This window comes from Dreissena polymorpha, chromosome 7 (assembly GCF_020536995.1).
Source record: "Dreissena polymorpha isolate Duluth1 chromosome 7, UMN_Dpol_1.0, whole genome shotgun sequence".
Taxonomy (NCBI): domain Eukaryota; kingdom Metazoa; phylum Mollusca; class Bivalvia; order Myida; family Dreissenidae; genus Dreissena; species Dreissena polymorpha.
Window position 1 is genome coordinate 34,054,530 of NC_068361.1, and position 64,873 is coordinate 34,119,402.

At 34.7% G+C, this 64,873-nt stretch overlaps 1 protein-coding gene and 1 long non-coding RNA gene across 2 annotated transcripts; both read left to right on the top strand.

The window, feature by feature from the left end:
• Positions 1–911: 911 nt before the first annotated feature.
• On the top strand, positions 912–1,556 carry LOC127837488 (uncharacterized). Its single transcript, XR_008029312.1, has 2 exons — positions 912–1,139; positions 1,302–1,556. It is a non-coding gene; the product is annotated as an uncharacterized LOC127837488 (long non-coding RNA).
• Positions 1,557–11,482: 9,926 nt separating this feature from the next.
• LOC127839619 (sodium/glucose cotransporter 4-like) lies at positions 11,483–28,730 on the top strand. Its single transcript, XM_052368007.1, has 17 exons — positions 11,483–11,600; positions 12,118–12,186; positions 12,544–12,648; positions 13,640–13,699; positions 14,739–14,843; positions 15,374–15,494; positions 15,976–16,056; positions 17,106–17,243; positions 17,855–17,928; positions 18,804–18,939; positions 19,273–19,377; positions 20,560–20,710; positions 22,179–22,342; positions 23,915–24,129; positions 24,689–24,830; positions 25,955–26,041; positions 28,669–28,730. Exons 1-17 carry the CDS (start codon positions 11,511–11,513, stop codon positions 28,728–28,730), a joined length of 1,905 nt encoding a protein of 634 aa, XP_052223967.1. The 5' UTR covers positions 11,483–11,510.
• Positions 28,731–64,873: the final 36,143 nt, after the last annotated feature.

Below are 64,873 nucleotides of genomic sequence, written 5' to 3' on the forward strand. Positions count from 1 at the left end.
GCATATAGCAGTTGCATTGTACGTCTTTAATCGGTCATTTTGTAATCGTGGACGAAATTTCCTGTCTCAGATCAACTTAGGCAATAAAACAGTTTACAAATTCTCGTTTAGCCATTACGTTGCCACATATTTAGGGAACTATAAAAACCCAAAAGTAAACCATTTTATGACGAAGTGAGGCTTGTAATAACCATTTCCCTACCTCAATGGTCAACTTTAAACGTAAAGGTCCATTAAATATTTACCATAAAACAGCTTTAACATTCCTGTTTCAGTCATAACTTTGCTTTATATTGATGTATTTTAAACACGAATTCGATCCGTTATAAGGTGAATATTAGTTTTTAAAACGTTTCCCCTACCTTAAATTTCAAGGGAACACTTGAGAATTTATAAATCAAATTCGGTCATTAAAAAACTTGTTTTGACTGTATCTTTGACACTCATAATGCTATTATGATAACTTACCACAAATGACAACCAAGAGGAGACGACAGGCATTTTGTGGGAAAAACCGTTTCATCACCTCAAAGGTCACACTAAAAGGTCAAAAGTCAAATTTAGCCAAAAGCAGCGTGTGTCTGACTTAAGCGGACATTTAAAACAAAAGTGGAATGTAGGGGTAGCCTTGCCTTATGGAAACATTTCTTGTTCATTCATGTTTTCCTGTTATTCGCTTCTGAAGTTTTTACCTTCTCTTAGGTAAAGGCTTAACTCATTGATGTCAATGAACGGATGTTAGCGCTTTACGGCCATTGTGGCCCTCTTGTATTCATTTAATGATTAAGAATACTTGATAATGATGCAAGGCTTTGCCAACGTATGCCTTAATTTAAATATGTTATATGCGGTCATGTTGATGATGCATGGGATAGTTTAGAGGTCAAATGATGTTTTCGTGTTGCATACTTTTTAACCAGGTTTTCCGAAGGAAAAAACTGGTTATTAGATTGGCGAATGCGGGCGGGCTGGCTGGCTGGCGGGCTGGCTGGCTGGCTGGCGGGCTGGCGGGCTGGCGGAATAAGCTTGTCCGGGCCATAACTATGTCGTTCATTGTCAGATTTTAAAATCATTTGGCACATTTGTTCACCATCATTGGACGGTGTGTCGCGCGAAATAATTACGTCGATATCTCCAAGGTCACACTTTGAGTTCAAAGGTCAAAAATGGCCATAAATGAGCTTGTCCGAGCCATAACTATGTCGTTCATCGTCAGATTTTAAAATCATTTGGCACATTTGTTCACCATCATTGGACGGTGTGTCGCGCGAAATAATTACGTCGATATCTCCAAGGTAAAGGTCACACTTTGAGTTCAAAGGTCAAAAATGGCCATAAATGAGCTTGTCCTGGCCATAACTATGTCATTCATTGTGAGATTTTAAAATCATTTGGCACATTTGTTCACCATCATGGGACGGTGTGTCCCACGAAAGAATCACGTCAATATCTCCAATGTCAAGGTCGCCACGACTAAAAATAGATTAAAAAAAAAAAAAAAACTTACAAAGGGGGTTAATTTTTTTTGGTCATTTCAAAAGTTCAGTTTGAGTTTTCTCCCTTTATCAGATTTTTTTTTTCACAATGAAAACCTGGTTTTGTGACAATTTTGTCCCTTGTTCATGAATATAATAATGTTATTTTTCAGTAGTCCCTTTTCTTTGCCCCATAAGAACATTTCGAAAATCGCAACATTTTTTTCCTCCTCAAACAGAATTGCTGTGTTATATCTCGTGGGCGATTAAACCTGCTCGCAGATTGCCATACAAATACAATTATACTGTATGTAAATTAGCAAAACAATTAACACTACACATGTACAAGTTTAAATGTAAAACGCTAGAATTTCGTAGAGTTAAAGGGAGTTTTAACTCCCATATGTTTTTTATTAAGAGATAATTGCTTTTAACTTTTACGTTAACGCTGTATTCTGCTTGAATTATTCAACCAAATATTGTGTTTCAATTCAAAGTGAACCCGATTCTTCGTATGCGAATTTTAACTTTAATTTTCATGACCGAACTTCTTTTTCATTAACAAATTGTTAAACCACGTCCATAACTCTCGAAACTAATATTGACGTTGTTTTTCCATTGTAAAAAGACACATTACGCAACGCAATAGTTTGGTGCCAACGTACATGTACTTTATATGCCATACGATGAAAATATAATCGAACCTCGATTCAGCGTATTGACGTCCCTTGTGGCCTTTGGAAGAACCATTAAAGGTGATTTTCGTGTCAGTGTTATGAGTATAATTGAGTGTTTTCCCGGAATGGCAAATGGGCATTGCGCATTACTTTCAAAATAGGCATTTAAACGCGTTGTTCAGGCAAACAAGGGCAAACACGCTCCGTTAATACCTGGTTTTGGAAGAGACATGTATACAGAGGCAGTTTAGGGAAAAACATTAAAATATAAATACACACATTTAATGGCAATTGATGTATTTAACTTTCGTTTTAAATAAACAGTGATATATTTACATTGCAATGTCCATTAAGTATAATTTAGTGTTTTTCCGGAATGGCAAATGGGCATTGCGCATTACTTTCAAAATAGGCATTTAAACGCGTTGTTCAGGCAAACAATGGCAAACACGCTCCGTTTATACCTGGTTTTGGGAGAGACATGTATACAAAGGCAGTTTAGGGAAAAACATTAAAATATAAATACACACATTTAATGGCAATTGATGTATTTAACGTTTGTTTTAAATAAACAGTGATATATTTACATTGCAATGTCCATTTAAAACCCATGCTGTTTTAGTAATTACTGAATAATATGTCTGCATGTCATCATAAATGCGCACTTTTCTAAAGAGTCACACCCAGACAAAATGCAGAAAAATTATATCAACATGTTATAATTACAATGCAGTAAAGGGGCCTTAATACAGATTTTGGCATGTATTGAAGTTTGTCATTTAATGCTTTATATTGATAAATGTAAAGATTGGATCTAAAACGCTCTAGTAAAAAACAAGAATAAAATTAAAGGAAGAAAAAGTAACCCTCAACTGGGCACGAACCACTGACCACTGGAGTAAAAGTGTTTCGATTCGACCACTCGGCCATCCGTGCTTAATTTAAGAAAAAAATAACGGTAAAAGTATTGTACCCCGTGCCTATGATGTCATCACGTGGTTGGTTATGAAGGCAGGGATTTCATCCAGCTATGTTGGCTCCAGTCAAATTTCTGCGCGGAGGTTGGCGCGGTTGTTGGAAACACATGTCGCGTGAGCGAATTATCCGTTCAGAGTGTAAAGTTGTAAGTTGAGATACATGTACTCCATGATAAATACTAGTTACCTATAACATGTTAGAAGTTTGACGCGTACGAGGTTACCAGATACGCAATTGTAAATACGATTTACCTTATACAAAGAGACGTTGATAAGTTAATATGGTATATACTTCTCTGGCTTATGATATATTTATACACGATACACAAAACAGTTTATACGTAGTTATGTATTTTTCAACATTTAGTAAAGGGTTAAACATAATTACAAGTGTCTATATGCGTATATTCAGTGGAAAATCCTAGTACGGAGAGTTATTTCCTGTGTATAAGGCAGTACGACTATCTTCACTATCTTACTTTGCTAATACTTTAAGATGTGTTGGAAAGTAAAAGTTGGACGAAACTGTACTTATTAACTGCAAACTTTGTTGCGTTGTATAAACTAATGTATATGATAATCGAAATACGGTTTAAACGTTACTCAACCAGATTTCAAATGCATATAATAGGCATGTTTCATAAAACCCATCATCAAGCAACTATTTTCCGTTATAGTTTATCACGTTTTTCACAACCTAATTTGCATGAAAATGGCATTGCTTTTAACTAGGCCGACTGGACTTGAAGGGCTGTTAACAAGGGATTTAATAGTTCGTTCCCGGTCCCGTACCTGATTAAAATGTTTCTACGGTCTTTCTCCGCTGCAGTACCTCTGATTTATTATTAGTTGTTCAGTCACGGGCATTACTATGAACACTTCGGCTACAGAAGGTAAACTGAATCCCGTTGATAGCATGAAATACATTAAATGCATAAAATACATGAACTGTAAATACGATGGACACCAAAAACAAGCGAGCATACTATTTGCTTTTTGTCGTTTCTTTACTACAGCTATGCCGCTGTCAAGAGCGTTTTTGATTATCGCCCTTCTCGCTTGACAGCGTCCGATTTAAATATAAACAAACACTGCGGCACATGAGAACACGGGAATGTATACTTTCGTTTAGAAAATGTGCCGTTGATTTGTGATATATACAATTATTACCTGGGATACCTATGCACTATCACTGATTTGCGTGTGAGTTGAGAAACGTTTGACTGTTAAAGTACGTTTACGTTTTAAAACGTAGTTTTGAATGTTATCTTAAGTTGATTTCTATTAAGTATGATCAATGTGCGTTAAAGCCGGTTTCAAAATCGTTAAGCAAAAACGTAAATTTCTACTGTAAAGCTAATTCTTAAACCATTTGAATATTAAGATGTAACAAATGTTGTTTCTTGATTCTACACCTTTATGTTATGTGCACATGTGTTGCGGTTGTTGATTTCGTTAGTTTTCATGGCAACTCAGAACATGTTTAATCTCTGTGTGAATCTTAAAATGTCTAGATGTAAACACGGACTCTACATGAGAGGTCAATATACACTCCGTGATGTAAACAACAATGGTTGTGCTTAAACATGTGTATATCATGTTGCAAATAACTGTAGCTCGTATGGTGCGAAGACTTAGTATGACGTTATATTGCTAACATCGTTGGTTCAACTATAGTGCTGTAAAGCCATGTTGCTAGAATAAATAGAAGTACATCAACAAACAAGAACGAAACCCATTGAAATATCAATAACAAGGTTTTCTCTAAAGACTCACATTTATTGTAATAATGGTGCATTTAGAAATACAACGGAAAGATTTCAAACAATTGATATCGTAAGGTTGCATCTCTCAAAGCACGTACACTGTCACGAGATATAGAAATATAATCGTGCTAAATATACTCAATCAATACGCAAACAAATATTGTATTGATTTGGATGATGTGATGACTTTGTTTGTGGGAAAACACACTTTGTATTACTCAACTCGCGGGTTAAAACAAACTACGTATTTTCATGGTTGAGGGATAACGCACTTTGTATTACTCAACTCGCTTGTTTAAAACAAACTACATATTTTCATGTTTGAGGGAAAACACACTTTGAATAACTCAACTCGCGGGTTTAAAACAAACTACGTATTTTCATGTTTGCGGGAAAACACACTTTGTATTATTCAACTCGCGGGTTTAAAACAAACTACGTATTTTCATGGTTGAGGGATAACACACTTTGTATTACTCAACTCGCGGGTTTAAAACAAACTACGTATTTTCATGTTTGAGGGAAAACACACTTTGTATTACTCAACTCGCGGGTTTAAAACAAACTACGTATTTTCATGTTTGAGGGAAAACACACTTTGTATTACTCAACTCGCGGGTTTAAAACAAACTACGTATTTTCATGTTTGAGGGAAAACACACATTGTATTACTCAACTCGCGGGTTTAAAACAAACAACGTTTGTTCATGTTTGAGGGAAAACACACTTTGTATTACTCAACTCGCGGGTTTAAAACAAACTACGTATTTTTATGTTTAAGGAAAAACAAACTTTGTATTGCTCAACTCGCGGTTTTAAAACAAACTACGTATTTTCATGTTTGAGGGAAACACACTTTGTATTACTCAACTCGCGGGTTTAAAACAAACTACGTATTTTCATGTTTTAGGGAAAATACACTTTGTATTACTCAACTCGCGGGTTTAAAACAAACTACGTATTTTCATGTTTGAGAGAAAACACACTTTGTATTACTCAACTCGCGGGTTTAAAACAAAGTACGTATTTTCATGTTTGAGGGAAAACACACTTTGTATTACTCAACTCGCGGGTTTAAAACAATTTACGTATTTTCATGTTTGCGGGAAAACTCACTTTGTATTACTCAACTCGCGGGTTTAAAACAAACTACGTAATTTTATGTTTGAGGGAAAACACAATTTATATTACTCAACTCGCGGGTTTAAAACAAGCAACGTATTTTCATGTTTGATGGAAAACACACTTTGTATTACTCAACTCGCGGGTTTAAAACAAACTACGTATTTTCATGTTTTAGAGAAAACACACTTTGTATTACTCAACTCGCGGGTTTAAAACAAACTACGTGTTTTCATGTTTGAGGGAAAACACACTTTGTATTACTCAACTCGCGGGTTTAAAAGAAACTTCGTATTTTCATGTTTGAGAGAAAACACACTTTGTATTACTCAGCTCGCGGGTTTAAAACAAACTACGTATTTTCATGTTTGAGGGAAAACACACTTTGTATTACTCAGCTCGCGGGTTTAAAACAAACTACGTATTTTCATGTTTGAGGGAAAACACACTTTGTATTACTCAACTCGCGGCTTTAAAAGAAATTACGTATTTTCATGTTTGAGGGAAAACACACTTTGTATTACTCAACTTGCGGGTTATAACATACTACGTATTTTCATGTTTGAGGGAAAACACACTTTGTATTACTCAACTCGCGGGGTTAATACAAACTACATATTTTCATGTTTTAGGGAAAACACACTTTGTATTACTCAACTCGCGGGTTTAAAACAAACTACGTGTTTTCATGTTTGAGGGAAAACACACTTTGTATTACTCAACTCGCGGGTTTAAAACAAACTACGTATTTTCATGTTTGAGGGAAAACACACTTTGTATTACTCAACTCGCGGGTTTAAAACAAACTACGTATTTTTATGTTTGAGGGAAAACACACTTTGAATTACTCAACTCGCGGGTTTAAAACAAACTACGTATTTTCATGTTTGAGGGAAAACACACTTTGTATTACTCAACTCGCGGGTTTAAAACAAACTACGTATTTTCATGTTTGAGAGAAAACACACTTTGTATTACTCAACTCGCGGGTTTAAAACAAACTACGTATTTTCATGTTTGAAGGAAAACACACTTTGTATTACTCAACTCGCGGGTTTAAAACAATTTACGTATTTTCATGTTTGCGGGAAAACTCACTTTGTATTACTCAACTCGCGGGTTTAAAACAAACTACGTAATTTTATGTTTGAGGGAAAACACAATTTATATTACTCAACTCGCGGGTTTAAAACAAGCAACGTATTTTCATGTTTGATGGAAAACACACTTTGTATTACTCAACTCGCGGGTTTAAAACAAACTACGTATTTTCATGTTTTAGAGAAAACACACTTTGTATTACTCAACTCGCGGGTTTAAAACAAACTACGTGTTTTCATGTTTGAGGGAAAACACACTTTGTATTACTCAACTCGCGGGTTTAAAAGAAACTTCGTATTTTCATGTTTGAGAGAAAACACACTTTGTATTACTCAGCTCGCGGGTTTAAAACAAACTACGTATTTTCATGTTTGAGGGAAAACACACTTTGTATTACTCAGCTCGCGGGTTTAAAACAAACTACGTATTTTCATGTTTGAGGGAAAACACACTTTGTATTACTCAACTCGCGGCTTTAAAAGAAACTACGTATTTTCATGTTTGAGGGAAAAACACTTTGTATTACTCGACTTGCGGGTTATAACATACTACGTATTTTCATGTTTGAGGGAAAACACACTTTGTATTACTCAACTCGCGGGGTTAATACAAACTACATATTTTCATGTTTTAGGGAAAACACACTTTGTATTACTCAACTCGCGGGTTTAAAACAAACTACGTATTTTCATGTTTGAGGGAAAACACACTTTGTATTACTCAACTCGCGGGTTTAAAACAAACTACGTATTTTCATGTTTGAGGGAAAACACACTTTGTATTACTCAACTCGCGGGTTTAAAACAATTTACGTATTTTCATGTTTGCGGGAAAACACACTTTGTATTACTCAACTCGCGGGTTTAAAACAAACTACGTAATTTTATGTTTGAGGGAAAACACAATTTATATTACTCAACTCGCGGGTTTAAAACAAGCAACGTATTTTCATGTTTGATGGAAAACACACTTTGTATTACTCAACTCGCGGGTTTAAAACAAACTACGTATTTTCATGTTTTAGGGAAAACACACTTTGTATTACTCAACTCGCGGGTTTAAATTAAACTACGTATTTTCATGTTTGAGGGAAAACACACTTTGTATTAATCAACTCGCGGGTTTCAAACAAACAACGTATTTTCATGTTTGAGGGAAAACACACTTTGTATTACTCAACTCGCTGGTTTAAAACAAACTACGTATTTTCATGTTTGATGGAAAACACACTTTGTATTACTCAACTCGCGGGTTTAAAACAAGCTACGTATTTTCATGTTTGAGGGAAAACACACTTTGTATTACTCAACTCGCGGGTTTAAAACAAACTACGTATTTTCATGTTTGAGGGAAACACACTTTGTATTACTCAACTCGCGGGTTTAAAACAAACTACGTATTTTCATGTTTGAGGGAAAATACACTTTGTATTACTCAACTCGCGGGTTTAAAACAAACTACGTATTTTCATGTTTGAGAGAAAACACACTTTGTATTACTCAACTCGCGGGTTTAAAACAAACTACGTATTTTCATGTTTGAGGGAAAACACACTTTGTATTACTCAACTCGCGGGTTTAAAACAATTTACGTATTTTCATGTTTGCGGAAAAACACACTTTGTATTAATCAACTCGCGGGTTTAAAACAAACTACGTAATTTTATGTTTGAGGGAAAACACAATTTATATTACTCAACTCGCGGGTTTAAAACAAGCAACGTATTTTCATGTTTGATGGAAAACACACTTTGTATTACTCAACTCGCGGGTTTAAAACAAACTACGTATTTTCATGTTTTAGAGAAAACACACTTTGTATTACTCAACTCGCGGGTTTAAAACAAACTACGTATTTTCATGTTTGAGGGAAAACACACTTTGTATTAATCAACTCGCGGGTTTCAAACAAACAACGTATTTTCACGTTTGAGGGAAAACACACTTTGTATTACTCAACTCGCGGGTTTAAAACAAACTACGTATTTTCATGTTTGATGGAAAACACACTTTGTATTACTCAACTCGCGGGTTTAAAACAAGCTACGTATTTTCATGTTTGAGGGAAAACACACTTTGTATTACTCAACTCGCGGGTTTAAAACAAACTACGTATTTTCATGTTTGAGGGAAAACACACATTGTATTACTCAACTCGCGGGTTTAAAAGAAACTACGTATTTTCATGTTTGAGGGAAAACACTCTTTGTATTACTCAACTCGCGGGTTTAAAACAAACTACGTGTTTTCATGTTTGAGGGAAAACACACTTTGTATTACTCAAATCGCGGGTTTAAAAGAAACTTCGTATTTTCATGTTTGAGAGAAAACACACTTTGTATTACTCAGCTCGCGGGTTTAAAACAAACTACGTATTTTCATGTTTGAGGGAAAACACACTTTGTATTACTCAGCTCGCGGGTTTAAAACAAACTACGTATTTTCATGTTTGAGGGAAAACACACTTTGTATTACTCAACTCGCGGCTTTAAAAGAAACTACGTATTTTCATGTATGAGGGAAAACACACTTTGTATTACTCAACTTGCGGGTTATAACATACTACGTGTTTTCATGTTTGAGGGAAAACACACTTTGTATTACTCAACTCGCGGGGTTAATACAAACTACATATTTTCATGTTTTAGGGAAAACACACTTTGTATTACTCAACTCGCGGGTTTAAAACAAACTACGTGTTTTCATGTTTGAGGGAAAACACACTTTGTATTACTCAACTCGCGGGTTTAAAACAAACTACGTATTTTCATGTTTGAGGGAAAACACACTTTGTATTACTCAACTCGCGGGTTTAAAACAAACTACGTATTTTTATGTTTGAGGGAAAACACACTTTGAATTACTCAACTCGCGGGTTTAAAACAAACTACGTATTTTCATGTTTGAGGGAAAACACACTTTGTATTACTCAACTCGCGGGTTTAAAACAAACTACGTATTTTCATGTTTGAGGGAAAACACACTTTGTATTACTCAACTCGCGGGTTTAAAACGAACTACGTATTTTCATGTTTGATGCAAGCACACCCATGTTTTTTTAGTTGTTATAAAATTATCATTGCCGAGTTAAACAAGTTATGAGATTAATACGAATGTATCCACTCAATTCATGATCCGAATACTATTTTTGCAAAACATGTTGTCAAAGATACTTTGCTCTGTTAGCTTAAGGTACGGATATTGACCTATTGCACGTTTTATCTATTGCGAAATTACAGTTAAAAATGCCAAAGAGCCACTTCAACAGAATGTTTGAATAAAGGATCGATAACCAAAGAAATCGCCGATTAAGTGACGAAGTCGCATTGAAGAAATCTCCTGACATTGGTAACGAGTGGATGATAACGTCTGATAATTTGAATGCCAACTTTAACTGGGTCTTCCGGTCATATCATCCGTGGACTACTTTCAACAGTTCGTAATCTCTCTGTGCCATGATAGAGACAAAAATAAAGAAGCGAAATTGGAGCGTCTTCTTTGATAAAGGATTATACCGGATGTAGTTTATACAAAATCATAATTTTAGTTTTATTGTGGTTGTCGTTGTGATTAATTACTGATCTTGCATGCAATCATTAATAAAAGATTTAATTGCAGCCCAACCGTTTAGGAAGGAACACGTTTTGAGCTTATATCGATTTTCATTTTTACTTATTGAATACCGTAGATGGCGTCTTATTACATATTTTTCTTCCGTTTATCATCAGTTCAGCATTATCAGCAGCATCATGTTTTCAATTGTTGTATAAGCGTAAACATGAGTTGACACTTATGCAATTTTGACTTAGACTACCGTTGTTATTAAATACCTTACTTTTTAAGTATATTTTTTACAGTAAAGGAGAAATAGAGACAATGTCTCTACCGGTGTAAACAATTAAATTTAAATCTTCACACATGCAATTTAGATTCTTCTTCACTTTCCATTTTAATATAGCATTAAGTGTTTGATATGAAATTTTAGAATATGCTCATGACACATGCGCCGTTGCAATGAATCAAATAATTGTCACGACATTTTGTATGTCGCTAAAATCATATATGCTTTAAAGCCTAAATAATGCTCATAGCAGTGATTTGTTTTTTTTTTCCAACCAAAGGTATATCAAATAGTACCCTTTACCCGTTAGTGGGGGTTACCACTGTATTGGGTTTGAGCTCACACACTTTTATGTTGTTAACATTATGATATGAGTCAAGATCAGTTAGAACGGCGTTTAATGCATGTTCGTAAAGTGTCGTCCCAGATTAGCCTGTGCATTCCACACAGGCTTATCAGGGATGACATCTTCCGCTTTATTATAATTATTCGTTTAAATTAAACCCCGTTTGCACAGAGCGCGGCTCGTATTAAATTGCAGATTGAGTTACCATGGCGACTGTGGCTGGTACCTATCTCCACGTGTCTGACATAGTAGTCATCATCGTCTACTTCCTGCTCGTGCTATTCGTGGGATTATGGGTAAGTGACGTCATAGTAAGACCGTCAATAAGATGGGTAAGTGACGTTATAGCTACACCGCCAATGCTGCTCTCTGGATCAGCAGATTATGTCTTGCATAAATCTGTTTGGCAGCTGATTCCGGTGATAGTCGATATATCACGATTGTCTGCGCTGTTCCTATTCAATAAAAAGGTGTACACTGAACAAACAAACTTCTATCCTCTCGAATGAAATGGTCTTATAATTTTAAATCCACATACACGAGTTGGATTTTTACTGATAGAATATGATCATTTGCCTTGCAAGGATGTATCACAAATATTACATTGATTTTTATTAAACACACTGTAAAAGTATAGAGTTATTTAAAATTAGCATAGCCAAAAAATAAGATGACTTAACATACAGATTTAAATTAGTATTCAATTATGACGCACATTATTCAGATTTATAATTTGTTTAGCTTTATCAAAGTTAAATAACATGATATGCAACATGTGTTCTATGTCATTCAAATAGCAGATTTATATTTCAGAGTTCACGGAAGAACAGCGGTAGCGCTGGCGGGTATTTCCTTGCCGGACGAAATATGAACTGGATTCCGGTCAGTATGGTGGAGGATCATTTATGTTTGAATGATTTACTGACGTCCTTAAATATTAACGACGTGTTGACAAAAGTTCGTTCACATGTTTAAGTGTATATTTTGTAACAGTATATATAGATTTAAAATTAAGTGTTTAAGTTTGCGTTTTACTGAAGTTGAGGTATAAGTTTGATAGTGCAATTGACATAGAACCCACTATTGAGGATTATTTTATAATCTTACTGTAGTAGGTTAATACATATTTGACATAATTTCAAATACATGTGCAAATATTCAAACGATGTATTTTTATACAACTTTTACATCGCTTCCAATACATTTATATTGTAATGTTGGGTATTTCGCATTTTCCAGGTCGGAGCCTCGTTGTTTGCCAGCAACATCGGCAGCCGCCACTTCGTCGGCATGGTCGGCTCGGGGGCATCCACCGGCATAGCCATTTACCTGTATGAGCTGAACGTAAGTACGAGTGTACTCAAAGTGATAACAGTGTGATAGGATGGAGTGAAGGAACGCCGCTCTCGCTCGCAGATTGATCGTGGGTTTCTTTGAATGTTTTAAATTTGCAAACCTAGGTTGAATGCAAATCAGAAACGCCACTCTCCGCCTCCATGGTATTTTTCGTAAGAAAGAAATTACTTCCGCCGGCATCGTCATATACCTGTTTGAGCTGAATGTAAGTCACCATATAAATGTATGAGTTGAACGTACGTAGTCATATACCTTTATGAGCTGAACGTAAGTCACCCTATACCTGTATGAGTTGAACGTTATTCACCATAGCCCTGTACGAGCTGAATATTAGTCGCCATAAACCTTTATGAGCTGAACTTACGTAGCCAAATACCTTAATGAATTGAACGTAAGTCACCATATACGTTTATGAGCTGAACGTAAGTCGCCATATACCTGTATGAGCGGAACGAAAGTTGCAATACAGACATTATTCAGTATTATTTAATACAATTTAATTATGCTTAGTTATTGGCAATGAGCGTTTGTTTTACTCGTTACTGCTTTACAGTTTAGTTTCAGCTCATAAGTACATGCTGACGTTACTTGCTGTCAACTGTCAAACTTTTACACCATTTACGTATTGATTATTTTCTCCTGAATATTTGTATATGTACGTGTTGATGTTATTTTCATACATACTAACTCCGTACCACGTATGAAGTAGCCTTCACATTTCTTAATGGCAATGAACGAGTTTATAAAAGTTTCCTATATATATTCCTTTCAAGCAATGAACGAGTTGATACAAGTTGCCTATGTATATTCATTTCAAGCGATGAACGAGTTGATGAAGGTTGACAGCATATATTTTGTCATATAAGTATTGATGATGTTGGCCGACATTTCTTCCTGGGCATATACGAGTTAATGATTTTTATCTACATATTTCTTTGAATCTTAGCGACGTATGCGATAACTAGTCTGCCTTTTTCAGGCCATGTACGTGCTGATGATACTTGCCTACATATTTCTTCCCGTATACATCGCATCTGGGGTAAGTCGATTAGCAAATTTACTAGAATAACATTTATCGTTAAAAGTGTTCCTTATAAGGTGTCGAATTAAGCCTACTGTTTTCTGGCAAAATAATATTTGTTTGTATTTTGCGCAATACATTTGTATACCTTAATACCTCTTCCCGCGCTCCTCTAAGTCGAGAAGAAAATTTACTAGAATAACATTTTTTCGTTAAAAGTGTTCAGTATAAGGTATATCGATTTAAGCAAACTGTTTTCTGACAAAATATAATTTATTTGTATTTTTAGATTTTTTTGCACAATACCTGTTTATATCCCCCGCGGGGTGTTGTAAATTGCAATCACTCTGTCGGTCAGTTTGCCGTTTGACCAGCCAGTTAGTCAGAATAACAAGCTATACGATGTTGAAGCCACTTTTACCGCACCTTACACGTGATTAAACATTGAAACTTTAAAAACGACATCACCATAAAGGGAGGGGCGCGGTAAAAAACAAGTTTTCATGTACACTGATACGCATATTCCTATGTCTATGATATTGGCCCTTGCACTTAATCATGGGCAACCTTACCATATTTTATGTTTGTGGCGATTACCCTTCCTTTCTTTTCAAGCGATTGAGTTTAACGTTCAAATATGTTTTTACAATAGAGTGTAGTTGTGAATTTTACGTTTTATCCATCATTATACGCACATTGTAGAGTAAATTGCCCTTGAACTATGCTGACAAAGCGTTAAGGAATATGTCATGTCCGTCATTCAACTAAACTCGAAACATACACAAATAACTAATGGACTTTACATAATTTATGTAATTATTTATCGTACAATTTTCAACGATGCCATCACATCTCCACAAAAAGAACGTGACTGATACAATTAAATACTTTTTTGCGTATTTTGTGGTTTAATATCGAATATTTATTTCTTACAACAGTGAAACAATCTGCATTAACACCCGTTATTCTATGAAAACGGAAACTTAATTATTAACAAATGCTTCATCGTCAATTAACACCAAGGCATTACGAATGCTGATGTCGTTTGTACGTGCAGGTTTTTACGATGCCGGAGTACCTGAAATTGCGATTCGGCGGGAACCGGATACAGATCTATCTGGCCGTGTTGGCGCTTCTAGTCTACATCTTCACCAAGATCTCAGTGAGTAACTGCTTTGTGGTTTAAACATTATTGCATTTAGCTACTACTAGTTTTAACACCCTAAACACCGTTGTTACTAGTGCTATCGTTTGTGGGTGATGTTGAGACGGCTCTCCTAGTGGGATGTACCCGTTGTATCTACTGCGCCACTGTGACATGTGCAGGATCACAGTCTTCACGAATAAGATCTCATGTGTACAGTGACACTGAGGTAACATCCGAAATATTTTTTTAAATCTCCAAGTTCAATATCGCACAAAGACGTGCTAAGTCGCACGTGTTCAAGTGCGAACTTGAGTTCTTCACATGCGCACTTACAGCTCTTCACAAGCGCACGTGCAACTTTTACTATGCGCTTGGACAAGTTTGACCAATCACATTGTCTTCAAACATACAGGCCGGAGATAGAAAACGTTCATTACGCGAGCAATTTAAACTTCATCGGGCATCACACAATACCAGACTGAGGCGTTTATTAAACACGTTTAAATTGCCTCTGCTGTACATCGAAATCCGGACGTTACTTTCAGGCAGATTTATACGCAGGGGCCATTTTCATCGAGCAGTTCCTTAACTGGAACATCTACCTCTCCATTCTAGTGCTTCTTGCCGTCGCTGCAGTATTTACAATAGCGGATAAGTATGGGCTGGGTTCTAGGAAAACGGGGCTTAATGCATTTGCGTAATGTCGTTCTTGATTTGCCTTTGAAATACGACACTTTCCGCTTTTATGAAAGTTTTCGTTTACAGAAAGTCCCTTCTAAGAATCATCCCAGTTACCGTCCTTGAAATAATTTATGAAGTGTAGTTGACCGTTGACATTGTGAACATTCGGTCATCGCACAGCTTTTGTTTTTAAGTACAGGAGTTATATTGTCATTGCACGGATTACATTTTCATTGAGGAATTAGGTTTCTATAACAGGAGGTCGGTTTTCATTTCATGGGTAGGTTTTCATTGCAGAAATTAGGTGTTCATTGTAGGAATAAGATTTCAATTGCCGACACGAGGTTTTATTGCAGAAATTAGGTTTTTTATTTCATGAATTAAGGGTTCAGTGCAGATATTAGGTTTTCATTACATTAATAAAGTTGAGAGGATGTTTTTGCACGGAGTTACTTGTTCATTGTAGGCGGCCTGACAGCGGTCATCTGGACTGACTTCAACCAGACCATCATCATGTTGATAGGAGCACTCGTCTTGGCAGTCATGGGTACGTAAATGTCCGATGGTTTTTACCTTACTAACATTGTAGAATATGTACATATCTGTTTCTCCATTCAACATGTTACAAATATTAACATCGGTTTGCGCCTGCATTGGCGCTTGTCCGGACTCGTTTTCACTACGCAACTTCTAAGCGCATGTTGTATTTTTAATACTGTAATATTTGTGTGACCAGACAATGAACGGTGAACCAATTCGTGTGTGTTCTAGGCAAGGCTACACATAAATATCGCATTTTTAAATGGTATTTTGACCGCGCTCTGTGGAAAGGAGCTTTACTGCATGTGCGTAAAGTGTCGTTCCAGATTAGCAAATGCAGTCCGCAAGGCTAATCAGAGGCGACACTATCCGCTTTTAAGTTGATTTACGTTTTAAGAAAGACTTGACGAAAATCCAGGTAAGGCGGAAAGTTTCGGCCCTGATAAACCTGTACGGACTGCACAGGCTTATCTGGGACGACACACAATACACATGCATTAAACCCCTTTTTCACAGAACGCGGCCTATTTATAGTATTATACATTAAAATATGATTACAATAAGACTCTATTTAGCTTTCTCGTTTGTCAAAGGTCATCGTTATAAAGCATTATGGAATATTAATGTCTACATTTTCAGGATCTCCTTCATTATTAAGAACATTTTGTTTTGATTCTATATTATTGTTCCTCAATTTTCGCTCTCGCACTTCAATTTTAATTTCGTATGTGTTTTCTTTATGATCTTGCAGCACAGAACATAAACTATTAGTGCTTCATTATTTCCATCAGTTATGCCACAACGCTCACGAATCTGACGCTAAGCACGTTTCCTCAGAGTGTCTGCTGCCAACATTGCATCTTTTTATTGTTATTCCTTCCTCCCACAATCCTACGCTTAAGAAGTCTAGTGATATGCTACCTCGTCTAACAAACAGTGTTTCTTTAAAAATACAAGCATTTGTTAATTAATTAAAGATGTTATTTACAACAGTATTTTACTTAGATAAACATTACACGTAGAATGGCTATAATAGTTGTTTCCGACTGACTTCAGCGTTCATAGAGGTGGGCGGTATTGCCGGGATAAAAGCAAAGTACCCGGATGCTGTCTCCAACCACAGGCGCTACAGCGAGACGAACAGCACGTGCGGGCGGCCACGTGGGGACTACATGCACCTATTCCGGGACCCTGGTGAGAAGCGCCGCGTTATGATCGACTGTTTTGTGTTGTAAACTTATATATAAGGAGTCCGTTTTATGTGTGTAAATAACAAATATATACCACATAATGTAAATAAGTTTATGATACCATGTAAGATATAAGGCATATGTTGCAGTTGTGTATATTTAACGGTTTACTCTTTGGTGAGAATACCATACAATACTATAGAACAGTGTACCACTGTTACAGTGAAACTCTATTTAACACGTTTCAATTGCACCTTATATCTTAAATAGGTATATATTTTTAGCTTACATTAACTTCCTTTGGCCAACTCTCATAGAAAATGAGCTGTTTAATATGAGCCCACGTGATTAAACGGATCTCGTACTTTGTCATTACGTGGGGCCGTGATTTCTTGATTATATGCTTATCTAGGACTCTGGTTCGAATCTCACTCAGACCACAGAATGTTTGTGTTGTAAACGGACGACTTATATTCAAGTTATCGGGGGGGGGGGGGGGGGGGGGGGGGGGGGGGGGGGTAAATGTGAAAATCCGATGAAGACGACTCTTGTTTATCAAATCAGACTATAAAGGGCATGCCTTACTTACCCTTACCTTCACCTGTATATTTCCAGTTACGGGAGACATACCCTTGCCGGGCCTGGTGGGTATCACATTCAACTCAATATGGTACTGGTGTTCGGACCAGGTAGGTGGCCATTACATCAACGGACCACTTAAACATTTTGCGTAAATGATACATGTGGTAATGTAATTCAATATGTGCAACCGCTGGTATTTGTCCGCGGTCTGATCTAGGGGTAGTATCTTTCCAGTAAAGCTTTGATATTCCCTCAAATATTGAAGGACAAAAGTTAATCCGTCTTTTTCAGATTTCATAGCGAATGTTTAGGTGAAATTGTTGCCATAAATTAAACCCATTTGGCCAAGTATGTGTGATTCTAAAATCTTTATTGTAATTATCATTTATTACTTTTGTTTTTTTCCTTTACATATCCAAAATTAGGTTACAGAGCAATTCTAGAAAATCAACCTAGCAACCAAAATTTTGCAAAATGAGACATGTCATTCTTTTCATTCATACTTTTGACATGAAAGCAATAAAAAGATAATCTTGATATGATTTAATTCACATTATACTCTTTACTGATATAAACGATGAAGCAGCAATATTCTGTTTCATAATGATGATTTAACGATGTATTGACCCATGACCAATTTAGTTCATAAGTAATTTACATCCAAATCACATTTTCTCAGACAAACGTGTACGTGTACACATTAAATGTATGCAATATGAAAAAGAAAGGTAAAAATACAGATTGTTGGTGAACTATTTTTTTTTATTCCATTATCTCAGAAGGCTGTATTTTTAAGATGGCTGAAATAATCGGTAACACGGATATAGTTTTATTAAACTACAGAAAATGCAAAACTCACATGTAGATACATTATTTAATCAGAAACTTGAACAAAATGACACAACTGTTCGTTTGATATGCTAATTTGGTACAAACCATTTGCATTGTGGCACATTTTCTACCTCATTTGCAAACCACTCAGGTAATAGTTCAGCGCACCCTGGCGGGAAAGACGTACGACCACGCGAAGGCGGGTACGATCCTGTGCGCGTACATCAAGATACTTCCGCTCTTTATGCGTGTACTTCCGGGCATGATTGCGCGCATTCTGTTAACAGGCAAGTGTCGTAACAAGAAGGGCCTATCCGCATTCATAAGTCAGTTTATGCACTTACGACTTAACATGATTAATATTCGTGAGATTGTTCTGCACTGTAAATTTGTATTTTACTGGATGTTTACCCACTCTCATAACCGCATTCGTATATCTTTCGAGTTAAGTAACGTTTTCTTCAATACCATTAAAATCAACATGTCCAAATCGTTGCCCGGTGACAATACGCAATTTAATAAATTACATCAGTTTCGCCCGACAACTCGCTTATAATTGAATTGTGGGCGTGTTTGTTTTGTTTACATGCTATGTTTAGTTGGTCTTTGATATATCAGAGACCGTGGATGTACAGACCCGGAAATATGTAAAGAAGTGTGTGGCAGTCCAGGGGGATGTTCCAACGTAGCATACCCCACCCTTGTAGTTAACCTAATTCCTCCGGGTAAGCTGTTTCAATGTGACCCCTCCATCCCTTGTTATAAAAACCCTTCGTCAAAAAAGCGATTCTAATGTAATGCATTCCACTCTCTATATAAACGTTTTGCGCCTAATACGCTGTTCTATCGTGACGTTTCCAACCCTCGATATACATACTGTAATGGAATGCAGTTCTAGTGTTACGTATCCAATCCGCAATATAAAGTTCTTCGTTCAAGACAGTCAGTTCAATTGTGACATATCCTTCACTAGCTATTATTCTTTTGACTTTAGTAATCCGTTCTTAAGTTGCGTATCACTCGATCGATATACACGACTAAGCCATTTTATTAAGATGAGATTACTACGTAATTATTGTTTAAACGTCATCTTTAAAAAGACAGTTTAAAATTTGAATACATGAAAATCTCAGTATTTTATAAATTGAACTGAATGCGTGTTTACATTTTAATAACTAGATTAATTGTGAATATAAATTAGTTTTGTAAATTACAAAAGTGTTCAATATCTTAATTTTGGGAGTGCCAGTTCCAAGTGTGTAACAATATATCAAGAGGCTATAAGCCAGTTTTCCGCTCTCTTTCACACCACTTTACCGTCATATGACAATATGTGTCTTGTTCTGAGAAAGCTGGGCCTAATTCATGTGCGTAAAGTGTCGTCCCAGATTAGCCTGTGTAGTTCGCACAGGCTAATCAGGGACAACACTTTCCGCCTAAAGAGGGACTTCCTTGAAACTAAAAATACCATTAAAGCGGAAAGTGTCGTCCCTGATTAGCCCGTGCGGACTGCACAGGCTAATCTGGGACGACACTGTACGCACATGAATTAAGCCCAGTTTTCTCAGAACAAGACACAATATATGATACAATTAACAGAGCCTTGTTCTGGGAAAACAAGGAGAATGGATTTGCGTAAAGCGTCGTTCCATATGAGCCTGTGAAGTCCACAAAGGCTAATCAGTGGAAATACTTTCCGCTGGTATATTATATTTAAAAAAAGTCGATTTTTAGAGAGAATCTCTCAAAAGCGGAACGTGTCGCAATATATTAGCCTGTGCTGACTACACAGGCTAATCTTGAACAACACTTTACCCACATGCATCAAGCCCAGTTTTCCCAGAACGAGACTCAAAGTAGTTATGTAAGTGTGTACGTATCAAAACATACGTTTGTGATATATGCAGGTGCGCGCGGAATGATGCTCGCGGTTATGATGTCAGCGCTGATGTCATCGTTGACGTCAATATTCAACAGCAGCAGCACCATATTCGCCATGGATATCTGCACTCACATCCGGAAGAAGGCGTCCGAACTGGAGCTGATGATTGTGGGAAGGTACGATTCTGATAAAACAATATATTAATTCTCACCTGTAAGACTGCACTGCTCAACTCTCCGAATACCTTTTTATTCGTCGGCATCTTTTTTAAAATAACTTGTTCGTGGACATTGTAATTCTTAAATTTCTGATTGGGAGAAAAAGGGGGAATTTGCGTAGTTCGTTTTCCGATGTGTTTTTGTAAAATTCGTGTATCGGTCCATCCACGAAATCAACGAAAATAAAAGCTCACGAATAATAATGATTGTACAGTATTTCCTTGCATAGGACTTACATTATGCATTTGTTAGCTGGATGAGATATGTATTCCTGTATACAATTCATAGGGACCGTTGATCGAACAGATGAATTTCACGTGGCTGTATGGACTAAGATATAAATTAATTATATACCACATTAAGATTGGTCAATACAACCATCTGAATATGTAGGGCTTTTGAAAGGCACGAACGTTTAACCTGCTTAATAAAATCTAGGGCAGCACACGTTATTTGCTTCTGTCTAAACGAATTAAACATTATTAAATTTTATCTATCTTGTTTGTTTTCGCATAAACCATTATCGAACACATCTTTTCGATTTCAATAGCCTAAAATATATTTAACTCCGAATGTAACATAGAATTTAGACATTACAAACGTGAGTTGTTCAGCATCCAATGTGTTTTATGAACGAGTTTATTTCGAATAATTTCGCTCTGAAAAAACAGAATTTAATAATGCATTTGCGTTAAGTGTCGTTCCAGATTAGCATGTGCAGATTTTCTCGAAGAAAAGACTTCCGTTAAACAATAAAAGACCTTACAAACGGAAATTGTCTTCCCTGATTAGCTGTGCGGACTTCAAAGGCGAATCTGGGACGATAATTTACGCACATGCATGAAGCCCCGTTTTCACAGAGCGCGGCTCATTTGTATTGTAATATTATGTTGTCGAACGTCTCTTCTATGGTGTACGCATATTGTCCTCGTCGTGAGTAGTATCATCTGGATCCCGGTCCTGCCCCTGATTGGTACCGAGCTGTATGTTTATTCCAATATAATACTGTTTTATGGTGTTCGTGATTGTCCTCGTCGTGATTACTATCATCTGGATCCCGGTCCTGCCCCTGACTGGTACCTAGCTGTATGTTTATTTCATTATGATACTGTTCTATAGTGTTCTTGATTGTCCTCGTCGTTATAAGTATCATCTGTATCCCGGGCCTGCGACTGACTGGTACCGAGCTCTATGTGTATACCTATATTATACCGTTTTAGGATGTTCGTGATTGTCCTCGTCGTGATTAGTATCATCTGGATCCCGGTCCTGCGGCTGACTGGTACCGAACTCTATGTGTATACCCATTTTATACCGTTTTAGGATGTTCGTGATTGTCCTCGTCGTGATTAGTATCATCAGGATCCCGGTCCTGCGGCTGACTGGTACCGAGCTCTATGTGTATACCCATATTATACCGTTTAAGGATGTTCGTGATTGTCCTCGTCGTGATTAGTATCATCTGGATCCCGGTCCTACGGCTGACTGGTACCGAGCTCTTTGTGTATATCCAGGAGGTGTCGAGTTTTCTACAGCCGCCTATCTGCTGTATTTATCTCCTGGCCATATTTTGGCCTCGCCTCAACGCACATGTTTGTTTAGCCAATGCTGACTCACGATCAATCAATTGTAAGCAAGCAGTTCCGGTCAAAATTAATATACGAGTCAACGCGATCAAAGTCGAAAGTATTCATTTAAAGAAATAACATTCGACAAATGCAATTATTGAGGCTTCAGCACAGCCGTTATAAACGCATTTCAAGAAACTTTGTGAACACCGGTTAAATGCCCATTGTTTTGATGGTAACTGCTTAATAGATCTAATTAACCAGGTTTTCCGAAGGAAAAAACTGGTTATTAGATTGGCGAATGCGGGCGGGCTGGCGGGCTGGCTGGCGGGCTGGCGGGCTGGCTGGCGGGCTGGCGGGCTGGCGGGCGGGCGGAACAAGCTTGTCCGGGCCATAACTATGTCGTTCATTGTCAGATTTTAAAATCATTTGACACATTTGTTCACCATCATTGGACGGTGTGTCGCGCGAAATAATTACATCGATATCTCCAAGGTCAAGGTCACACTTTGAGTTCAAAGGTCAAAAATGGCCATAAATGAGCTTCTCCTGGCCATAACTATGTCATTCATTGTGAGATTTTAAAATCATTTGGCACATTTGTTCACCATCATGGGACGGTGTGTCGCACGAAAGAATCCATCAATATCTCCAATGTCAAGGTCGCCACGACTAAAAATAGATTTTTTGTTAAAAACAAACTTACAAAGGGGGTTAATTTTGTTTGTTCATTTCAAAAGTTCAGTTTGAGTTTTCTCCCTTTATCAGATTTTTTTTCACAATGAAAACCTGGTTTTGTGACAATTTTGTCCCTTGTCTTTCTTATAGATTACATTTTCATCACGTGTTTCTGAAAATGGTATAGCTGTGTATGTGTAGTTGTTTTTCTAAATCATAGAATATTTTTTACCATTTGCTGTCAATGAGCTCTTTATAGGATCACTGTTAAATATATTATATTTGTCGGAATGAAATCGCGTCGTTAAAAGAATACATGTTAGTGGACACGTTAATTTGTTGATTTCTGATTTTTAAAAATAACTGAGGAACTTGTGAAGTCCCTTTTTCCCCCAATGTGTTTGTGTTAACTTAGTGGATCATTTGCCATATGAAATAAACAAACACTAATGTTCCACATATACTAATTATTTTAAAGTATATGTCTTTGTGTTGTTTTCAGCATTTATAAATTTTGAGTGTTTCAGAGTGATGAATAACTCATTAAATTGGTTCAAATTAGTCTAAATAATTTCCATTTTCTCAATTTATTCATGTTCTTTATTACTTGGTATATTTTTTTGTTAATATTAATTCAATGTCGAGTCTCGGAATTGCATCTATAGTGTAAGGTGGTCATCATTTGTGAATTCTGTATCTCCATTACAGACTAGTTATTCATTTTCGAAATCGTACAATAGTAATGAGTTTTAATTTGTTATATTATATCAGTAATGTACGCAAGACTGTATCTGTGCCCCCCCCCCCCCAAAAAAAAAAGACACAAAGCACTGGTTCTACTCAGAAAACGGACTCGAAAGCGTTTAAATAAGCATTATAATTTATATTCAATCGAGCTTAAATAAATAAACTAAACTTACCTTCTGGGGCTTAGTTTTCGGTATGTTGGTCGGCCTGGCCCGCTTCGTGGGCGAGTACTCATTCAAAGCGCCCGTGTGTGGGGAGGAGGACACCCGCCCCGGTATTATCAAGAACTTCCACTATCTATACTTCTCCATATTTTTGTTCGTTGTTACCGGAATGGTCGCCACTATCGTTACTATGGCGACCAAACCCATCAATCGCCGCTGTGTAAGTATTGGCCATCTACGTACAGTTGTTGGATCCGATATATTCGTATTTATTTTACAAATTTGAGAATTGTTATCTGGAACATCTACGTACAGTTGTCGGCTTTGATATTTTCGTATTTATATTACACATGTAAGAATTTGTTGTCCGGGACATATACGTACAGTTTTTGGGTCCGATCAATTCGTATTTATTTTACAATTGCAAGAAATGTTGTCTGGGACATCTACCGTACAGTTGATGGATACGATATATTCGCATTTATTGTACAGGTTTTGTTGTCTGGGACATCTATTTACAGTTGTTGGGTTCGATATATTCGTATTTATTTAATAAATGCATATATTAAAAGAAATTATTTGATGCAGTGCCACGCGCAAGAGGTCAAAGGTCAAATACAGGAATTAAACACTTTGATCAATCTTTTCACTGTTGGTGTCATTTAACAACAGAAATTGCTTGTTGTCATCACATTCACAATTTTGTAATTTAATTCTAATTCAGCTGTCTAAATTCATTAATCCTCTTAGAAGTTCCATTTCGCCAGTTGCACGTGCAGTTGTACCGGCTCACATTCTGGATGCGGCACAGCAAGAAGCCGCGCCTGGATATCGACTCCATGCACGCGAAATACTCGAGCTCGAGCAGTGAAACCTCCTCCGAGTCGAATGAACGCGAGATGCAGGTGCTCAAACAAACAGGTGAGCATTCGTATTGAATTCACCTGGGAGTGTCAACAAAATATCCCGATATCATATTATCAAGATACTGTGACAGTATTCGTATACTAATGTATGTCTAATTAATACTATTTCGACGGTAAATGCCGGTTAATATGATTGTGTAATAGATGATGCGAAATCTGGCAACACTTGACAACCCTAAGATTACACTCAGTCTAATACTATTATAAATATTCTAACTGGAGCTGGCTTAACGTCTTCTGATGATCTTTGTCTAAATCTTTACATATTGATCAAAGAGAATAGGTTTCGAGAGTTTATCTATATTGATTTATTATATGAGCCTTGTTCTGTTAAAACTGGACTTAATTCATGTGCGTTAGTTGTCGTCCCAGACAAGCCAGATTGCAGTCCGCACAGGCTAATATGGGACGACATATTCCGTTTTTTATGTCTTTTGTATAATGGAAATTACTTTGTATCAAACAAAAAAGTTAAGGCAGGAAGTTTCGTCCCTGATTAGCCGATTTGGACTGCAGAGTCAAATATATTAGTTTAAGTCTTAGCTTTTACTCATCAATGGTCGCAGGACAGGAAATGCCTGTTTGCAGGCAAGTTCAAATCGTTGCGCCTGTTTGAATTTCATAAAAATAAATTATAACAACACGCAATATGTGATTGGTGACACACCTTTACGGGTACATCGTTGCTTGGTTATATTGGTACTTGTGTTAAGACACCACAAATTTGCTTTTATCGAAACCTTTCTATTTTGTCATTTTTCGAGTTCAATTTTTGGTTTTCAAATTGTTAATTAAAGAAGAAAGTAAAAGGCGATGTCGAGATTATTTGATCATTCTTAACTGAATGTTACGATTTTATTTTTGGTCAATGCTTTAGCACGGTAGGCCAAGCATAAGTTAAACATATTTCGCCAGATGGAATTGTTTCCTCGCCACGGTGCACGTTTTTCATATAGATGAACAAGCACTTTTACATTTTCATTTTTATATACTTGTGTGTCATTTAATCTAGTGTTAAATCATTTCATATGTTATATCAATAAATATAAATACGAGTCGATTATAATTACGATTTTATATCATGACTCAACGTTTGAACCACTAAAAATGTTGTTTCAGAGGAGAGTGGGGATGTGCCACAAAAGCTAGACGGTAACGAAGGGGTTGACGTGATAGTGGACGACTCGGATCATAACACAAAACACGGTGAGTGTGATAGTGCGGGATAAAGAACATAAAATTCAGTGCAACAATGTGAAAGAGAGGAACCCGTACAACGGTGAGTAAGATAATTAAAACTCAGATTACAACCCGTAACACGGTGACTGTGATAGTCGATGACCCGTATGATTACCCATTTCACGATGTTCGCTGACCAATATCGTTAACTGACCATGGTTGTTAACTGACTCTAATTGTTAAACGACAATGCTTTTTAACTGACAATTATTAATAACTTACCATGTTTGTTAACTGACCATGATTTGTATACGACCATGCTTGTTCACTGACATTTATTGTTTACTGACAATGGTTGTTTACTGACTATGTGTGTTAAACTACCAATCTTGTTCACTGACCATTATTGTAAAACTGACCATGGTTGCAAACTGATTATGATTGTTAAACGACCATGTTTGTTCACTTATAATTATTGTTATCTTGCCATGTTTGTTAAGTGCTTATAATTGTTAAACAGCCATGTTAATTCACATACCATTATTGTTAACTGACCATGGTTTTTACTGACAATGATTGTTAAACGACACTGCTTGTTCACTAACCGATTTTGTTTAACTGACCATGGTTGTTAACTGACAATGATTGTTAAACGACACTGCTTGTTCACTTACCGTTTTTTTTAACTAACCGTGGTTTTTATTTGACTATGATTGTTTAACGACCATGCTTGTTAACTGACCATTATTGTTAACTGATCATTCTAGTTTACTGACTATGATTGTTAATAGACCAAGTTTGTTCAATGACCATAAGTAATCAACAAATTGTCAACAAAGAGTGTTCATTTTGCATGGGGTAGTTCATGTTGTCGCCGGATGTTCAATTTAATCTTTGTGATACATTGATGTAAGTTTACCATCTTGAACATGACTGTTCACTTGTTATGGGTTTTAAGTGGCAGCAAGTGTTACCTGGCCATGACCACTCGAAGATGATTAATCACTGACCAAGATTGCCATTGCAAAGTGGATATTGTGTCCGCCTGGAGGCCTTGTGGTCACGGGCTCGATACCCACTGTGGGAGCGTTCGTTAGATCTCCCAAAAAGACAACGAGTACGCGTTTTACCAAGTAATCGAGCTAAAATCAATAGGTTAAAATTTTATCTTAACATTGTTGTCATTGCAATAGATATTTCCTGTTGTCGTCGAATGTTAAACTGGACCTGTGGGCTGGAGAATGTCGACAAGACCCACATAAACAAACTAAAGGTACAGTATACTCATCGTGGGAAATGGTTCTCACAAAAACTATTCCATGTTGAAACGTCGAGCACGAATGCTGGGTTGTTGAAGAGGCTAATTCAATGATTTGTAATGTGGACTTACTTTTAAGATAAAATTAACTTTATTGTATGCTTAATAGTGAATATTGAAAATTGTCAGTTAGACACAACTTCAATTCATACACTGTAGTGGAATACCTTTATTTGTAAAACAAACCCTAAACCATCAAATGAAAGGATCCGTGCTCGGAGTTCTGGAGCTGACATAACTACGGTCAACTAGACGATTTTTTTTAATAAAGTGATCGTAAAAATGATGTCTTCCACTAAATATTAAGTCAGTATGACTTTATAAAAAATCAGGTTACACACAGATTTTTTCATCATTTGGTTCATCATCGCACGTTCCGTACCCGCCACAGGAGGTGGTTTTACAAAGCATTTTATGTTATTTTAGCATATATATATTTTATCTTTTGTGCAAAACGTGTTGCATTTTATATCTTTTCTGTTTAAACAAATCAGTTATTTGAACGTTGTGTTTATATGTGTTTGTGTGAATATTTGTTCAGATTCACGGATTACACTGCAATTTTACCACTCAAGATACTTTTTAAGCCGCGTTCTTTTCACTTAAAATGAGCCTCAACTTAGCAAAATCCAGTTTAGGCGAAAATGCCGTCCATAATTGTTGGTTTGCACTTGCTAATCTGGGACAGCCATTTAAGCACATTATTTAAGACCTGTTTTCTCATAACGGGGCTCATTGTTTCGCTGTTTGTCCACAGGTTCAGAGGGTAGATATGGTAGATATCGCTGAGAAGCCTCGCTGAAAACTGGTCTCCAACGTAGCAGCAGTCGTCTGTATGATCTGCATGATCACCGTCGCCATCGTGTTTGCAAAAGCACCGTCGCCATCCTGTTTGCATAAACACCGTCGCCATCGTGTTCACCTTAATACTGAACGACCTAGAATTTGATTACTACATATTGTCGACAACCTGCTAACTGAACATTAATCACTTTCTTGTAAAACACATTGTAACATGGATATTGATAATAAGATTGTATAAACACCGTACAAATTGAAAATTGTATCAACACAGTATACCGTCGGCATGGATGACTAGATTGTAAAGACAGCTTAGTGCATGAATATCAATGACTAGATGATTATGACACAGCACTGCTAGATTGTATTAAAATCGACTATATTATATAAACATCGTACTGCGTGGATATTAATAACTATATTGTACAAACATCGTACTGCATGGATATTGATGAATAGATTGTTTAACAAACGTACTTCATGGATAGTGTGACACCATACAACGTGGACATTCATGACTTGATTGTATAAACAGCGTACTGCGTGGACATAGATGACGTGATTGTAACAACACCATTCAACGAGGACATGGCTTAAAAGACTGTATCAAAACAGTACGACATGGCTATGGCTTACTAGATTGTATCGAAACCGTACGACGCGGACATAAACGACTAGATTTTATAAACAATGTGCAACGTGGAAATTGATCTCGTGATCGTATAAGCTACGTACAACGTGAACATTGACGATTAGATTTTATATTCATCAGACTGCATGAATATTGATGACTATATTGTATAATAAATCGTACTACGTGGGCATTGATGACTAGATTGTATAAACTGTTAAACACCGTACAACGTGGACATCGATCACTATATTGTATAAACACCGTACTGCGTGGATATTGACATTTAGATCGTATAAACACCGTACTGTTTGGATTTAGATGACTATATTATATAAAACCCGTACTGCGTAGACATGGGTGACTAGATTGTATAAACGCCGTAATGCATGGATATTGATAACTAGATTTTATAATCATCGTTAGAGTGGAAATGTGACTAGATTGTATAAACATCGTACAGCGTAGACTACCTGATCTTGTACTGACTCGAATGCACTTACATCGTAATACGAGGATATCGCTTGTTCATAAATACTTAATCGATATTTCCAATACGCTTGGTATTCTCTGACGTGATATCGCACACGCACATGCTCACACAAAATGACGCCGATGTGTTTACTACGAATGAGAAACGATTTGTTAAAGACCGTGCATCGTTCAAGGTTTTTAAGCGAGTTCTTAAATATAGAAAACAGTATCAACAATTATGTCATCTTTCGAGTTAATATTAAACATATTGATCGACATATTATATATTGTTATGGAAAACAAATTTTGCGTACAATTGTCTTGGGTCATTAAATGTTCATTTTGCCATCCACAATAATTGTGATATGTTCTTTAATGTGCATTTGGATGATTCGATAAATAAGTATTGAATGATATTTTCTGATCTCACACATAGTGTTGTGTATTATATATTAACGTTTAATTGTGAGTTATTGTGTATAAGTAACCGTCTATTTACGCGTACTATGTCACTGATTCGTATACAATTCTGTCCATGGTACTTATATTGTATTGCATTTTTAATTTATTATATGCATTAAAAATACTTTCTTAGCAACAGCTGCTAAAGTTCGATCGATTAAACTGTTATTCTGTTGATTAACTCCGATAAAAAACGTAAGTTATACTGGAATCATAATGGACGACTGTCAGTCTATTAGTAAAACTGTGTGTCAGTCTTTACGTTCATCCGTATGTCTGTCTGTCTTATATCTGTCTTTAGAAACATCATATATGTCTGGCGAATGTCTCAAACACATTTCACCGTACAACAGTCAAACTTGCTTGAATTGTTCCTCATGATATGAAGCTGTGCATGCGCGATATATGTCTATATATATGTCCTATGTAGTAAGGTAAAAAGTTAAGCCCCTATTCAACTTAGAATGTGTGTAACATTATTGTTACAATAGACTTAGCATATTAAATGTTTAAATCAAATCACAAAGCCCAAGTGTTTAATATTTGCTGTAAAGCATTGCATTATAGGCATTTAAGAACGTTGGTTAAATAATTCTACTGAGGTCAAAATTAACCTGGCCCCAGGTTCCAATTTTTATTTGTTATTTTTATCTGGATATTGCTACATGCGGCGTCGAGGATCCGGGGTCCATCAGTACTTTGACCAGCTCTAGTTTTTATCTGGAATCACTATGTCACGATAAACTGGTTAAAGTGTATGTGCATTGAATATGTATCTGTTTAATTGTACAGGAGTTCAACCAGATGCAATTTCCTGGATTGTCCTTAAAGGCTAAAGTGTCGTCCCTTATTAACATGTTCGCACATGAATTAAGCCCAGTTTCCCAGAACGCGTCTCCTACCATCATAGGTAAATGGCCAATACATAGTTACATTGGTAATTTGTAAATGACTACTCTGTGTTTGATAATTATCGGTCACTGGTGATTTTTTATTGTGGGGAATAATTCTATCCATGTGCAATAAAAAACACTTAAAAATATTGCGCACATGCAATTTAACCTTTTCCAGAGCGAGCCTAAAATGTACTTCATGTATGTAAATGAAATATTTTTGGTATTGCCATTGGCAACACAAAACTGACAAATGTGATCCGTAGAATAATACAGATTTTCAAAATGCTTCGTAGATTGTAAGAACACAAGTTTGAATGTCATGTTTTTTTTAGATCAAACGAAAAAAGAAAAAGCTTTATTGGAAGGATAGGGTTTGTGTGTGCTGTTATTTCAATCAGGTAGAAACAGAAGATGACAACGTGTTTTATTACACAATTACGCCACCATCACCGACAATATCACTTGCTGAGGTGATCCTTAATAAATATAAATCCGAATGTGTTTAAGATTAACAGGCAATCAATTTCTCTGTACTTTGGCAAGTTATTTAACGACATGACCTATATAAGAATGTTTATGTGCAGATGTCCGCAGAGTAGTTATGCCTTCTCATACCATCTTTAAACAATTCCAACACATTCGGTGAACATCACATGATATACAAACACTATATAGCTTATGCTGTAGTCCAATGGTCAATAAGTGACATGCACATATTATTTTGAAATGCTTTCACAGCATACGTCTCATTATATGCATCTGTTAAATATGATTTCATATATTTATATGTTGCCGTACAACTGAAGAAGGGTGTTATTAAAATATTGATGTTACTACATTTTGGCAAATAATATAAATTCCGCTATATGTATAAAAAAGGAGAAGTTTAATTGTGGCAAGGACGGCGAAACGCGCTAGATTATAAAGATCATTATGATATAATGTAATTCACACATCCAACTTCCTTGTTTTATCGGTTTAGCCAACTATTTTAATTCGATTTCGAAAGTATCTCGATACTGTTTTCCGCTATGTATTCGAACTCCTTAGTTATTGTGAACTTGGACAACCTTTGACAGCATGTATCAATCAATTTAACTCCAGCACCCGATTGTATAAACAGTTAAACCGGCGGTTAACCACATACCGGCGGTTAAAAGTCGGTAACATGTTGGTTACTGGTCGGTAAGCGTTTGTATAAAATTTGGTTAGTTATACCGATCGGTTAAAACCCAGTTAAAACATACCCTGCTTCCCTAGGTGGGTAAGTACAAGTCACCAAGAGGTTACTTACACAAAATGGCCGCGGCGCGCGACATTATAAAAGCTAACCATCGACGACCTTCACAATTTAGACGAGTTAACAACAAATTGCAGCGACTGACACTTTATTTGACTTAATTTACAAGGCAATACGATTTCCGACTTCGGACGACGAATTTAAGGATTCATAGAAAGTGTATTTAAGGCGAATTTACTGAATAATAAAGGGTAATTGAAAAGAACACTCACAAATTAGAACATAAACTGATTAAACTAGATCATCGTCTCGAAAATCATTGCAGATTTAAAGCGATTTAGGGCTAACCAGACCTCGTACTTAGCCTAGCCATAATCACTTGTAAAGAAACGTTCACCATTGAAAACAATAAGTTAACACAACAAAAATTAATCGCAAAATATTCTGCAATCACCGCATTGGAATGGTCGATATAAATTGGATATTTGGGACTTTAAACTGTTTGATTGCTAACCTAATCTAACAATCAGTCCAGACGTTATCACAAAAACATGTGAATAAACATGGACATAGAAGAATCGCAAGTCACATCGAAAACAATAAACTATAATAATAATTCAATTAAATTAGGGTATAAATACTCAATGGTAAATGTGTGTTTTATCTAACATTCAAAATATATATCAGTAAATAATGTGTCTGTTAATAAAAAGTTTATCTACAAGCAACAAATCACTACATTAACCCAACACATACTACACTACACGTAACTTACCTGAAACCACTATGGCCTTATGAATAACCAGAACGATTGTTACAATATAGTCCATATCCTGAAATAAGAAATGTGATACACAATATACGAAGATAACAATCATGTTTATTATCATTGAAAGTTCTAAATATCTTTCCGGTCCTTTGCAAACGTAGGTCACCACAGTCGAAACTTTTACCTTAAGATTAACAAAAATCTAAAACCACAATCGGCCGAGTTGAAATGGTTGTTGGTTAACAGTTTCTAGGCGTCCAGTTTAAGTTTATGTTAGCTATGCGCATAAATAATTAGATTAAATTTGTTTCAAGCGTTAAACAATTATTAATAAGATGGAATATATGGTTTGTAAGTGGAGGTGATATGTTATGCTGAATATAGTGACATAGAAAGGGAAAAAAATTGACAAAAATCTAAACAAACACTAATTATGCTGCTGGTTATATTTGTTGGAATTATAATTGCATTGTCTAAGAATTTGTGTCAAAACAATAAACTAGTGAAAAAAAGAGAATTCTGCTGCAGGAAATAAAAAAAACCCAACGCATTGTGTGAACTAATGTTCAGTCAGGAACATGGATAATCAGTTGACTGGTATGAAGTACATAATTGAGCAATTTTGAAGTTTCAAACCGAACAAAAAGGAATCAGATTGGATGATTGGTTTCTCAGCAGGCTGAAACGAGTGGATTTGTTAAAATGAAGAGGTCAAAAATCTGTTCGCGAGAGGGTGCAAAAAAAGAACAGTGTGGATTTGAGTAAAATAAAATAAATGTAGTTTGACCCATCATGCAACATAAACAAGCAACGGAAAATGTCTGAAAATGGCAACCATTAATACGAGATCAGTGAGAGGAAAATCAGCAGAACTCTTGCAGCATGAGTTGGAGGAAAATATTGCCCTATGCGTCGTCACGGAAAATTTGCTGCGGGCTTATGATGGTGACGTTGTGCGGGGTGAATTATCACAGGACTGTGTTTGGCTTTCTGACGTTCTCAGACCTGATAGAAAAGGCGGGGGTATTGTCCTGCTGTACTAAGACAATCTTCGTATTTCAATCTTCCAGTGTGCAGAGTTGATATGTTATATCATTAACTTTATCTTCTTAATTGTCGCCATCGATAGAGTAATAAATTCGGAATTGCATTCAGTTAAGGAGGCTATGTTTTTTAACCAAGTTCCAAAGTTTCTCGACGTTTCCTCACAAAGGTCTGAACCAGTAGTTATGGTTAGCGGCGATTTTATCCTATATGTTCATTTTGTATCTGAATATTACCCTAAACATTTTGTAGAGTACCTTGACTCATTTGGACTTGTTCAATATCACCAAACCTGTATGTAGTTAAAATTTGTCTGACCATTGCTTGGTTTCTTGCTTCATAGAGCAATGTAAACCACAGTTGACAGTACAGTCTGTTAAAAGCAGAAACTGAAAAGCATTGACTAAATAATCCTTAAAAACGGATCTTTTTTAAATAAGTTCGCTCATAGAACAGTCAGCCAATGTAAACGACCATTTGTTTGACTTTAACTTGCAAAAGTAGGAAATAATGACGCTATTAAAGAAAAAACTATCATTTACAGACCTAACGTTCTTTGGCTCAATACGTATTTGAAGATGTCAAAAGTTATCGACAATCAATTGAAATATATACATTAACTGATAAAATTGGAGTAACAAAGTTCACTTTCAAACGTGTTAGAAATAACAATTGTCGAGCTGTTTTAATAACAAACAGTTATTGCTATCACACAAAATACATGATGCAGAGGGTTAAAAACTTTACGGTGAAACTTTGCAATTGCTTGGCCGTTAGAAGGACAACCCGCTTCCGCATCATTGTGATGATATGCAATAACCAAATGATTTCCGGAAGTACTTTTCGGGAAAAATCAAAATTGAGACATCAACTTAATGACATTAACTATGATACATATTCTTAAAATTTAAAGAAAACACATGATAGTGTTTCATTAAATAAATTAAGTGATATATCGCAAAGTGAAGTTGAAAACCTGTTGAAAAGACCAAAGTCAACAACCTGTTCATTGGACAACATGCCGATAGTATATCTTTATGTCTATTTTTTTTATCTTAGTTATCAAATAATTTATAAATCGATACCTGATGGCAGGTGTTGGTCCAAACGAATGGAAAGGTGCGGTAATAAGTCCTTTGCTAAAGAAATCGGGATTGTCCCTAGAACTACCAAACTTTCGACCGGTCAAAAATCTATAATTGTCATCAAAATTCTTGAAAAGGTTGCATTAAGACACATCCAAGATCACACTGAATGGAACAACTTACTTTCATCGTGTTTAAGTACTTTTCGCAAATACCACAGTGTATGGTTGATCTTAGAGCCGCTTTCGACATTCTTGACATACCAATTGCAATTTAAATCCTACGAAATGATTTTTTTAATTAAAGGAATTCCTCTTAACTGGATAGAATCCTATCTGACTTAAAAATCAATGCGAGTTGATATGAATAACTATTCTTCAAAATCTGAACTCATTAGGAAGGGTGTTCCCCAGGGCCCCTGGGCCGGTTGAGAGATATTTACTATTTACATCACTGTGCTGAATAAGGTTGTCCAAAATATGCTGTAGGTCTCTATGGTTACGCTGACGATCACAAACGTACCTACAAATTTCAACCTGGAGATTCTCAAAATGAGGAATTATTATAACAACATGTCGGTTATTGCAAGACGTCAATGACTGGATGATTTGGTTCAAATTGAAAATTAACAATTCAGACCGATGTTATTATTTACGGTTCAAAACACCAATTGGCAAAAATATCCCTTGCAAACATATTGGTGGCTGTGATGGATGTGTAAACCATCCTTTAGACATTGTTGTGCAAACATGCAACACTTGATGTTTTGATAAGCACTTCAAAAGCAAATGTCATGTCGCTAGTGCACAAATATTGAAACATCTCATTTGTAGGCATTTATATAAAAACAATCTGCAGAGGTCCTTGGGCACGACCTAATTCTTTCTCATCTAGACTTTTGCAACAGACTTTGCATTGTCATTTCAATGGTTTCCCATTTATATGCGCGTGTAATATTCAAAATACTCGTTATTTTTAGAACTAAATATAAACCGCTCTAATTCACATTTGAGAGCCGATCACAACTGGTGAAGGTCGATACAGACTAAGATCAATTGATTCCATTAACTTCAATATCCAAAAAACTCAAACAAAAATGGCGGAAGATCAATAACATTTATTGAAGCCAAGTGGTGCAATGCTCTTTCAAAAGATTTGAATTGCACACAGAACGAAGTTCCGTTTGCAGTATAAACTTAAAACGCATTTGGTAAGCGTTTGCTATGACAATTTTGTTTGTTTTATAGTTATATTACAGTGTACAGCGAAAGTGAATATTGACAAATAACGTTTGCGCTATGTTAGTGTACTTGTGTTTATATTTGTTTAATCATATGGCTGTAGCGAATCATAAATCTGTGATTCACATGTTTTATCCAAGCGTCATGATACTTGTTCAGAACATTTGTTATAATCATATTGCGGTCGAGTTCAACAATGTTTTCAAATCATCACAAACGATTCTCAGAACATTTCATGTCCAATTACCCTCTTGATTTATATATATGACGGAATTAATGGTAATAGATGCGATCAGAGCAATTCCATTGTGGTTAAATCAAATCATTTATTCAGACCTACGCTAATGAATATACACACTTCTAATAAGAACCAGGTTACATGCCTTAATTGTCCAATACTTCAGTTGTTTCCATTATATTGATAGAATGTAAAAATAACCCATTATCGATGCCTTTATCAAAATTAGCTTTGCGTCGGTTGCACTAATACACTCTGGAAACGTCCATGTGTCCATAACATCTCTGGATAGCGACTGCCAATCCCCAGTACTTTCCGGAATCACGAGTTTTCTTGTATTATACTTGAAATCGTTCGAAATATGCAAGTATGTTCCTTTTATACCGCGAAGACATATTAAACCAATATTCAGATCGTACCGGTTGGACGCCAACAAACTCAAATGACATATATTACCATATCAACACAACCGCCAGCACCGTGTTTAATGCTGTATAAAATTTTCAAGAGAGTTCCATCATGTTTAGTTGAAAACTGTGAACGTTAAAAGTAGTATTTAACTCGGTTATGATTAATGGTTAAATAACATTAAACAAAGTTGAAATAATTCTAAAACACAATTATTTTTACACAATATGGAAGCAACAACGTACATATCTCTTTAAATTAAGCTATTGGTCAAGAACACTTGCAGTATTCATGAGAAATGTAGGTTGTGTCAAACTATGTGGCTATTTTACTCCTGCGACGGGCATAGCGTCGGTATTTGTGCGCCTTAGTATGTATTGATCCCCGGGCTCTAGCCTGGAAGCTTACGCGCAGAGCGTGCCGATACCGAAAAAACGCCCTCTCCTACAATTCCACCAACTGGAGGCGAATGGCCAGTTGTCAATTGCGCATCCCGTGCGGCTCGAGAGAGAAGCCTCCATTAAAGTATTATCATGGTCATGAATCACGTTTACATGGAATACCGTTTTAACGCGTAATAATTCGATTCATTGGCACGTACGCAGTAAACATGTCGCTGTCCATTTGTTAGCAACACTTTATATCGCAATAAAATTTACGACACATGTTAAGTCTCTTTTAAGATGATTATTTGTTTATGACTTACCTGAATTCGTTTAATAACTGGTAATCAAGTTATCCAGATAATGTTTAATGTTTATATAGTATATGAAGACACAATAACGAATTAGTGAATTTTAAAACTCGTTGAAATCAATAAAGTGAATATTTCAACTGCGCTAGCCACGAATGTACCAGGTTTAACCGGTAACAATAATGGTAAAGGAAATAACGTGTGTGAAGAAAGCCTATTTAGCCTGTTTAGCCTATTTTGTTCATAGGTTGAAAGAAACATCCTATTTAGCCTATTTAGCCAATTTAACAGCCTCTTCAGCCTTTTTAGCCTATTTAAGCCTATTTAGCCTATTTAGTAAATAGGTTGAAACATACATCCTATTAAGCCTATTTTACAACATTTTCAGCCTATTTAGCCTATTTAGTACATTATTTGAAACATACATCCTATTTAGCCTATTAAGTCAATTTAACAGCCAATTTATAAAGTTAAGTACAAAGGCATTGTATTAAGCCTATTTAGCCTATATAACAGCCTTTTCTGCCTATTAAGCACATGACTTTTGAGCCTATTTCACATCCTTTTCAGCCTATTTAGCATATTTACTACATAGATTGAAACATACATCCTATTTAGCCTGTTCAGCCTATTTAGCTTATTTAGTACATAAGTTGAAAAATACATCATATTTAGACTATTTAAGAGCATTGTCAGCATATTAAGCCTATTTAGTACATAGGTTGAAACTAGCCAATTTAGCAGCCTCTTTGCCTTTTTAGCCTATTTAGCCTATTTAGTAAATAGGTTGAAACATACATCCTATTTAGCCTATTTAACCTATTTAACAGCATTTTCAGCCTATTTAGCCTATTTAGTACATTAGTTGAAACATACATCCTATTTAGCCTATTTAAAACTTTGTTCAGCCTATTTAGCTTATTTAGTACATTGGTTGAAAAATACATCCGATTTAGCATATTTAACAGCATTTTCGGCATATTTAGCCTATTTAGTACACAGGTTGAAACATTCATCCTATTTAGCTCATTTTAGCCAATTTATCAGCATGTTCAGCCTATTTAGGCCCTTTAGCATATTTAACAGCCTTTTCTTTGAGAACATAGGTTGTAACATACATTCTATCTAGCCTATTAAGTCTTTTTAACAGCATTTTCAGCCTATTTAGCCAATTTAGTACATCGGTTGAAAAATACATTCTATTGAGCCTATTTAACAGTCTTTTCAGCCTATTTAGTAAATAGTTTAGCCTATTTAGCATATTTAACTGCCTTTTCAGCATATTCAGCCTATTTAGTACATAAGTTGAAATATACACCCTATTTAGCCTATTTAACAGCCTTGTCAGCCTATTTAGCCTATTTATTACATAGGTTGAAATATACATTCTAGTTAGCCTAGTAACAGCTTTTTCAGCCTATTTAGCATTTTTAGAAAATGGGTTGAAACATACATTCTAATTAGTCGATTTAGCCTATTTAACAGCATTTTCAACCTATTTAGCCTGTATAGTACATAGGTTGAAACAGACACCCTATTAATCCTATTTAACAGCCTTTTCAGCCTATTTAGTACATAGGTTGAAATATACACCCTATTTTTAGCCTATTTAACAGCCTTTTCAGCCTATTTAGCTTCTTAAGTACATAGGTTGAAACATACATTCTGTTTAGTCTATTTAGCCTAGTTAACAGCATTTTCAGCCAATTTAGCATGTTAAGTACAAAGGTTGAAAATACGTCTTATGAATCCTATTTTACAGTCTGTTCAGCCTTTTTAGCCTATTTAGTACATAGGTTGAAACAAACAACATCCTATTTAGCCTATTTAACAGCCTTTTCAGCCTGTTTAGACTACAAAGGTTGAAACATACATCCTATTGAGCCTGTTTTATAGAATTTTCAACATATAAGCCTATTTAGCCTATGCAGTACATAGGTCGTAATATACATCCTATTTAGCCTTTTTAACAGCCTTTTCAGCCTATTTAGCCTTAGTACATAGGTTCAAACATACATCATATTTAGCCTATTTTGCTTATTTAACAGCTTTTTCAGCCTAATTAGCCAATTTAGAAAGTTTAGAACGAAGGTTAAAACTTACATCCTATTTAGCCTATTAAACAGCCTATTTAGCCTTTTTGGCAAGTTTAGTTCACAAGAAGAAATATAAATCCTTTTTACCCTATTTAGCTCATAGGTTGAAACTTACATCCTATTTAGCATTTTTAAAAGCCTTTTCAGCCTATTTAGTACATATGTTGAACATAATATCCTATTTAGCCTATTGAACAGCCTTTTCAGCCTATTTAGTACAAAGGTTGAAACATACATCCTATTTAGCCTATTTAACCGCCGTTTCAGTCTATAAGCCTATTTAGCCTGTTTAGTACAAAGGTTGAAACATACATCCTATTAAGCCTATTAAACAGCCTTTTCAGCATATTTAGCCTATTTAGTACAAAGGTTCCAACATACATCCTAGTTAGCCTATTTAGCTTATTTAACAGCCTTTTCATCCTGTTTAGAAAGTTTAGTACAAAGGTTTCAAAAATACATTCTATTTAGCCTAGCCTATTTAGCCTTTTTACAAGTTTAGTACATACGTAGACATATACATCATGTTTAGCCTATTAAGCATCCTATTTAGCCTATTTAGTCTAGTTAATAGCCTTTTCAGCCTATTTAGAAAGTTAAGAACAAAGATTAAAAAAAATACATCCTATTAAGCCTAGTTAACTGCCTTTCAGCCTTGTAAGAAAGTTTAGTACACAGGTTAAAACTACATCTTATTTATTATTTTACAGCTTATTTAGCCTATTTAGCAAGTTAAATACACACGTACACATAAATATCCTTTTTAGCCAATTAGCTAGCCTATTCAACATCCTTTTTAGCCTTTTTAATCTATTTAACAGCGTTTTTAGCCTATTTAGAAAGCTTAGTACAAAGGTTAAAAGATACATCCTTTTTAGCCTATTTAACAGCCTGTTCAGCCTATTTAGCCTATCTAGAAATTTAGTACAAAGGTTAAAAAATGCATTTTATTTTGCATTTTTTAGCAATTTTAGTAAATACGTAGACACATACATCCTATTTAACAGACTATTTAGCAAGGTAAGTACATACGTAGACACATACATCCTATGTAGCCTATTTAACAGCCTATTTAGCAATTTTAGTAAATACCTAGACACATACATCCTATTTAAAAGCCTTTTTAGCAAGATTAGTAGAAACGTAGACACATACATTGTGTAAAGCCTATTTAGACTTTTAACAACATTTTTAGCAAGTAAAGTATATAAGTCGACACATTCATCCTATTAGGCTATTTACCAGCCTTTTCATCCTATTTAGAAAGTTGAGTACAAAGGTTAAAAATACATCCTTTTTAGCCTATTTAACAGTCTGTTTAGCAAGTTAAGTACATACGTAGATATACATCCTTTTTAGCCTATTTATACTATTTAACATCATATTTAAGCCCATTTAGACTATTTAACAGCCTTTTCAGCCCATTTAGAAAATTTAGTACAAAGGTTAAAACATACATTCTATTTAGCCTATTTAACAGCTTTTTTAGCCTATTTAGCAAGTTTAGTACATTGGTAGACATAAACATCCTAGTTAGCCTATTTTACAGCCTATTTAGAAAATATGTAGACACATAAATCATAATTAACTCATACATCCTACTTAGCATATTCAGCTATTTAACAGCCATTTTAGAAAGCTAAGTACATATGTAGACGCATACATCCAATTTAGCCCATTTAACAAGTTATTGTGCCTATTAAACAGGTTTATTCATACGAATACACATTTATCTTTTTTAGCCTGTTTCACAGCCTGTTTAGCCTTTTCAGCAAAGAAAGTACATACGTAGACACATGCATCCTTTTAAGCCTATTTATCATATTTAGCAAAGTTAGTACATAATTAGACACATAAATCCTATTTAGCCTATTTAGCAAGTTTAGAACATACATGAATGTAGACTCATACATCCTAATTAGAATATGTAGCTTATTTAACAGACAATTTAGCAAGCTTAGTACATACGTAGACGCACACATCCAATTTAGCCCATTTAACAGGATATTTGGCGTATTTAGCAAGTTTCATACATACGTAGACACATACGTCCAATTTAATAGCGTATTTAGCTTATTTAGCATGTTTTGAACATATATAAACACATTTATCATATTTAGCATATTTTGCCTATTGAACAGCCTATTTAGCTTCTTAATCAAGTTAAGTATTATTGAGCCTATCTAGCTTATTTAACAGCCTTCTCAAGCTTATTATACTATTTATTAAGTTAAGTACATAGTTTCATACATGCATCCCATTTAGGCTATTTATTAGCCCTTTTTAGCCGTTTAGACTTATAGTTAAGTACAATGGTTAATGCAGGCATCATATTAAGTATATTTAATGACCTTTTCAAGCTTTTCAGACTTTAGCAAGTTTAGTACAAAGGATTTCTCATACAGCATGAGTAGCCTATATATTAATCGTTATTGAGCATTTTTAGTAAGTTCAGTAAATAGATTCAAACATACATCGCATCTGGCCTTTTGTATATCCATTTCAGCCTATTTACCACGCGTAGTACATATGTTGAAACGTACAAATTATTTAGCCTATTAAACAGTCTTTCAGTCTATTTATCATGTTTAGTACATAGGTTCAAACATACATCCTATTTAGCCTATTTAAATGCTTATTTATCAACCTGTTGAAAAATACATCATAAATAGTCAATTTAGCCTATTTTAAAGCCTGTTCAGCCCATTTAGCAAGTGTAGTACAAACGTGCAAACATACAACTTCTTAAGCCTATTTACACAGCTTTTAAACCTATTTAGCAAGTTTAAAGTACGGTCATTACATACTGGGCACGTGTTTTTCCCAGTGTACACCAGTCCCCCACACACACCATCCACGCCACAAACAGATAGAGACTAAATCAAAATTATATGTCATCTTTGTAAAAATTTAAATATCTTCAATTTAAACTTAAGTACATAGGAATTGACACTGTATTACTACATTTGTCCAAACATTTGCAGTCTAGTAAGTTTATTATTTAGGAGAACATGGACACAATATTTGTACTTACACTATGCGACTACAGGTGTGGAAAGTCTTTGAACACGCGCATGTGAATGAAACGAAGTCAATACAAAAAAGTTAAGTTTTGTAGCAACATTTGTGCTTTTTTAATGTATTATTGATTGTTATTCACGTGAAATAATGTAGTAGTTGCAGCTAAAATATCAGCAGAAGTTGTAACGATAAATGCGATCATGGTGATAGTGTAATATTATAGTTGATTGTGGTCTTATTGGTGTTCATGCTGTTAAAAGAGTTTTTTTTTATAAATGCTTGTTATTGCTTTTCGTGTGTTTGGGTTTATAATACAATTCTTGATGTTGATGTATTTAAAAACAACATCAAAACCATTTGATGAAAATAATTAAAATATATACGGGAAGGAGACACAAAAAACTAATTTCATATGCTTGACAATTGTATACAACTTTTAATTGAACTTAATTTAACTTAGATACCAATTAATAGTCATCATTATACATTTCACGTTCACATCATCACACATATATATATATATATAAATAACAAAACAGCGTATATGTATTACACAACATCAAAGATTTACATAAACGTAAAACGGAGATTTGTTCGGCTTTTCAATAATTATCTATCTGAGTAATGCACTTATTTGTTAAGTACCAAACATTATTTTTGAGCAGAAATTATTTTTAGAATTCATTCAAATAGTAAACAAGAGCTGTGTTTGTGAAACACAATGCCCCCTACTGCGCCCGTTTGAAGCCATATATCTGACCTCTGACCTTGAAGAGTGACTTCGATCTTTAACCACTCAAAATGACAAATATCAAGTTGCTAGCTTCAATACTACAAAGATATGACCATGGTTTTAAGTTTTGGGACAGACACACACATACAAAAACAGACAGGCCAAAAACAAACATACCCCCGATCATTCGATCCGGATGAATACAAATTATCCCTGTTGCCAACAATGTTTTTCAATGACTACCAAGGTCACACAACAGAAGGATGCATCACATGTCACTAGATGGTGTGGCATGCAAAGTCTTTCTTATCCGTATTTGATGTCGGTCTTGTTTTTTATATTAATGTCACACTTGATTTAATGTTAAATACTAGATTTATGAAAACTATTATACACACACCTGGTTGTAATGTTCATAAATGTATATCAGAACAAACAGTACTCAAAACAATTATAAGTTAATAGAAATAACACAAATATTAATACTCACAATGTTGAGCAAAAATTGCACATGCATTGAGATATAACAATAAACATAAAACAAGTGTTGTCCAAAGATAAAATTCGTTAACAACACTCTCGCTTTGATAGTATAATATACAGTTTCTCTCATTCAACTACACTATCAACTGCAAAGACAATTTTTTTAATTTAATAAATAAAAAACAAGACTTTGGCGGCAATATATGTCCCCTACCAGCTCCACCAATGTCAGATTATATATATATATATATATATATATATATATATATATATATATATATATTATATATATATATATATATATATATATAATATATATATATATATATATATATATATATATATATATATATATATATATATATATATATATATATATAATGTTTGACGTAGGAACAAAATGAAATGTCCATATTGCCATATATCCATGTTTTAAGTTTCATGAAAAAGTACGAAGAACAAGTCATTGAGAACCCTCGAGTGAAACCGGTAGGGGACAATAATTCTATGATACTGTAAATACCAACTCCAAATGGTCTTTTTTGTTGTCTGTAAAGTGATGCATTATGTTTTTGTAATAAATGATAATCCGAGATTTAATTGAAAAGTAACTAGACTCAGATATAATATGTTTTGCAAGATGCGTGAAGAACTGATATTTTGCAAGTTAATGAATATTTATAATTTAAATTATTTCTCACAAGGCTTTTTTTTATAAAATAAGTCACATTAAATGATAACATTTACAGATATTTTTTTTGTTTCTTATAACAATACCATATTTATATGCTACTGTTAGCGCCTTATTAAAGACTTCCTATTTAAAACAAAAAAGTATTAAGGCAAAAACTATAAAATTATATACAACACAGATATTAATATAAACCATTCAAAATATAGTTTATTAACCGATTGTTTTAAACTATCTACCCAAAACCAAAAAAATAGACGGCCTTTAGGCTTACATTATAAAAAAGTCATATATTTGTACTACTGTAAACGCCTTACTAAAAATACGTCCTTTTGGAACAAAAGAAAGTATTTAGGCAAACACTACATAATTATATACAAAACAAAACCAAAAGTAATAGAAACCATGCAAAATATAGATTATAAGGGCCTTGTTCCAAACTATCTATCCGAAATGAAACAATAGACAGTCATTAGGCTTAACCTTTTACAATAAAATATCTATATACTCTCTCTCCTGTTAACGCCTTATTAAAGACTTCCTTTTTGGAATAAATAAGTATTAATGGCGACACTATGTCATTGTATATAACATTGAAAAAGTTAATTTAACCACTTGTTCTGAACAATCTGTTTGGAATCAATACAATCGATTTTTATCGATTGATTCGGTCATCATGCAACAATTTGGAAAGTATAAGCTATTATACTTTAACAATAGAAATATACTTTTATGTTCCTCATTTGTTAAACCAGCATTGAGTTTCTGTTTAAAAACACCATTATTTCAAGAGCAATCAAATATGTTTTTGGTAATCTAAACAAATCAAAGCAATTTATTGATTCAAAACTAATTATTTGATTATCTTTATCACTTGAACATCATCAAGTGTATAGAACACATCACATACATATTAAACAAATAAAACATCTATATTAAAGCAAAGCTGACTAGACATTTATGACATTGCACCAATAATCTGTGCTAATAATATATGCACTTATTTGAAAAATAAAAAATAAATCTGCTAGTATTTCTTAAGCTTCGGCCGTCAGTTATCACAATGGTGTAAGTGTGTACCCAATTATTATAATATATTCCTCCAAATAAGATTGGAATATTACATGCAATCAGAGAAGAGCATAAACCTATCATGCTCTGTCTTTTATATCTGGGTTTAAGCCAGTCTTGGTATTTTAAATGTGACCCAATTTAAAATATTAGAAATACCATTCATATTATAAACAGATAAAGTTCTTATGAAAATAAAAATGAAATAGAACTAACATATTTACATAGAAAATTACGTAGATTAATCCAACAAAATTATTAACAATCATGCACATATATTTAAAAAGAAACAAGAAAAACAATACTGTCAAAACACTCATCATCAATCATGTGAAATAAGTTAATATATGTTAAAATCCTTTATACAGTATAATATTAAAGTGACGACAATCCCAACAGTTGGACCTTGACTCATTGACTTTGGTGGAAGCCATGAGGTACTTTCACACAACACACTCATGGGTGAGCTTTTGTGTAAAGCTAAACAAACATCTTAAAGTGTTACATTTCTACCCAGGTTAATTTTAACACAGACAGAATGACTAGACATAGTAAGTCCTATATAACTCCCCCATCCACCAACTTAAAGGAGGCTAGTCTGTCAGATTATGAGTAATGCAAGATAAAAACAAGAGGGCTGAAAGACCCAAAGTCGCTCATCTGAGATAAAAGGAAATGACCTTTTATGTGAAGGCCAAAAAAGCAAGGTATTATAAAAACAAATGTTTTAAACAAGTTTCTTGAAGAATGGACAACAAATGGCCCCCTTGATATTAGGCCTGTTTATTTTTTTTGACTCGCCATAGAAATCATTGGTACAAAATTGACAAAGTTTTATGAAGATCCGACAATGAATGTGGCTTCTACAGTGCTGACACGGCAAATATTCATGACACACAAGGGAAGACAGACAATTGAAAAATTGTCATCACAAAAGTTCACCATGAGCAATAAATTTTATGCTCATAAGATTGTCACCATATTTGAAAATGATATTATTCAAACTAATAGAGTAAACAAAATGAAGATATGATAATAACATTTGTACAAAGCAAGTGTCATGTAGGTTTAACTAACAATGTGACTAAAAGTTTTCACAATGTTTCACAATAAGCAACTGAAGACATAAAAAACTACCGACCCCCTGAGAGCCTTATTTTTTAACAAACATGAACTATTTTCAGACGCACCTTGCAATTATATTTCCAATTAAAAAATCAATAAATCCATTTTAAAACAAAAATATTTGATAATCACACAAACAAATTTAGACCTCATCAATAAAATGTGTGCCTCAAAAATTATATCTTCTCTTATCTATGGTGCCACACATCAAAGGAATAGCACAACAAGGTATCAAGTTTCTGATCTTACTGAAACATCAATGGTCACTCAGAGATGTGTATTGATTTGTGCTAAGGCAGCTGATAAGGGAAAGTTGGAGTATTTAAGAGTGCACTCCTGATTGGAATTCAAACAATTATAGCTATAAACAGTTTTTTCTCCCTTAAGTAATTTTCGGCGAAATAAATATATCTACATTAAACTTCGAAAATATTTAACTTGAGTGTAAACAAGGTTTTACTAAAGCCATATAAGGAAAAAATGCCCGACCCCATGGTGGCCATGCTTTTCAACCAACCAAAACGATTTTTTTTCATGATGATTAATGGACAAGAAAGGTTCCGTCTAGAGTGTTAGCAAGGTATTATAATAGTGATAAAAGGAAAAAAGCACCGCCCCCTTTGCGGCCATGTTTTTCAACCAACCGGCACGGTTTTCATACTCATTAAAGATATCATTGGGATAAATCTTCTCACCAAGTTTCACGAAGATCTGACAATAAATGTTGCCTCTAGAGTGTAAATAAGGTTTTACTAAAGCAATATATAACCATATAAGAAAAAATGCACCGCAACTGGTTGCCATGTTTTTAAAGCGACCAGAACCTTTTTTAAACTAGTCCAAGATACAATAGGACAAATATTTCGACCAAGTTCCATAATGATTTGAAAATAATTGTAGCTCCTCGAGTGTTATCAAGGTTTTACTATAGCCATATAAGGAAAAATACCCCCCATCCCCCCTCTGACGACCATATTTTTCAACCAACTGGCATCATTTTCTAAATCGTCCAATATATTATTGGTATGAATTTTCTGACAAAGTTTCATTAAGATTGGACAATAAATGTTGCTTCTGGAGTGTTAAAAAGCCTTAACCATGGCCATATAAGGGAAAATTCCCCGGCCCTTGGCAGCTAAGTCATCCAAGATATCAGTGGGAAAAATCTTCTGAGCAAGTTTCATAAAGATCGGCAAATAGATGTGGCCTCTAGAGTATTAACAGGTTTTACTATAGCCATATAAGAAAAAATGCCCCGCCTAATGGCGGCCATGTTGTTCAATAAACAGCATCATTTCCAAATTCGTCTAAGATATTATTGGGATGGATCGTCTGACCAAGTTCCATGAAGATCAGACAATAAATCTAGCCTCTAGATGTTTAACAAAATTTTACTAAAGACATATAAGGAAAAATCCACCGCCCCTTGGCAGTCAAGTTTTTTAAACAAAGGTTACCATTTTCGAACACTTACGGGATATCATTGAGACCAATCTTCTCACCAAATTTCACGAATATTGGCCAATAAATGTGACGTCTAGAGAAATAACACGGCAAATGTTGACGGCGCACAACACACGACGTACAAAAGGCGATCACAAAAGCTCACTATGAGCACGTTGTGCTCAGGTGACCTAAAAATAAGTTCAGTAAAGACACTCATTAATTATATCGCCCTTTTTACTGGCTTTGAAAAGCATAGTAATACAAACACGAGTTTTTTTAATTCATTGGCCAATTAAACAGAGTTTGGGTAAGAAACAAATATTTACAAACTTAACACATGAATGCATAACGTATAACAACAGGTCTCTGCCTTGATCCACAAATAATATTAATGCTTTTTAGCATGCATCAACATTTCTCAATCAGTTTGAACACATATATGTCATCACTTGTTCTATTGTCAAAATAGTGCTTGATCTACAAAACTGTTCGCATTATTCTCTGGGCATCAATGCTCCAGTAAGTATCTCAAATGTCATCGCCTTCCGGATGACATGAACCTTGTTCTGGAAAAGAGAACAAAACATAAGCTTACACATTTGTTTAAGTTTCCATTCAACTTCAATAAAAGCATGTAATGTTAACAAGCCAGTTAAAACAAGACAATTGCCAAGCAATAAAAGTCCCCTACCGGCTCGACCATTGTCAGACATTCCACCATTGTCAGAATATGTTTTTATTTAGTGGCCATAGCAACCAGAATGTTTACGTAGGAACAAAATGAAATGACGTGCATAATGTCCATAGTGCCATCTATCCATGTTCCGAGTTTCATGAAACATATTAAGAAATTGTAAAGTTATCGCAGGATCCAGAAAACCACCATTTTCAGCAGTATTTCTAGGCTATTTGTTGCCATAATAACCATAATTTTTGACGTAGGAACAAAATGAAATGACGTGCATTATGTACATTTTGGCATCTATCCATGTTCCAAGTTTCGTGAACAAATATTGGTAATTCTAAGAAGTCTAAGTCTAACTCTAAGAATGGGTTGTATAATATGAGCCCTATTATTATATTTAAGCTGGTAAAAGAAAGGTTCTTGTTAATATATATTGATTAGATTGTGCCTTATTGAGGATAGTATATTTATATGAGGCTCCAGCTACATTCTCGCAAAATATTAATTCAAGGACGCAGTATAACACAGTATGAGGTAAGCAAGAAGTGTAGCTTGGCAAACGTTGGGTACCATACATTTATTCTATTGTGTTAAAAGAAAACAAAGACAATTAAATATAATTCAGCTAGATTTTATTGCATAAAAATTAATTTCCTTAAAATAACATTAAGGTCATTCAGCTATGAAATATTGAAATATATATATGGCAAGATGGGAGTTCGGTACAAAAATCAAAATAAGGTAGGGCTTATAATATATTCTTAATGGAAAGAACAGAAAAGGGCCATTATTCTGCTGTGAAAGGTCCATGGGGCTATAAAACAGCAAGAATTGTTTGCAAACATTATCAATGCCTTTCTAATGGATATAATCCACAGATGTGTAAGGTGTCAGCAAAATCCAGCAAGCAGTTAAAGAGGATCATATAAACACAATTGATGGATAATACATATTTCTCAGTGAAAAACCAGAAATGAATGGCCATAATAAAGTATAAACTTTCTTTTCTTGACAATTGTCTTCACATCAAGTTAATTCAACAGCGAAAGTTTGGGCAAAAATATTATGTAAAAAAATGAAAACAGAAATTCCAGGATCGTATGGGTGGACAGGTGCTATTTTTAGACCTCCTTTACTACTCCAGAGAATAAAAATGTCAACTTGCAATTCAAATGGGCCTTTTTTAGACACAAAATGCATCGGCTATCTATGACACTAGGTCTGGGTTTATTATTTATGGATAGCATACAAGGCAAAATGCATCTCTTATATTTTTTTTGGGCTTCAATCCCCTACATGTACTATAAAGAAGCAAGCGTAATATCACTATGTGAGATGAAAATTACTGGATCTGTTGTTTTCTTAACACCATGTTGAATCACAATTGAAAGTCTGCTAAATGGAGCTTGTCATAGGCATTAACAGCAATTTAAATAACTACTTGAAACAACTGATGATTTAATGTACCGATTAAATTTCTTGTTTTGAGCCCCTGTTACCTTTGACGTCTGAATAAACAGGCTTCTTCCGTCATTTAATAGTACACATTACAACTTGCATGCTTTATGTCAAGGAGTTTTGTATATATCATGGGGAAATAAATAATAATAAGTAATAATCGCCAATTCAAGTTATGGGTTTTTATTTAACATATTTTCGATCGGACAATTTTTTGGTTGTTTAATTTAATACCAGAGAAATAGATTTTACCAAATGTCTGAAGTAAAAGCTCCGTGGAATGGTTAAGCAATCTGGAGAGGAATATATTTTAGTAACTTTGTTTGTTTAAATGAATTAAATTAAATGTTGTTTAGACATACCGGAGAACATGAAAACGGAAAGCATTTTGGCACATTTTGGACTTCACAGTCGTAACCATTTGTCTGCTTGGCCACCTCCTTACGTCAATAAGCATTTATTGTTATGTTAATTTCTAATAAGGAAAACAAAACAGAGATCATATTCATTGATGTTAGTGTAAAAATTGTATAATCATGTAGTCACACAGAACATATTTTCATGAGTGACGAGTAGTTTTATGCTCGCTTTGTGCCTTTCTTGTTGCTTTAGAGTAAAAACACTTTATTGATTTACCAATATTTAAAAAAACATCAATTTTAATACAGCTAAGAAAAAGTTTATTTAAGTATTGATGATAAACCTCAACAGTGAAAATATTCTTTTTTATGAAGAAATTTTGTGTTTTTGGAAAGGCAGACAAGGGACAGATGTCTTTGGTTTTTCCAAAATAGCTCAATCTACTTTGTAGCAATAGGTAGAAACTGCCACTTATAGAACTGCTCACACAGTTTCACAATAGCCATATACAAAACAGTAACATACATTTAAATTAAGTTTGCAACAGATCACAACAAACTAGTGATAGTAATTTGACTTAAAATACGGTCTTCGAGTACTTTTGACATTGTGGATGGGACCCCTTGAAATAAGCAACCTTTGTCTTATGCTACCACTTTGAATTTCACCCTGAGCATTTTCGATAGGTAAAATTTGAAAATTGTAGCGCTGATTTATCGTTAGTTTGATTTAATCAAAGGAAAGCTGCTTCATGTCAAGAAGCCTTAAAATAACACTTTCTAGCCAATGAAATCGGCTTTCTTTGTCTATTAATCAACGTGTTAAACGTGTGATGAAACAAAATAAATAAATGTATCTTGGCTTTCCGCAAGAGTCCAGGTAGTTTTGATATACCTACTTTCTATACATTTCCAACAAATGGCAAAAAGTTGTATTTACACAATTTTTAAAGCACATTTATCGTCAAAAAAGGCACCAGGCTTTTGTTAAATTATTACTAGATATAAATCATGTTTTGTTGGATAATTACTAGTTATAAAACCGCAAGGTAATTATATGTTTAACACCTTATTAATTTTATGTTATTTAAATGTAAGACAAGATAGCCTAGTCACAGAATCTGTCTATGGTTTTGATACTGATGATGATTACAGTTTTTTGCCAGAATGGTCTTTTTTAAGGACAATTTTATCAAAAGACCAAATTTTGTTACTCCCTTGTGTTGTCTCTAATACCATGGTTGACTGTATTCAAAAGGTACATCTTTACTTAACAATACATTATTGACTAAAGTGATCACATATAACTTTGTGGTCAGGTCTGCAAATGTTTCAATTATAGATATACAGTAAGATCTTATAGATATTAATAAGAGAACGGTAGATAAAGGTTTTGTCTTGATAGGCTATCATACCTTGCTATGTTGTAAAGTCTAACTGTGAGGCATTTCGTACTCTAAAAACTGACAGAAATATAATAAATTTATAATATTAAAAGATTTTAAAAACTTGTTTATAAAATGTCTTGTTATTTAAATGACACCGAAATTGCCAATACAAGAATTATTGGGGGAATTCTAAAATTTAACACAACCAATAACAGGGAATATTAAATCTAGGAAGAGTTATATGAACAAATGTGACCTGCTACCTAAGAACAGCCATGCCCATGTGTAACTAGTATTCAATTTTATAAGAATAAATAAAGGAAAAACAAAGAGAGCCCCAGTCATGTGTAGACCCTGACAAAATTGTAGGACGAGATTGTGATCTTCATCTTAAACCAAGGGACCCGGTTCTTTTATATGACAAATCATATTCTACAAGGTTATTTAAATCAATCAATGATCGACAAAGACATGCTCCAGTTTTCTGTGAAATTATCTTGTTATGTTGTTACCTAGATCCTCTTGATACTTAATATGCTTTTAATGTCAACCGAATTGAGGCCGTGTATTGTGACTCGTTATGAAATGGGTTATGGTTTATGAGTGTGATGCTTATCATACTAATAATTACAACATCCATCAATGCTGGACAACACGAGAAATTAGTTTATTGAACTATTACATGTTATGTCCACCCTGCCCTTCTCTAAACCACAACACCCTTGAATGTTATCATATCTATGCATACATATCTTAATTATATCAAACAAGAGCTGTCACCATAGGATGACATATGCCCACTTCTAACGCTTTGATAAAAGTTATGAGAATTTTTCTAGACCTAAACACAGATTTCGAAACCTTAACAGGATCGTAAGTTCAATGTCAAGGTCACAGGGGTCAACATCTTTGAGCGTATGGAAAGGCATTGTCCATATACAAATGCATACCAAATATGAAGGTTACATCTCAAGGGACATAGAAGGTATGAGGATTTTCTAAACCTAAATGCAGATTCTGAAATCAAAACGCGGACCCTTAGTTCAAGGTCAAGGTAACAGGAGTCTAGAGATTTGTGTGTACCGAAAGGCCTTGTCCATATGCACATGCATTCCAAATATGAAGGTTATATCTCAAGGGACATAGAAGTGATAAGTATTTGTCGAAACCTATATACAGATTTCGAAACCTTAATGCCGACCCTACGTTCAAGGTCAAGGTCACAGGGGTAAATTATTTTGTGCGTATGGAAAGGCCTTGTCCTTATACACATTCATACTAAATATAAAGGTTATATCTTGAGTTATGCTCAGTTTTCGAAACCTAAATGCAAAGTGTGGCAGAAAGGCAGACAGACGGACAGTCCAATCACTATATGCCCTCCTTCGGGGGCATACAAATAATATCATGTTTCAACTCTATCTAGTGAATCGAATAATGTTCCCAGCTTGTTTGATGTCCTGATTAATTGTGCTTATATATCTTGAAAACCCATCATGTACCATAACATTCAAGGCCAGCCAGCACATGTTCCAGAACTTAAGCTATTATCATTTTTTGTCACAAATTTGTCACATGCATAAAGCCATTAAATTCAAAGGCATATACTTGATGAACATATGAATCCCTGTGCATAGAAATAAAGCATAAGCATACAAAGTTCATTGAGATGACATACATTTTATTACATTCAATCTCTTGAGAAATGGCAAAAATAGTTTGCACCACAAGATAAAAACATGTTATGCTTTTTCCATAAAAATGGTTCCAATAAAGCGCCAACACATATTGAACATATGGATCAATGGGAATAAAAGGCTGTATTGTACATTTTGATTTCATATTAAAAATTTATTTTAATTTTTAATTCAATCTTAGTACATTTTATGCCTCCGTGGAAAAAAGAAACATTCAACAATAAATAGCTCATTCAACTTGAGGATCTCCAGGCATGAACAGTCATGTACATTTCATGGTGATGACATAAAATATATACAGGATTATGTTTAATCTCATGCAAAAGGTACAGATAGCATGCTCAACAGACTTGCACATATTAAAATGGACGGACCAACAATCCAACTAACGGGCCAACCAACACTTAGTTTTAATGATCTAAACTCCTTTGCCGGGTATACCAACAGCTAAACTGACAGTAGTCAGTATTATCTACATTAAAAGTATGTGAAATATTTACCTCACTAAGGTCAAGCCATTATCTCTAGCATTTCCGGAGTCAACTAACGTCATAGTCTTGCTGGCAACGTCAAGCACCTGAAAAAAAATATGGAACAATACAAGCTCAAATAAGGCTATTGTATTGAATTCACAGTCATTGAAATGTTAATAAGCATGGACGATTGGAATTGATAAAGTGAGCATGGCAATAAGCAAATTTATATTTTTAAACAAACCATTCAATAAAAATTAGCGTTATTGCACCTTAAAGTCATACAAAAGTAAAAGTTCCCAACCAGACTTATTGGGTACTGGCAAAAAAAAACGCACATATTATAGTCTAGAGAATAATTACATTTAATAATCAAGTTCAGTTTGATATGTGATTGCCTTCCTCTTGAACAATATAGCTACAGATGGGGAAAATGTCATGCTCAGAGTTAAAAAAATTGATTACCCAAGAGTCATGATTTTAATAATCTTTGTTCTGGACTTCAACAGATGATTGTTACAAATTTTATTATTTACATTAAATTTAATGGTGAAATCTTATAAAGTTTCAGAAAAATAGCGATGAGAAGTTTGTCAAGCACCGACTGATGGAATAACTTACAAAAGTCCGATGCCAATTTTATATCCCTTCGCCTATGGCGGAAATAATAAGAACATTTGGGACATCAGTTAAAACAGTTTAACTCTGCTGAAAAGTATTCCTATAAATATCATCATTAAAATTCATAAAAAAAATTAAACACTAACTGAAGGTGTGAATTGTATACTTATTGAATATAATTGGGCTAAAGACACTTATGTTTCTAAATATTAAATGGCCTCTCTGAGAACAGGTAAGCTTAAAAAAATAACATACGATCAATGCCGAGTGGCCTTCTAAAACACAAGGTATTAGAACTTGGTTAGCTTGGAGGTGCTTTGGTGTCAGGAACGTTTTGGCAGCTGATGATCTCCCCTCGTTGAGGGCAGTGATAAACATCGGGTCGACAACGGAGATCCATGAGCAAGAAGCATGAACAATTCGGAAGTAGATGTAAACAACCTACAAAAAGTACATTTATTCTTTATTTGTACAAATAAACCTGCCATCAAAGGTTAATCAATAATGACTAATTTTATATAATCAGTTACATCAGGCATTATGCATTATAATCAGGTGGTTATAAATATTTCAGGTTAGAGGTCTGGGAAGCTAAAATTAGGTAATATTTATATTGCTTATAAATAATCAACTGATATATACTTTTTTCTTACTTTGTCATTAAACCAGTAAGTGTCGAAAAGTGTCTTGATGTCTGAGGCATTGACCATCATGTTGAAATGTGCTGCCACAAAAGTATTGCCATCTAATCGTCTTATGCTTCCCAAAAATGTGTCTTCAGCATCATCTTCAAAAAAGACATGTTCTTGATGTACTAATTATATACAAGTACATGTAGTTTATGTGTTTGTAGTTTGAGTAAGTAGCAGAAATTCGGAAGGATGCCTGGACGGAAGGAGAGACGGACCCCAACTCATTCCTCTGAAAGTTGGGCTGTAAAACGTCGTAGAAAACTGTCGCACGTTAATTCAAATCTAAAGTTAAAAACACTATAAAGTTGAACAAGCTATGATCACGGTGCCTATACCACGTGACGTTTTAAAATCTGTGTTGGGAGAATAAAGCGCGACCGAGTTAACATTTTAAATGTTGTCTTTTTAAATACTTCACCATTTTTAATGGTATAAAGTGGAGAGCCCGCTCATTCGTGAGAGTTTTCTATAGGTATCATGATCTTTCAAACACATAAGTATTTTTTTCAGTAAAGTGCAACCGCGCGTTTGTAATAAGAAGTCCCCACACTGGTCCGACATGTGTCTAACCGTTCAAACGCGCGGTTGCACGTTACTGAAAAAAATACTTATTTGTTTAAAAAGATCATGATACCTATAGAACACTCTTACGAATGAGCGGGCTCTCCACTTTATCCCATTAAAAATGGTAAAATATTTAACTGGGTCGCGCTTTATTCTCCCAACACAGATCCGAAAAAGCCACGTGATACAGGCACCGTGTATTATAAACGTGAGCACGTCGATAGACGGTTGCGTTTTACGTTTCAACGAGTAGAAACACTGAGTTTAGTTACACGTTTTATTTCGACAGCTATTTCGAAATTTTCGTAATTGTTTTACATAATTTGTTTATGTGCGTATAAACTGTAAATTGTAAATAACTGATCAGATTTTAAATGTTTTCAAGCAATACTAATTCCTCTTTTAAAAATCCAGTAAAATAAAATGTTTGTCTATATAAAACATAGAATCTGTCCCGTAAGTTTGTCATAGGTAATCAGACGATGAACAGTTTTGCGACAAATGGGCATCTGATAACAATCTTATGTGCGACTATTCTTAAAAGTGTGTGACTAGACAAAGCTGCTTTTTCAATTTTCAAATACATTGTTTAAGTTATGCAAAACATCTTATAGTCTTTTAACTGGGGCTTATTATCATATATGCTGATTATCTAAAAGCTTTTACTGAAAAAATTAACGTTATTGTTTTGAATTATCTGTTGCGTAATTAGCTCTACTATCAACATACATGTATGCAAATTTTAATTTGTGTATGCATTTGTTTACCCTACCTTTGCTGGACAATTTCTCAAAATTTTGCAATCTAGCGTCACTTTTAAATGCTAAGAAATTATCATCTGACTTAACATATCAGGGTTAAAAAACGAGTTTTTTTTCCACTTACCCAACCTATCATAATATGTTATACTATCATAAACCATTCGAACCGTTTTAGTTTTATTTTAAATTGAGTTTTATTTGAATATGTTTTTGATAATTTTGATCATATTATCTGATTTAAATATTTAATTTGGGATAAGTTTCGCTACATTCGGTCATATTATATGTGTTAATTTAACAGCAAACAAGATATTGAGGCGATTTTTGCAGGTATTTTGAATATTCCTATTTCACAATGAAATATTTAAAAAAATAACAAATCAAAGTTGTAATCGACCAAAACTTTGCACTTGTGAGGGCGTGGTTTGTGGAAGCAAAATTAATGTAATTCATGTTTTGGCCACACCTTTATTATGAATTCATGCAAGTAGATATTGTTTTCATTTTATGTTCGCAAAAAACAAATGTTTAAAGATAGTACTTTTTAAGTTATATAGGGAAACGAAAACAAATGTCTGTTAAAAACAAACCCTATTAATTGTATACCAGTATCGAAGCAACGTAACCATTTCAGCAATTAAAATACGACATATGTCAATATGCATCTTATTTACATAGTTAATGTCTCTAAAAAAAATATTAAAACAATCCTATACCAAGACCTGACTGAACATGGGATCAATTGAGGCGATATTATCAAATTATGTAATTTCATTAAGGCATGGTTTTCACCGATACGATGCATTAAAAGGTGTAATATTTTTGGGCTTATTCATGTTTGTATGATCTTAATATTAACATATATAAAGTGATAACGAATGTATTAATGAGATTAACTATATTGCACAGAAAGGGATTCAAGTAGAGTATTTGTAAAATCGATGTCTGGACTTCACAAATTTATACAGAGTGTGAACGGGTCAAGTTAGAATAACGACAACAAACACGCGACTAAGGTTCTATTTAAAGCTTCCCGGTGGTTCGTCAGACGATAACAGTGGTTTTAAACACATCATGGTTCACTGTTACGAAAATCGAGAAATAACAGCGTTTCCACGAAAGTAAATTGTTTAGACTCATGTTAAAAACGACTGAACATAACATCAATATATATTTTTTAATGATAAAACAGGTTGTGATAATGTTCCCAAAAGTTTTTTATTTATTATTTCGCACATGCATTGAACTCCAGCATGTCATTCGAGAATTCGGTTATGTTCAGACTGATTTTTAACATTTGTTATGTATGTATTATAATTACTTATTACATAACGGAACAAACAAGTAAACATGCACTTAAGACGGACAGAACAAATACACACACACAATTAATTTTTATTGTGCAGGTTTGAAGACAGGTTTGAAAACAATTGACAAGCTACTGGATTAAAACTCAATAAGAGTTTGGTACCTTTTGTTGTAACCTTTACGTTGGTAACATTAGCATAACACGGCTATATGCAAACTCTGTTTCCACTTTATAGTTAAATTGCATATGACTGGGTTGGACGCCATTTTTTCACAGAGGAGAAAGTTGTCTAAATTTGTAAAATTTGTAAAATTTATGATTTTGGAAGAGTGAAATCATCACCAAGTTACGTAAGAAGGGTGTATGAACATTATAAGCAGTTAGATATAGGTGTGGAAACACCCTGGCGCTTGGTGTATTAGTAAAAAAATTGAAAAGTTGTGGCGGCACGACGCGGACTATTTGCACGAGGTATGTTTGCACCGGTGAGAAATAGTGTCACTTGTTTTCGTGGGTCGCGAAAAAATTTACTTTGAGGAGAATCTGTGGCTTTGGAGGTGTTTTAAGAATAACTGGATCATTATTACCAGTAGACTATTGTGTGTAACGCTTCGGTGGGCTGCGAAAGGTGATAAACTTTGATCATGGCAGTAAATGAGGCGGCGGAGTATGTAGACTCTATCATGTCTTCGCAGCGTATGCAGAGGGTTGGAACACCAGGTAGAAAAAGGAATAGGTCAGACCCAACTGTTGCTGACAGTAATGGATCCCCAGCTAGAAAGTCCCGAGTGTTGAGTTTAAATACTAGGATAACGAACAATGTCAACAGAGTTGGTTCAGGAGGCACAACAGAGGATGATAACACAGGACTCCGTGAGTTATTATCAGACTTAGCTTCAGATTTGAACATGCAATTTGCTGCTTTAAATGAACGTATGGACAAATTAGAAAATGGATTGGAGCAAATCCTTGACAAAAGAGTTACCCAAGAAATGAACAAGATTAGGAATGACGTGGAAACAAAAATTGACAATATAAAAAGAGATATTCGAGCTGAGGTAACAGCTGATATAGATGTTTTGAATGACAGAATAAATGATGTAGTTAATGCCCAGTCTCTGCCAAGAAACAATTCAGAGCATGATATTTTATTAAATGTTGCTATAAGGAAGTTACCGGAGTCAGCATCAGAGAACATTATTAATAAAGTTAACGCCCTTATCAAAGACGGATTGAAAGTATCCGGTGTCGAATGTGCGAGGGCTGAGAGAAAAGAATCTAGGGACTCTAGTAAGCCCGGTCTTGTGGTTGTGGGGTTTCATTCGCACAATGATAAACGAAAAGTCATGGAGAAAAAGAGCGTTCTCAGGGATAGCCAGCAATACCAAGGTGTTTATATTAATCACGATAAATCGCTACAGGAAAGGCGGATGGCAGACAATTTCCGTACCATTTTAAATTCTTTGAATGTCGATGATCTCGTCATGAAGGGTTCACGTGTGATGAAAGGGAACAAACGTACAGATGGATTTCATAATAATAACCGTAGCAGCAGGGATAGACATTTCTCAAACAATTATAGGCAGGAGAGAAATTCCCAGAGTGATCGACAGGGGGGAAATCCCAACAATGGCAGACGGGGTTTGATTTACTCCAACGACAGGGCGGGAGGGAATAGTGATAATGATGGGCAGGAAAACAGAAGTTATAGTGACAGGCGGGGTGGGAATAATGGCCGCGATATGCAGGAAAACAACGGAATTAGTGGCAGGCGGGATGGGAATAGTGATCGTGATGTGCATGAAAACAACAGATATAGTGACAGGCTGGTCAGGAATAATGACTCCTCTCAGAATAGGGGAGGATGGCAGAGGGGAGGAACAGGACGTGGAAGAAGCCGTGGTCGTGGGCACCACAGAGGTCAAAACAGAAACAATCATTAGTTAAAAGCCGGGTTTTGGAACGTCCGTGGATGGAATAACGACCCAAATACTGACAATTTTAACTTACGCTATTCATGTATTATTAAGGAAGATTTTGACATTTTAGGTTTAGCAGAAACGCATCTATGCAACAATGATGTTTTAAATGTTGATGGTTTTATTTGGTATGGTTTAAATAGAAAACATGTTCATAAAAATGCCAGAAAAGGCTCTGGTGGAGTAGGGTTTTTAATTAAAAAGGATTTATTAGATTGTTACAATGTATCTGTTTTAGATGATAGTCATGAGGGGATTTTATGGATTAAATTACAACATAAATATTCAGAGTATACATTAATACCGTGCGTTTGTTATTTACCACCTGAAAACTCATCTCGTCCCTTTGATGTAAATTCTTTTTATGATCAATTGCTGACTGGAGTGTATAAGTACCAAAATATGGGCACAATATATATATACGGGGATTTCAATAGTCGATGCGGGGAACTGGATGATTTTATTTCAGGTGTGGATGATATACCACAGCGTAATATTGTTGATTATGCCATAATCAAATATGGAGAGCTATTTGTAGATTTTTTAATTAATACAAATATGTGTATGCTAAATGGCCGTAGTAATGGGAATAATAATTATACATCAGTTTCTGTAAATGGAGCATCTGTAGTGGATTATTGTATTACTTCCCATGAGCATCTGGGTATTTTTACAGACATAAAAGTCACCCTCACATCAGATCTGATTATAGCACTTGATAGTATTGTAAACATTACTCCTGTGGGCATACCAGACCACTCGCTGCTGTCTTGGAATATTGTTACTAACTTAGAGTACCAAGGTAGCCTTGATGCTAATATTGTTTCTAGTCATGTTAAATTTGATTTGCAGAATGTACCAAATGATTTTCTCAATGATGAGTCTATTTTAGAAGATATAAATATTTTAATAAATAGATTGGAAAGTAACGAGGTAAATAGCAATAACATTGATAATGTTTACCAAGATTGGTGTGATATTGTTAAAAATAATATGTATAAGAGTGTTCCTCATAAAATTATTGTAAATAATGTGTCTAGCAAGTTTAGGAAACATAAACAAGGCAAACCTTGGTGGAGTGTTTTACTTACAGATCTGTGGTCTAAATTATGTACTGCTGAAAAGAAATGGTTAAGTTGTACTGTTCGTAGTCTTAAACATATTTTTAAAGCTGATTATGTTAAGTTACGCAAGCACTTTGACCGTGAGGTACAAAAAGCTAAGCGTACATATTGGTTTAATTTACAGAATAAATTGCTGGAGGACTGTGAAATTGATCAAAATAACTTTTGGAAGTCTATCGGAAAAATTGGTGTAAATAACTCCAAGAAAAAACTAATCCCAGAGCAAGTTGTTTTGGACAATGGAACAGTCTCTTCATCAATTTCAGATGTGTTGAATCAATGGAAACATGATTTTAGCTCACTCTTTAATAATAGAAATGTACAGGACTTATCTGATGTTGATAGCGATAATATTAATTTTGGTAATGAAAGTAATAATCCTTTTAATAATGATATAAGTATTGCAGAAGTTAAGAAAGCAATATGGAAAGCTAAACGTGGGAAAGCTTATGGGGTGGATGAGATACCATCTGAAGTACTTTTTAATGATACATCCATTTATTTTTTACATGTGTTGTTCAATTTATGTTTTGATAATGGAATTGTACCATCAGTTTGGAGTAAATGTATCATCAATCCTATCCCCAAGTCTCCTACGCTAGATCCTAGAGACCCGGTGTCATATCGAGGAATTGCCCTTGCGTCTGCAATCTACAAGGTCTACTGTAGGATTCTTGATGATAGGTTAAGCTCTTATATTGAAAGAAATAGTATTTTAGTAGATGAACAGAATGGCTTCAGGAAAAAACGTAGTACTGTTGATCACTTATCTTCTCTAACAAGTATTATAGAAACCCGTAAACAGCATAAATTAGCAACATTTACTGCCTGTATTGACTTTATAAAGGCGTATGATTCAATAGAACAAAACTTTGGACTAGATTACTTAGTAATGGTGTGTCAGGAAAAATGCTACAAGCAATCAAATCTATATATAATTTTGTATCTTCCTGTGTTAGAGTTAATTCGCATAGAACAGATTGGTTTGAAGTAAAATGTGGTTTAAGACAGGGGTGTATTTTGTCCCCTATTATGTTTAATATATTTATAAATGATTTAGCATTGCTTTTGAAATCGTTAGATATTGGTGTTAAAATTGATGATGAGACTGTATGTGTTTTATTATATGCTGATGATATTGTACTTCTGGCTGATAATGAACAAAACCTACAAACACTATTAAATGTATTAAATGAATGGTGTATTAGAAATAGCATGGATATTAATGTAGGAAAAAGCAATATTGTTCACTTTCGTACAAACTATGCCGAGATCTAATGTTGTGTTCACGTGTGGTGACCAAGAGATAGAATATGTAAATCAGTATAAATATCTGGGCTTAGTTTTGAATGAGTTTTTGGATCTTGATGTTACTGCTAAGATGGTAGCTCAGAGTGCTAGTAGAGCTTTAGGTCTACTTATTGCCAAAGTTAAAACAATTGGTGGTGTACCATACGATGTCTACACGAAGCTTTACGACTCAGTTGTTTGGCCTGTCATTGCTTACGGGGCGGCTGTATGGGGGCATAAATCCTTTTCATGTGTAACAGCTGTCCAGAACAGGGCAATGCGGTTTTATCTAGGAGTGGGTAAATACACTCCAAATCTTGGTGTTTCTGGGGAAATGGGTTGGACTCCAGTCCCTATCCGCCAATGGAAAGTGGTGGCAAATTACTGGGCCCGTCTTTCCACTACCAATTCCTCTAGATTAAACAAGCGCATAGCACTCTGGGCTAGCACCAAATCAGAAAGATGTAAAAATTGGTTTTTCTATGTGCGAAAGCATCTATCTCATTGCAATCTTAGACATCATTATGATGTTTCTAGACCTATATCCAAAGGTGTTCTTGTTAAAGACATTGAAAAGTTTATGTTAAATGAATATATAGTAGATTGGCTACAGAGAATTAACTCTAGTAATGGTGTATCAGGTGGAGGTGGAAATAAGCTTAGAAGCTACTGTACATTTAAGCGCAGAACTTTGATGTTGAGAAATATTGCAAGTTAATAATCCCTAAGAGTCATAGATCGGCCCTGTGTAAATTTAGATGTGGTGTTGCTCCGATTCGCCTCGAGACAGGCAGGTATGAAGGACTGCCGGCTGACAGACGCTTCTGCCCATTTTGTAGAGATAATACAATTGAAAATAAATGTCATGTATTATTAGAATGTAGCATGTATAATGATATCAGATATAATCTTGTGGAAAAAGCTGTTGTTTCTACTCCAAATTTTATGAACATGTCGAATAGCGATAGGCTGAAATCCCTTTTTATCAATGAAGGATTAACAAGAATTTTAGCCAAAACCTGCTTTTTAATTTTACAAAGAAGACAGTTCTACATGTGTAAATAAGTAGTAGTGTTGCTTATTTTATGTAAATAGCACCGATAGTATATTTATTATCTTTGTCATATAATGTACTTGTGTATAGTAAGAAATTCTAGTCATAAGTTGATGGTATATTGAGCGTCTTTGTGTATAAAATCTATAATATAGGATTAAAGGTGATAAATTCTCTTTAACGCTCAATTATAGTTCTTTAGGTTTTAATGTAACTAGTGGTTTATAACACAAATGTTTCTTATTTTGTAACCATCTTAAATAACTGTTTTATTAAAATACAGAATGCCGCTGTAAACCAGTTCACTTAGGTAGTCGCTTTTTTACATCATTTTAACTATGCGCATTAGTACCCAGTTTTACAATCACCAGTGTTTTACCAACTTCAATATTTTATTACAGGTGTTTAACATAAGGTTAACAGGGGCAATATGTTTTTTTTTTGTTTTTTCTGTGTGTTTTTTTTTTATGATGTATGTTTATGAAACATGTATTTGTAAAAAAGAAAAGAAAAAAAGCAATAGTTTTAAGTGTAATATTACACACTTAAATGTCTTTTATAAATCTATAGGATTGGCCATGCATGTTTGTAAATTGTGTTATTGTATGTATTATTATATTGTACATGTCATGGACTAGACAATAAACTTTGAAACTCTCTCTATGACTGAAAAGTGTGCCTATTAAAGGGATCTTTTCACGCTTTGGTAAATTGACAAAATTGAAAAAAGTTGTTTCAGATTCGTAAGTTTTCGTTTTAGTTATGATATTTGTGAGGAAACAGTAATACTGAACATTAACCATGCTCTTATATAGCCATTATATGCATCTTTTGACGATTTTAAAACCTAAAATTTATAAAGCGTTGCAACGCGAAACGATTGAATAATTTGGAGAGTTCTGTTTTTGTCGTTAACTTTTGTGAAACTACGAAGATTGCTTATATAAGGTATAAAATACGTCAAGATTGTGTACTTGGCGGAATAGCTCAGTAGGCTAAAGCGTTTTTACTTCAGGACTCTGGCAGGACTCCAGGGGTCACTGGTTCGAAACCTGCTCCGGACAATGTTCTTTTCCTTTTTTTAATTTTTTTCTTGATTTTTTACTGGAGCTTTTATGATCCAATGTTTACATTTATCAATATAAAGCATTTAATGAATAAGTTAAAAAAATGCCAAAATCTGTGAAAAGGCCCCTTTAATATTTATACTTGAAACTGTAAATTGGGCTTATTCATTAAATGATAAAAGTTTATCAGCGTGCTTTAAAGTTAGTAGATAAAATGGAAGCAATACATAATTTAAGGTGTTAAGGATGTTAATATTTAATAGTTTATCACGATCTGTAATAGACAGGTGCAAACTTGATATTCGCTGATTCAATTATGTATTATAATAAGAGAATGTCGTTCACACCAACGCAATCATTAAATAACTGAG

Coding starts and splice junctions, on each gene's coding strand:
- LOC127839619 (XM_052368007.1), top strand. CDS start 11,511: ATGGCGACTGTGGCTGGTACCTATCTCCACGTGTCTGACATAGTAGTC. Junction 11,601..12,117: donor TGCTATTCGTGGGATTATGG/GTAAGTGACGTC, acceptor TTTATATTTCAG/AGTTCACGGAAGAACAGCGG. Junction 16,057..17,105: donor ACTCGTCTTGGCAGTCATGG/GTACGTAAATGT, acceptor GACTGACTTCAG/CGTTCATAGAGGTGGGCGGT.